The sequence below is a fragment of the Anopheles merus genome, chromosome 3L, assembly GCF_017562075.2.
Source record: "Anopheles merus strain MAF chromosome 3L, AmerM5.1, whole genome shotgun sequence".
Taxonomy (NCBI): domain Eukaryota; kingdom Metazoa; phylum Arthropoda; class Insecta; order Diptera; family Culicidae; genus Anopheles; species Anopheles merus.
The window spans coordinates 4,277,889-4,349,977 of record NC_054085.1 but is presented as its reverse complement, the minus strand read 5'-3'; the positions used below and the strand labels follow the sequence as shown (position 1 = coordinate 4,349,977).

General features: G+C 40.0%; 2 protein-coding genes and 1 long non-coding RNA gene across 3 annotated transcripts; all 3 read left to right on the top strand.

Annotated features, from left to right (window-relative positions):
• The first annotated feature begins 4,818 nt into the window (after positions 1-4,818).
• Positions 4,819-9,825, top strand: LOC121599698 (uncharacterized protein K02A2.6-like). The gene has a single exon (XM_041927717.1). It carries the CDS (start codon positions 5,247-5,249, stop codon positions 9,645-9,647), a length of 4,401 nt encoding a protein of 1,466 aa, XP_041783651.1. The 5' UTR covers positions 4,819-5,246; the 3' UTR covers positions 9,648-9,825.
• Positions 9,826-16,176: 6,351 nt separating this feature from the next.
• Positions 16,177-39,448, top strand: LOC121600202 (tyramine beta-hydroxylase). The gene is made up of 4 exons (XM_041928616.1): positions 16,177-16,409; positions 20,365-21,623; positions 38,705-38,892; positions 38,970-39,448. The coding sequence occupies exons 1-4, from the start codon at positions 16,340-16,342 to the stop codon at positions 39,295-39,297; spliced, it is 1,845 nt and encodes a 614-aa protein (XP_041784550.1). The 5' UTR covers positions 16,177-16,339; the 3' UTR covers positions 39,298-39,448.
• A 3,500-nt stretch (positions 39,449-42,948) lies between these two features.
• LOC121599721 lies at positions 42,949-43,630 on the top strand. The gene is made up of 3 exons (XR_006005725.1): positions 42,949-43,052; positions 43,135-43,407; positions 43,479-43,630. It is a non-coding gene; the product is annotated as an uncharacterized LOC121599721 (long non-coding RNA).
• Positions 43,631-72,089: the final 28,459 nt, after the last annotated feature.

Sequence of the window (72,089 nt, the reverse complement as noted above, 5' to 3'; positions counted from 1 at the left end):
TATTTCTTCTCTGTGACACGCTTGTTAAATGTGTAAAATTGCATGCATTTCATGTAACACAAATGTTCCTGCAACATGAGTTTGACAGTTCGTCCATACGATTGAGCAACAAATGTTAACGCAACATTTTCATAGGCTCGGGCCTTATCGGCATCGGAATGTATAGTTCGACGTTTGATTTGAAATGTCCTGTTCCAATATTACTCAGGGATCTTGGTTTATTGAACAAAAGAATTTTATTTTATTTTAGTTTTAACTAATTCCCCATTCAGAAATGGGAATGCTTTCGCCAACAGGAATGGAATGTAAGTATTTAAACGTATTCCGTTTGTTGCACTTTCGATCGTCATGAAAATCTCTTCTGGTCCATGGGTGTCTTGAAAGAATATATTCTCCTTTTTGCTGTTAAAGTTCTTTTTTTGTTTTGTAGGACTGCTCTCCAAGGATTCCATAATATGCTTCCATCATGTAAACAAACCCCGATTCGTCGCAGACTCGATCAGGTTTGCTCATTAGTCAATAAATGTGAACAACTGTTTGTTTCGATATTGTAAAATGTATTAAATGTTTATGTTCGCTAAATGTTAAATGTATTTGTTATTTGTTATTAATTAATTAAATTTCGACGGACCGCGAGTAGCCCTCATGAAGTGAGATTGCTTACATTCATTAAATTAAAGCCACGTTTCAGTCATCGATTTGTCACGTTTATTCTTCGGTTGAAATAATTAACGCACGACACGAATACAATTTCACAATTACATACTATCACAAGTTATTAGTTAACATTAATGGCACAGCGTAGGACCCTTTTTGTTTCCAGGGTATGGCTCCCACCTGATGACTACTTGTTAGATGGATTAGACCATCTCTAATTTCTCAGTCCACATTTTCCAAGTTAAAAATGCACAAAATATTTATACCTCACATGAGTTGTATAACAGTCGTTGCCAACAAAAAATGTTGGCTCTAGCTATCTTAGTTTTATCTCTTGGGCAATAATTTTTGACAGCGTGAAACAATTTTTACATCGAAATAAGGGGTCTCCTAACTTTTCAGCTCACAATCTAAATTACTTCGCAAATAACGTTGTTGAAGTCCATTTCGAAACTACTTTTGACTAATGTGTGAGCGCGAAATCTCGTTTTGATGATGATGATGAATGATAAGAAAATACAAACTGAATATATACACCGTGATCAATAAGTTGGGATAATACTCTTTGCGTTACAATGTTTATTGCTGTTCTTGAAAGTGACATTATTATGGACGATAAACTATCGTATTAAGTTGTGCTATTTTTTATTTGCCTTTTCAAATGCAGTTTTTAGCGATATTCATGAACTGTTTTTGATCTCATTTTCGGCAGTTTGGTCCTATTTTCGGCAGGCTGTGCTGGCTGTTTTTGTTCCCATTTTTGGCAGGCTTTGGTCCTGTTTTCGGCAACGCGAATACGGGTCGGTAAATGTTTTAATTATTTCCCATAAGTGGACAAAAATGTTACAACCAATTTTACACTCTCACTTTCCTAAGATTGGTGTTGAAAAGTACTTAAATTATTAATTTTATGTTGCCCATTTTGCTGGCATTTTTACAGTCACTTTTTGATGTGAGTTACAAACAAAGTAGGCATTGAGAAATGAGACTGTCTGACGGCTATAGAGTACGGCTCCGACCGGCTCACAAATTGTTATTTTTCTTTCAAGTAATTGTATTATTTATAGTGAAATTGGTGATATTTGATGCAAGAAATGTCGTATTATGTGTCGACATACACATTGAAGTTTTCTGATGATGTTTTAAATGAATATTCAACGAAATCAAAAGTGTGTTTTTGTTTCAAGTTTAGGCAGGCGCCCACAGCATTGATTTGTCAAAAATAAACATTTACCGTGTACCAATTTTTGGGCAGCACTTAAAGTGAATAATTGTTTGTTTTATTTTGTGATTTTAAAATTCGAAACGGGCTAGAATGAATTCTGCAACTATAGAATCTTTCATAAAAACCACACTTTCATTGTTTTAGTGCTGTGGTTCTCTTAATAATGAAACCTGCCGAACTATTGGCTGACAGCAAATCTGCCGAAACATGTTGAACTCAGAACATTTTGTTTGATATTTTGAAAAATATGCATGGAAATGTTGTGAAACTTCGTTTATGGATAACAAATGAGCATATCTCTATATAAAAATACGTCTTTTTCAGTGCGTTTTTGCGTAATTTCACATTTTTAGTTGTTACCCTTCCGAATACTGGTACAGTTACTCTAGTATAAACCATTTTAAAATATACTGTAATGTTCCTTAATATATGAACAAAACATAATAATTTTTAATAAGACAATATTTTCTGCTTTGTATAGGACAACTGTAGCTAATTTTCATCACTTTTAGTACAAATATTAAAAATATACATACACAACTTAGGTGGATGTTAGTACAAGCTCCTGACGTCTGGTTCTCATTTCTAAGAACATGAATAGAAATGAGTGCGTTTTTCAGTGCGTTTTTGCGTAATTTCACATTTTTAGTTGTTACCCTTCCGAATACTGGTACAGTTACTCTAGTATAAACCATTTTAAAATATACTGTAATGTTCCTTAATATATGAACAAAACATAATAATTTTTAATAAGACAATATTTTCTGCTTTGTATAGGACAACTGTAGCTAATTTTCATCACTTTTAGTACAAATATTAAAAATATACATACACAACTTAGGTGGATGTTAGTACAAGCTCCTGACGTCTGGTTCTCATTTCTAAGAACATGAATAGAAATGAGTGCGTTTTTCAGTGCGTTTTTGCGTAATTTCACATTTTTAGTTGTTACCCTTCCGAATACTGGTACAGTTACTCTAGTATAAACCATTTTAAAATATACTGTAATGTTCCTTAATATATGAACAAAACATAATAATTTTTAATAAGACAATAATTTCTGCTTTGTATAGGACAACTGTAGCTAATTTTAGTACAAATATTAAAAATACACATACACAACTTAGGTGGATGTTAGTACAAGCTCCTGACGTCTGGTTCTCATTTCTAAGAACATGAATAGAGACATTTAAATAATTAGATAGAGCAAGTATATTGAAATAAAGTAGTTCCCAAATTCGTAATGAAAAGCAGCACACGTTATTTGTCTTTGAAGGTTAAAATTTTAAATCTGTTGTTTAGAAAATGGAAATTACACATTTTCCTATGCATTGATATCACACAATATTCATCCAATACTTTTCGAAGTCCTGTACTGCTCTTCAGAAGGGGTAATAAAAATAAAAAAGCTGATGTTCTTCGTTTTACAACTATCCAAAAAAATCAGAATTAGCTGCACTTGTATCAACGATAGGTACAATCAAAGTATTTACTTTGTTTTACTCTGTCTTTGTTTTAAAAATTGTACACATATAAAACGATACGCGGTAGAATCACGTCCTGCTACGACGGCACCCGAATGGAAGAGAGCCGATATCCCTCGCTTTGCAGCCGCGCGAAGTACCGACGAACCCTTCGGCTACGTCGGATGCTGTCGGTTCCCAGACAACACCGAGTACTTGTGGCTGCTACTGCGCCCAGTGTAAGACCGCGCTTGCACAACATCTCTCCCTATTAATTGAGCTGATAGGTTCCAAGCCGACGGGGGAGTCTTCTAACGCGAGAAGACCTACGTGGCACGGCTATCTGCTGCTGATTAGTACCTTCTGTAGGATGTTCGGTCTCCAGGGCCTGCTGCGGTTGTGCGGTGTGGAAGCCGCAGTGTGTTGGGATGTCTCAAATGCAGACTGATCAGCAGAATGGGTTGCCGGTACATGATGTCCATTCTCGGGCTGACTGGATGTCTTCCATTCTGCCAACAGCACGTCAAGGGGTAGCTGAACTGCTGATGATGAACTGTTACCAACTCGTCGTCTCAGCTGATTCACGTGACGCTTTAACAACCGTCCATCCTCGGCAACGATCTCGAACATTACACGCCCGCAGCTGCGGACGATCTCCCCTGATGCTACGAACTGATGAAATTGACGAAGATGGGGAAGATTTTTCGCACGATAAAGGAGGTCGCAATAGCTCCAATGCAGTTCTTATCGGGCGATCGAAAATTTTCTCCGCTGGACTTCTCTGCTGTTCGAGTTGAGCATTTGGTGTAGAACGATACATCATCAGAAAAGCTCCAGGTCCTCATCTAGCTTACTCTCCTCCGTTCCGATCTTCCTCAAAGAATGTTTAAGAGTATCGACGAATCGCTCCGCCTGTCCGTTCGACTGTGGGTGAAACGAAGCCGTAGTAATATGCTCAATGTCGTTGTGCTGACAAAACTCCTTGAACGGACCGCTAATGAACTGTGAGCCATTGTCGCTGACTAAAGTTGCAGGTATACCGAAACCAGCAAACAAGTTCCTTAGAATGGCAATCGTGGCTGTTGTGGTGGTGCTCGTTGTTTTGACGATCTCCGGCCATTTGGAATACGCGTCGACTACAACCAGGAAATAAACGCCCTCCCAAGGGTCCGCGTAGTCAATGTGAACTCGGTTCCAAACTGCCGAAGGCTTTGGCCACGCCATTGATGTTGCCCTTGGTGGTGATTTTGCCGCTGTTGCACATACCTCGCACGAGGCCACGTAGCGTGCTATGTCGACATCCAACTTAGTCCAATATACGTAGCTACGTGCTAGTGATGGAAATAGTTCCCAAAATTTAGGAACGGAACGAACCTGCCAATCTAGAGAAAAAGCACGGAACGCGGAATGCAGGTTCAAGATAACCTGCCATGATTAAGCTTTTTTCAGTGGCTCACTTTATGTATGGATGTTGTGGTCACGAAGTGGAAGGCTCCCTACATTCGGCGTTAAGGACGTATGCAGCCACTGAGTGACTGATGAGCGGTTAGCAGACGAGAGAGCGCCAGACGCTCGTGGGACACCGTCGGGAACACAAGGGCTGATCGTGTAATAAAGTATTGTGTATTGTTTATTACGTGTTCGGTGTAAATATAAACTGTATACTCTCGGCCATCCGAACACAACAGTGGCGACGAGGAAAACAAAATATACTTTTGGGAGTTTTTCGAGTAAAGTTTACATGTTATGCGTGTGTCAGTCATTGCTATAACTCTCGTGCTAGCGTCGCGCGTGTGTATGTGCGTCGCGTGATCGTACCGTGTCTCGGGTCGTATTTAATTTGTTTTATCGGGTGTTCTGTGCGTACTGCAACAATTCCTTCGTTACGGAAGCGGAGAAGAATGAACAGCCCAGGAGATCAGCCCCCATCGGAAGAGCAGCGTCGAGCATCGCAAAATTGGTACAGCGTTCCCGGTGCAGCAAGTATGCCGCAGCAGCCGCAGCAGCCATCATTAGTAGCAGTGCCACCAAATCTACAAAGTGCAATGCCCTCAGCATACCAGAATCCAGCGCCATCGCAGAATTTTGTTGAAGGGTCATCGCACCAAGCAGCGTCATCGCACCAAGCAACGTCATCGCACCAAGCAGCGTCATCGGAGCAAATGATGCAACTGATCATTTTAATGCAGAAACAGATAAGCCAACTCACATTAATGCAAAATAATTCGGCAATTGCCAAGCCCCCAGAAAATGTATTAACTTCCGCACCTTTTGCAGAGCAAATACTCGATTCTTTATCGCACCACATAAAGGAGTTCCACTACGAGGAGGAAGCAAAAATGACCTTTGCTTCGTGGTTTGCTCGATATGAGGATTTGTTTGAACGAGATGCTTCAAGGTTGGATGATAGCGCAAAAGTGCGGCTCCTCATAAGAAAACTGGGCGCAGCAGAATATGAAAGATATGCCAATTTCATATTGCCAAAGAGTTGTCGTGATTTTTCGTTCAGCGAAACGATAAAAAAGCTGTCATCGTTATTCGGAGTGAAAGAGTCATTGTTGCATAGGCGTTATAAATGCTTGAACCTAATGAAACGACGTAGCGAAGATTATCTCGCATATTCTTGTCGTGTGAATCGAGCCTGTGTAGATTTTGAAATTGGAAAATTAACTGAGGAACAATTCAAGTGTCTGATATACGTATGCGGACTGCGGGACGAAGAAGACGTCGAGATTCGAACACGTCTACTTGGAAAGATCGACGACCGAAACGACACAACACTGGAAAGTTTAACAGCAGACTGCCAGCGTATTTTGAACTTAAAAAAAGACAGTGCTATGATCGAGAAAGCAGCAACCGAACAAGTTTTCGCTGTGCAAAAGAAAACTGACGAACCAAAGTTTTCTGAGCGCCAAAATTTCCAGAGCAGAAAGCACGAATATAAGCGTCCTCAAACCCTACCTGGAAGAAATTGCTGGCTTTGTGGAAAAAATCATTGGGCGCGTGATTGTCCTTTTAAGTCGAATGTGTGTCGTGTCTGTAAGAAAAAGGGTCATAGAGACGGTTACTGTCCAAAACCGAAACGTTATTCAGATAGTCCAACATACAGAAACAAGTTTTCATCACGAGTGGTTTCGGTGAATACAACGAATGTTCAGCAAAGGCGAAAATATATCAATATTTTTATAAATAATGTAAGCACTCGATTGCAGTTCGACACAGGATCTGATATAACGATCATTAATCGAAACGTATGGCAACGTCTTGGAAAGCCTGAACTAAAACGAACAGTTAGCGCAAGAACAGCATCAGGAAGCGGACTCTTTCTGTTAGGAGAGTTTGAAGCGAATGTTACCATCGGAAGCGTAACTCATGTGGCTTCTTTAAGAGTAGCACAGGCAGACATACTATTGCTCGGAACAGACTTAATAGACCTGTTCGCACTTGGTTCTACCCCCATGGATGCTTTTTGTAGGCATATTTCATCTGAGGATTACTCTAAGAGGGTTGAGCGGAGATTTCAAGAGGTCTTCAACGGCATGGGTCTGTGCACAAAGGCTAGTGTAAAACTGCAGCTGAAGGAAAACGTTCGTCCAGTATTTTGCCCAAAGCGACCGGTAGCTTATGCAGTACAGGAGTTAGTCGACAAGGAACTCGATCGACTAGAGCAGATGAGCATAATATCTCCAACGGATTACTCTGAATGGGCAGCACCTATCGTCGTCGTCCGCAAGGCAAACGGCAGCATTCGGCTTTGCGGGGACTACTCAACTGGACTAAATGCCGCGTTGCAGCAACATGAGTATCCTTTACCATTACCTGAAGATATCTTCGCTAGACTATCGCAATGCAAAATATTTAGCAAAATTGATCTATCCGATGCTTTCTTACAGGTAGAAATCGACCCTGCCTACCGATCTTTACTCACCATCAATACGCATCGAGGTTTATTCACCTACAATAGATTGCCGCCTGGTATTAAGATTGCTCCAGCAGCGTTCCAGCAGCTTATCGACACAATGCTGGCTGGTGTAAAAGGAGTGTCATGTTACATGGACGACATCATTGTCGGAGGAGCCACTGAACAAGAGCATGAAGCAAATTTAATGGCAGTTTTGAAAAGAATTCAAGAGTATGGATTCAGCATTCGATCGGAAAAATGCGCTTTTAAGGTTCAGCAACTAAGATATTTGGGTTACATCATCGACACCCACGGATTGCGCCCCGATCCAGCGAAGATCGATGTCATAAAAAGGCTTCCAGAACCAACAGATGTGAGCGGCGTCCGATCCTTTCTAGGAGCCATAAATTATTATGCCAGATTTGTCCCAAACATGCGAGAGTTGCGATATCCACTGGATAACTTATTGAAGACAAATGCACAATTTCGATGGACCGCCGATTGTAAAAGAGCGTTTGAAAGATTTAAATCCTTGCTATCATCGAACTTGTTGTTAACGCATTATGATCCAAGGCATAAAATAATAGTATCGGCAGATGCATCATCAATAGGTATTGGTGCCACTATTAGCCACATGTTTCCCAATGGTACCATACGTGTGGTTCAACACGCCTCTAGAGCACTTACAAAAACGGAAGAAGGATATAGCCAAATAGATCGTGAAGGACTGGCAATCATCTTCGCGGTAACGAAATTCCACAAGATGATATTTGGAAGGCGTTTCCAGCTTCAGACAGATCATCGTCCACTACTGCGGATCTTTGGGTCGAAAAAAGGGATCCCAGTCTACACTGCCAACCGCTTGCAGCGTTTTGCGCTCACGCTATTGTCATACGATTTCGGCATTGAATATGTACGCACCGAATCATTCGGAAATGCCGATGTACTCTCCAGGCTAATTAACAAGCATGATAAACCGGATGAGGATTGTGTAATCGCTTCTGTTGCACTAGAGATGGATGTAAAGTCTATTGCAACAAGCGCTTTAGTTACGTTTCCCTTGAGTTTTAGAGAGGTCGCTCGAGAAACGAATCGTGATCCTATAGCAAGGAAGTTGCATTACTACATAAAAAACGGGTGGCCACGTAACATTGCCCTTGGCGCAGATTCATCTCGTTATCACAGCAGGAAGGAAGACTATTCAACGGTGGAAGGATGTATTTTGGTCGGAGAGAGAGTGTTAATACCAGAGAAACTACGCAAGCAATGTCTGTCCCAGCTTCATCGAGGACATCCTGGTATCCAGCGCATGAAGGCGATTGCGCGTAGCTATGTGTTTTGGCCGTCGTTAAATGAAGACATCATCGATCTCGTCAGTAATTGCCATTCATGTGCTCTGGCAGCAAAATCTCCTGCTCATGCTGATCCTTTGCCGTGGCCGAAGACAACAACGCCATGGGAGCGTGTCCATGTGGACTACGCGGGCCCAATAGAGGGAGACTATTTTTTGGTAGTAGTCGATGCGCATACTAAGTGGCCAGAGATCATCCGGACGGCTAGTATCACAGCCCGCATAACCGTTAGCATCTTGAGAGGGTTGTTCGCGCGTTTCGGTATGCCCACGACACTGGTGAGCGACAATGGCACACAATTCACCAGCGGTGAGTTTTCAGAGTTCTGTTTGAGTAATGGTGTGCATCACATTACGTCTGCCCCGTTTCATCCGCAATCAAACGGGCAGGCAGAAAGATTCGTAGATACGTTTAAGCGCTCGTTAACCAAGATAAGAGTAGGAGGAGCACCGCTGCAGGAAGCACTGGACCTATTCCTACAGACATATCGAACCACGCCAAACCCTCAGTTAGAGCAAAACAAAACACCTGCTGAAGTTATGTTTGGACGACCTATACGAACGTGTTTTGATTTACTCCGTCCCCCAAGGAAAATTCAACATGATTTTAGAGAAGGGAATGAAAGATCGTTCGAGCGTGATGACCTTGTCTATGCTAAGGCGTATAGTAGGAACAATTGGCATTGGGTTCCAGGAAGAGTGATTCGGAAACGTGGAAATGTTACCTACGAGGTACTGACTGGTCATCGCAGCGTCATTAGACACATTAATCAACTGAAAAGGCGTGGACCATTAAACAGCCAGGGTCCCATGACGGAACGTTTCAATCCATTACCGTTGGATGTATTATTGGATTCCTGGAGCATACCCGTTACACCATCAGTGCTCCCAGATGTTTATCCAACACAACTTGCACCGCCAGTGGCGACTCCAACTGAGCCGCCATCTCTTCCCCCACATCGATCCATTCCTCAGCATCAACGTTCACCACGTCGCTCTTCTCGGTCTAGAAGAGCTCCACGTCGGTTCGATCCGTACCTACGCTATTAAAAAGGGGGAGATGTTGTGGTCACGAAGTGGAAGGCTCCCTACATTCGGCGTTAAGGACGTATGCAGCCACTGAGTGACTGATGAGCGGTTAGCAGACGAGAGAGCGCCAGACGCTCGTGGGACACCGTCGGGAACACAAGGGCTGATCGTGTAATAAAGTATTGTGTATTGTTTATTACGTGTTCGGTGTAAATATAAACTGTATACTCTCGGCCATCCGAACACAACAATGGATAACTTTAAAGTATCCATTTAATATTGTGTAATATCTGTTATGAGCAATAATCACACATTTTCAATTCAAACAACGTTAAATAATAGTTTACTGAATAAGTAAAATTTATATACTACTCAATGCAAAACGCTTAACTTAGATAACCCGCTACACTGTACATTTTTAATTAAAAAGTTAAGACATTTTGTAGAATTTATTTTTTAATTAAATTAAATATAAATAGCATCTAATAACATCGGTCTATAGCAAATACATAGAGTTTTAAGCCGTTTCCGTAGGATTTACATTACACTGTACGGTGCACGCTCCGGTCCAATAGTCCGGTATTGCACTTTAATTGTCCATAAAAATAGCGCTATTCCCGGGGTCAATAAACGGTGTTCAATAAGTTATTGCGGAAGGTAGTGCATCACAAGTATTTAGTTGCTGAAAGAAAGTTTCATGTAAACATTCAAGTGCGTTCTTTGAAGATACATGCGCAATGAATAAGCTAAGTACCTAACACATAGCAATTCATTGATTGCCACAATCCATCCCAAATAACGCACCAATACCAAAAAGATGTATATGGCAGAAGAGAAGCAATTCATTCGTTGCATTAACCGCTAGCACTGTATTGTCTCTTCAAATTCAGGCGATTAGCTTCTCACTTCATCACAAATTTCTAACCTTTTCTGACTTCATGGCGCTGGTGTTGTACCGTTATCTCTGTGATTTAGAGAATATGGCTTGCACTGTTATCAATCACACAGACAGAATGTGTATGGGTATCCATAATAGAAACCTAGGAAAAGAGAACGACGTTCTATACCGGATCGAAAAGAACGTTGAGAGAAACAGGTTCAGATTTCACCTGCTTCCTTTGTACGTACCAAATCGGCCCATCGAATGAAAGAGAGCAGATGATCGAGCGTTCCAGACCGGATCGAAAAGAACGTTGAGAGAAACAGGTTCAAAATGATCCTAGATGCTTTGTTTACAGCAAATCGGTCCATCAAATCAAGGAGCAACTCTCTCCGTCGAGCGTTCTTGGCTGAATCGCAAAGAGCACTGAGAGCAACCAGTCCAGCACAAACTGCAGAGAACGCTGAGAATAGTCGATTCACATCGGATCGATAAGAACGTTGATAGCAATCGGTTCAAGTTCAGGATCTCAAAGAACGGTGGGAGAAACAGGTTCAGTTTGAAACTGGTTGGGTTAAAAATATGGATCGCGGTCCGGATGCTTGCATGCTGGAACGGATCGCAATTGGCTGATTCGGAACGCAACGCGCATCACTTACCGGTACTATATAGGTACTATGTAGTCTTAGCTTCGTCCGTCGCGACAGGTTCTTTGAGGTGAACTGATTTTTCAGGCTGTAGAATGACCGGTTGGCAGCCAGCATCATTGCGCGCAACTCAGCTTCCATGCTGTTGTCGTTGCTGACATTTGACCCAAGATAGGTGAATTGTGGGACGACTTCAAAAGTGCGTTCACCTATCTGTACGTCACTCCTACGGTAAGTGGTTCGCTGTGTGAAATAAAATTTATTTTGTGAGGGACAATTCGGAGCGGTTTTGCTAAGAAATCCATTTGTTTTGATAGAAATCAGTTGAAATATTTAAGTTGTGTAAAAATTCAAAAAACTGTATTTGAAAAAAATAAAATACTGGTATATGTAGTAGAAATGCTATATATTTCAGGAAAATGCTAGCTTTAATGAATGTTTTATAAATATTTTGATAAACAACAATTTGTACGCAGTGTACAATAATTGGGTGGTGTGCAACAATTGGCAAATGATCCTAGGCTTAGAGGGTATTTGTGTATATGTATTCATGGATTTGTATATTCCAAACAAACAATATGCACATCACGGGCTCAAGCCCTGGATGGAGCGTGCCTCCATACGCAGGAGTATCCTGCTATGGGTTATAAAACGGTCACTGATAGCCAAGCCCACTAGTGGTACAGGCAGGTTGTTGTGTCGAAGAAGAAGAAGAAGAATAAAAGGAGGAAGAAGAAAAAAAAACGACTATTGAATGAAATGTTGTACACAGTTATAACCTTTACGAAGTCACTTGTCTGTAACCTATGCGCCCTCTTTCGTCATCTGGCATTACTGCGCGGTCTCGGCCTGTTGCAGGAGTGTCCAAAACTGACATGATCCTATGCAGCCGCTTTCTTTTGATCAGCCGCTTTGCTACCACATTCGCTCTACCCTTGTGGATGGCCTGAAATAATTTTCCGGACTACATCGTTCAAGCCCATGCGTATAAATTGCTCTAATATAATATGCCGTATCATAATATGTCTCGCCGGTCTCGTAGTACAGTCGTCAACTCGTACGACTTAACAACATGCCCGTCATGGGTTCAATCCCCTAATGAACCGTGTCGCTATACGTAGGACTGACTATCCTGCTATGGGGGGAAATCAATTAGCCATTGAAAGCAAAGCCCACAAGTGGTATAGGCAGGCCTTGACCGACAACGGTTGTTGAGCCAAAGAAGAAGAACATAATATGTGGATGGAAGGTCATTTTGCTGTTGCTAGAAACCTTAAATTTTAATAGATTACCACCTATAACGTAGTGGGTCTTTAAAAAGGTTTGACTTTTTTACCTTTTAATTTCTTACCTCATTCTTCTTCAATTTCTATTTCTTACTCTCGACAAAAAATTGAACAAAAACCATAAAATGAAAAATGTTCTCAAATTAACGACTGCTCAATTGCCCTCGATAAAAAAAACGACGGTTAACGACTATCGCTAAGCTGTAAACGATCGTCAATTAAACTACCGGAAAAATTTATTCGTATTTGACATTTCTTTGACGACAGTATTAACGACTGTCGTTATCTGCATTGGGCTACTCGTTAATACTGGGATGTACTCTACCAACTGTTATACATGCTGGACTAATGATTCCCAGATGGACGGAGCCCCAGGAGAACACCTAGTCTGCCCACCAATAGATCCACCACTGGACTTATTGGAGCTCCGATCGAAGCACAGCTGCAAGGGATACTGTTTTCACATCATTTGGTGGTGCAGTTGGTACAGGAGACGTTCTTACATTTCGACCTGCCAATAGAGCGGTAGGTACTGCAGGTGGATTGGCTGACAGGCCGATATATGTTTTATAAGTATGCATTCGACTATAATAGCCATTCTGATAATGAGGTATCATTAAGCTCATTAAGAACTTCCTCTCTATCCATGGTTCCTGCTGAAGTGCTAGTTTACATGATTCTCTAGTTGTATTCTGGTAAATCAAGTGCCATCTGAGTGTTAACGGCAAATATGGAGCACGCTCTCCCACGCTTCGTCTTTTTCATCGGACGTCGGATGTCTAAAACGACCGGTTCAACGCCGACTGAATGAATTTCAAAGAAACCTATCAAAATATTCAAAAAGATGTGAATATCGTTAACAAATTATAGAGTTGGGACCTACGAATGCTACATAATGCATGTACCGTCATAATTAAAATCACATCCGGCATTCGTTCATACTCGCGAGAAGAAAGATTCGTTTTTTTACGCTATCACACATAGTCGTCTGGCGGCCGTTTCCAGAACCGACTCCGGAGCCGCCGCTGTGCTCTGAAACGCCCATCACTAATGCATATGCTATAAAGCTTACAACCACCAGCACAAAATTAGCGTCATCTATTGTGTATGAGAGGAAATGAGATACAGGGAAGCTTTTTGACAATGGAATGAAAAAGCTTTTGCTTTAGCCGCAGATATACCTCCTGCTGTGTGCGGCTTCCTTGCAGACATTTCGTGAGTAGAGAGGGAAAAATTTTCAAACGAATTTTTTTCTCTCTTCCGATTGCAACAAATTTCGTAAATGAAAATAAATTATTTTGGAACATGAAGAATGTCTGTCAGTAACCTTTCTATTTCCAGCCAATACTCTAACATTTAAGCCTGTTAATGGAACTTTTTTACTGTTTTATTTAGGATTTGACTTTGGAATATCTTTTTTATAGAAAGACTAGCTGATTTACCCGGTTTCACACGAGATAAAATTAATGTCTCGTTTCAATTAAAAATAGAAGAATTTGCAATCCAAGGGGTATAAAACAACGATTACAATAATTACTATGATTTTATCCCAAAGCTTCGATTCTCCTTATCGGTCGTAATAACAGTAGGTAATTAAGATCTACAATCATCCGCTTGGGTACTACTGAGTTTTTGGTTTAGCACGGAGTTTATTGGATCCATATGTACCATGTATCATATACAGGCACTCCATGATATATGCTATTAATGCAGACTGGAGGCAATCGCGTATCTCTAATATTAGTGTATGTCTAAATTCGATATTTGCGGTCAAATTATAGCTAACTTTCGTATTATTCTTCTTGAAGGGGTAGGTTTTAGCCATTAAATTAGTTGTTTGATCTGATTTCAACAAAATTTTTGAGATTTTTGAACAACAAAACGAAATTTTGAGCTATTTTAAATGGTTTTTAAAAATTGACGTGAAGAGAATTTATTTTGACTTTGACATTTGATGTGTCAAATTAGTATAAGAACTGTCAAATTAAGAAAATTTAACGAAAATCAAATTAAGATAAGCTTAAAAGCTATCGCAATTGCAAGGCCTCGTGCGAGCTCGCAAACTAATCGAAATTGCTTGCGGGGTTTTAACACCAGTGTAAACTGCACTTAACACCGAGTGTCAAAGCGATGTATACAACAACAACAATACTGCTCTTGGTATGGGATTAGAAAATTGCTAATAAATTAAGTTTAGTGTAACTTCTGAAAATGATGCAAGTCTTAAAACCTATTCTCATACCACCATAAGGTGTGTGCAAAGTTTCGTTGAAAATGATCCAGCCGTTTCGGAGGTTGCTCGCAACAAACACCGTGACACGAGATTTATATATACATAGAAGATATTGAATTTCAGCAATTTTGTTACAAAATATGTATTAATTAATTAAAAAAATGATAAATTAAAAAAAAGCTCAAAATATTAATACAATTTCATAAAACACATTGAATTGTTAAATTTAGAGGAATCACGAACTGCAAATTCCCGTATATCGAGTATCGCGTACAGCGGATATTTGCTGTACAGTGAAATCTCGCTAATCTTCAAAAGACCATCAGCTTATAGAGATATTAATGTTACTGACAACTAATGAAAGTATTGATATGAAATATCGCGAGAATAGCCAGGCATCCTTGGCAATTCTAAATAATTTTAGTTGTCAAATGGCATATGCAATGCAATTCGCCTTAGGGAGAAATTGATCTTGAAGAGACATAAAGTGTATGTTAAGACAAAATGTTGATCTTAAAGAAAAATTTCATTTTGAATTGACAACATGTTAGAGAGATTCTACTACTTGGTGTAATTCGTGGACCTACCCAGCCTTTGCAAGGATTTAGAGACTTATACAGGTACCACGCAGTCGGATAGTCAGTCCTTGTTACGACTACGACTTGTGATACACGGTTAATAGGGACCGAAAACGGTAGCAAAATACCGCGTGTCTCAAATTTACGCGTAAGTACACGTTACATAGTTTTACGCCAAAATATCACTTATTTTTGTGTAATGTTTCTTGGCATGCTAAGTTTTAGCAATTATCAGATATAATTCTGACTGTATGAAACAATTATAGGAATTATAAAACTCGACTAGAAGGGAATTTATTTTGCATTCAAAAATTTATGTGTCAAATCAGAACAATTTGACTCAATTTGGCTGTAGACAATTTGGCTAAAGAACTGTAAAATGTAGAAAACCGCGTATTTCCGCGAATCCGCGTAAAATAGGTACATTGTATCTCGGGGACCGCCGGTATTTATAAATGTGTATGGAAGATTGAAAAAACCTTATCGTCGATCATGGAATTGCTTAACATCTTATTTTACGATATTATTTTCAACTCAAACTTGAAAATACGATCAAAGGCCAATATAAATAAAAAAAAGCTTCCCACTGCTAAAATAATTAAAATTTCAAAACAGTATATGCTTGAAAATCTTTTATGATTTAAATAGTTTATTGGCTTGTTACTTTTACTTTAATAAAAGTAACATTAAATGAAAATTTTTACAAATGATTTGACAAAACATAGTAGCTGAGTGCGCGAAAAATCGCAATCGGACACATCTGCAACAGATGAAAGCTCTAAAGCGGTTATAATTCTGGATAAATATTCTATGCACTAATGTCTACTGACAACGGTTCATTTTTCTGACATGCGCATTTCCTGTCTTTGCATATGCTAACGTTTGTTAGGATTGTTTGAAATTTCTAAGTCCAGTAAGAATTTTGTCGTTAGACAGAATGGTAGTATTTGCTGCCTAAGCGCTAGGTGAATGGTGTCCATAGAAAGTTTGAAGTAAGATAAGAGACAATGTGATCAATAGTGTTGAAGTGATTGAGAATTGTTTAATTCTACGTGTACAGCAAATTGGTATTCTTCACTCTTAGCTATAATGGCATTGGGTTATGTTAACGCTTGTTGCTGGATATTCACATTGTTACTAACTAGCGTAACATGTTACAGTAAGTTATTAATATTACATGTGTTTTATTTTAGTTTGTATCGCAATTCATTGTTTCATAATTTAATGATTTATTTATTTATTTATTCGTTTATTAATCAATTTATTTATTTAAACATTAATTTCCGAACCACAGCTAGTTTGCTGACTCCCTACCTTTAATGCTTTAATATAGCCTGCCAGCAGTGTTGTTCTTTACACTGTTGTTGGATATTTATAAAGTATAATTATTTTTTGATTAATTAGTTTTCTCTTTTTAATTTTTTATTTTCATATCTTGTCTCTATAGATAGTGTCTATTAGTGTCTGAAATAAACTGAGTTTCAGCCAATTTATTCAATGCTTGGGGGCAGGTTAAATACAGCCAGATTTTCCGACACGTTATGAGAAGCAAAATTTGATGAAACAGATGGGAGCAATAATCCTTTTTATATTTTACCATTGTGTTCTTTTGGTTTGTACAACGCAAAGGTTGAAAATGTTTTTTGTTTTACTTTTGGTTAAATTTCTTTTTAAATATGGTATATTGCTGTAAGCTGAAATATTGAGTTGAAGTATCTAAGTATTTTAGTTGTTGAAGTAGTAAGTAATAATCAATACGACTTCTTTCGTGAAATTAAAGAAATGTACATTAATTAGATCATACACGATAACCACTACCTATGTTTTGAGCGAAGGAGTTGCTCCTGAATAACTATGTGAACTGAATGACGAATGAATGAACTTAAGTCAAATTTATTTCTCTTCCTTTCATTTTCATTACCTCAAAATGTTACCGATACGATCGTGAATAATTTATTATGTATTTTAAAAGAATTTTATTTGAAAATATGCTCAACACTTTAGATACTTGGTTTTCTATCGTTTGAAATCTGACGCTTTATACTTCATTATTATTATGAGCACATACGATTTTGCCAACAAAATTATGCTTTCCACCATAAAATTACTAAGTTATAAGTATTGTAGAAATCGTTCAATATTTTGAGCTAAAATAAAGTGTAGGTATCTTTTTTACTTACACAAACAGTTATTTCGTGATTTTAAAAATTGTATGCCTTACGACGCGGCATGGTGAACTTATTAAGGGTTAAATTCCAAAACAGGAATGGCTTAAAGGCGTCTGTATTCAAAGGATTACATCACAGTTCCAGCATTTATTGATTATTGTTGCATATATCTAAAGTTAATTTTTACTCTAAATTATGAAGATTTTTTATCTGAACGTACAATGTTTTTTTCGACAAAAATGGCCAAGAAAGTACACATATATTTTTTATAAATTGGTTTCTTTATATAAATTTACTAATTTATTTATTTATTTAATATGTTACCCAACTCTTGCAAGACAAAATAAAATGGTAAAAATACCCAAATGTAATTAAAAAAACGATAGAATTACACATAATACGTAAATTACCCAACAAAATAAACAACATATTTTATTTTAATAAAGCTCAATATTTTTCATTGTTATAAAAAGAGTTTTGGTTGTAAAATTAATCGATCTGAACTCAATTATCTTAATTGAACGTACAATGTTTTTTTCGACAAAAATGGCCAAGAAAGTACACATATAATTTTTATAAATTGGTTTCTTTATATAAATTTACTAATTTATTTATTTATTTAATATGTTACCCAACTCTTGTAAGCCAAAATAAAATGGTAAAAATACCCAAATGTAATTAAAAAAACGATAGAATTACACATAATACATAAATTACCTAACAAAATAAACAACATATTTTATTTTAATAAAGCTCAATATTTTTCATTGTTATAAAAAGAGTTTTGGTTGTAAAATTAATCGATCTGAACTCAATTATCTTAATTGAACGTGAATTAATTAAAATTACATTTAAATCGACAGTAGAAGAACTTTAACTCGAACTAGGTAAGCACATTGCCTTCGTCATTAGAATAGTAATATTCGCTACGCATTTCAATAATAATTGTGGTGTATAGTCACTCTTATGGATAGTTGGAACGTGACTAAATGCCAAGACTGCGAACAAATGAGAACGTAAAGGATAGTTCAGAAATGAAGCATTGAGAGACAAGCCAAAGGCACAGTAAACTTGAGGAGAAAATTAAATTCTTGGTAACAGCTTCCCCAAAAATACCATTCTGCATTCTTTTCCCTGTTGATGGGAATTTTCACTTATACTGCACATCGCAGCATTTATCGACTTGGTGTGTGATATAATGGTGACGTCTTTTCTGAAACACCTAAACATACAAACTTAATAGTTAGGGTAAGATATAGTCTGCATTTTTGTATTAATTTTCCATTTTGTTTATGTATTTTACAGTCATATTTTTTCTTCTTCTTTTGTCTCAACAATCGTTGCCGGTCAAGGGCTGCCTGTACCACTTGTGGATTTGGCTTTCGGCGACGTATTTAATTCTCCCCATAGCAGGATAATCAGTCCTACGTATGGCGGCCCGGTCCATACGAGGCTTGAACCCATGACGGGCTCATTGTTTAGTCGTACGAGTGAACAACTGAACCAGGCGACCGGCATCATTGTATATTACAGGCATGAGTTTTTGACAAAGCATATAAACTTATGATCCATGTTTTGTCTGTAAGGCAATATTTTTTTATTTTTGCAAAAATCATAAAATTTACTAGGAATTTGAGCAGATTTGTGACAACTGTATTAATTAATCAAACACAACAAAACGGTTAAATTAAATTGTTTATTGTTTTTTTTAGTTTTCATGAATTCCAAAGCCATTGCTTACACATGCAAATACATGCAAATTCTTTTTTTCCCTCCGTCACAACTTTAGCTTAAAAATGGCTTTTTTTCTAAATTCTATCAATAAAATTATTAACTACTTTATTCAAAGTCAATAATTTTGGAACAAAAAGTTTCAGACATAACATAAAATTTAGTAAATAAAGCGATTGACTTACATTCAACAACTGATGCCTTAGAGACAACAATTGATGGGCACTGTCAAAAATTGATGCCTTAGAGGCAACAACTGTGACACGCTGTCGCAAATTGGAGCCATAAAGACAATAATTAATGGCAACGACTGTATTAATAATTAATCCAATAAATAAGATGAATGAACTTGATATATGAACGTCATAGTTTTGGATATTACTTCTTCTTTGGCACAACAACCGCTGTCGGTCAGGTCAAGGCCTGCCTGTACCACTAATGGACTCGGCATTCAGTGACTTATTTAATAGGATATTTAGTTCTACGGATGGGAGCACGTTCCATTTGGGACTTGAACCCATGTCGGGCATTTTGTTTTGGAGATTTACAACATATTAATCAGCGACTTTTCCAATCTCGATCGAGGAGGAACTATAGTTGCTGTTACCACCATTTTATGGAAACCACCATTTTATGTCAATTTGAAAATCCCTCCGATCGTTCCCGATTTCGATAGAGTTTGGAAAAGTGGCTGAATGCATCTGTATAACTTTAAAATCATTTGTATACAATCTGTATAACTTTTATTAAAATTAATACATAAAACAACAAACAGAGATAGATAAAAGGAATAGATTCTGGTGATAATGTTCCAAGAAAATATTAAAAATTTCTCGTATAACTGACGTATGGTATTAAAAAAAAACAAATAAGAAGAATACGATTTAACAGGTTAATATTTGTTGTCCCAAGTTTAACGATCAATGATATCAAAACTTATCGTTCAAGAGGTTTTACTTGTGTTTATTTTTTTTTAAATAATTTCAGGTTAGGGACTAATTTTGAATGTTTAAAGTGTGATTGCAAACATTTCGGCATCACTTAAGTTTCATGATGGTTTGGACATCATGTATTTTAATACTAGAATAATTAATTTTGAGTTAATAATATTTACATTAAATAATTAATGATAATTAATAATTAATATTTACATTAATAATGAGTGCTCCAAGCCTAATACACTCTTTTAATTTTTTTTTATCAAAATTGTTTCAGACATATCTTCCGAAAGACTCCATTCTCTCAAACTAAATAATGATTCAACTAAGCTCACCTGGATGGTTGACTGGCCCAAGAAGGAAGTTTTGTTCTACATAAATAATACCTTTGATAATGGAAAATTTAAGACTTTTGCCATCGGATTTTCCCAACGGGGAGAATTATCCAGATGTGATCTGTGTGTGTTTTCCTCTGTTCCTAAACTTTATCAACAGGTGCATGACTCATACACATCCCAAAAGTTTGATCACATCTTCAGAGACACTCTACAAAATTGTGAAGTTATGTATATGGATGATAACTCTGTTGTGTTTCGTCGAAAATTTGATACTTGTGATCCGCAGGATATCGTATTTCATACCGGTACTATGTATATTGTATGGTTGCGTTCTAATGCATTGCTTGAATGGTCAAATAATTCAACTTTTATACCAAAACACAGTACGAAGAATCAAGGTGTTCTACCAGTACAACTACTAAGAGCTGATAAGATACGTATTCCCGAAACTGGAAAGATTTTGAAAAAGTTAGACGTTCGTCTGAATAACGTTTCTGTCCCAGCGGCGGAAACAACGTACTGGTGCAAAATACAACAGCTAGATCCGTGGCTAACGAACGCAAAACATCACATAGTTCAATTCGAGCCGATAATAGACAGCGAAGCTTTAGTTCATCATATGGAAGTATTTCAATGTATCGCGGGCAATGCCAAAATTCCAACCTACGACGGTCCCTGCCAAAATATGCCCGCATCCGGCCACCTATGCTCCAAAGTTATGGCACTCTGGGCGATGGGAGCTGGATCATTCACTTATCCGCGTGAAGCAGGTCTTCCCATCGGTGGTAAAGATTTCAACCCACACATCCGTCTGGAGGTTCATTTTAATAACCCAAGAATGCTGTCTGGCTACAATGATAGTTCCGGCATGCGTATCAATGTAGTTTCGAAGCTGCGTCGTTACGATGCGGCTATTATGGAACTGGGACTAGAATATACCGACAAGATGGCTATTCCACCAGAACAGCTTGCTTTTCCGCTTCATGGATACTGTATAGCAGAGTGCTCAAAGATAGCTCTTCCGAAAACGGGAATTGTTGTGTTTGGTTCACAGCTGCACACCCATTTACGCGGAGTACGTGTTCTTACACGGCATTTCCGAGGAAAAACTGAACTTCCAATACTTAATCGAGACGATTTCTTCTCCCATCACTACCAAGAGATCCGACAGTTACGTTACAAACCTCGAGTTCTTCCGGTAAGTGTTACAAGACTTTGAATTTGATTTGATTTCATTTGATCCATTTGAGATCCAGACTTTGTAGTTAAAATTGAAATATCACATAATTTTCTAAAAATAAATATTTTTTCTTATTTTTTTATTAATGAAACCAATTAAACCAATTAAAACAATAATGATTATCTAAGTTTGCAAGAAAAGTTGTAATAGCAGATGATGTTAACTCTCAACTTACTTCTCAGGAAAACACGTGTAACGATAGGAAGGGCGAAGTTCTCATAGTAAATAAGATGAAACAACCTTCCGACTCCCTCGTTACAATAATATCAAAATTATATAAAATTGACTCCTGCAAGTCAAGAACAACATTAGATCCCACAATAATAGAATCAAAATGTATAATTAATCGATATAGCTTCAGTAGATATCGCAGTCAAAGTTTTGAAAAGCTGCCAATACAAGCGGAAAGCTAAATACGGAAATCGTTTGGATAAATTCAAATAACAACATCATAAAGTGTTGGGGAAAATTTTGAACAATTGATCCGTCCGAAGGGTCCCAACTCCCGAATGGATCGTGCCTCCATATAAAATAAGGACTGACTATAATCTATAAGTTATCGATAAGTCACTAAAAGGCTAGTGGTACAGGCCTGCAGGCCTTGACCGACAACGGTCGTTGTGCCAAAGAAGCAGCAGAAGTAGTGACTGTTGACAAGTGCAGTTCGTGATTGTTAAGCTCGGTGTTGTGACTAGAGATGGTTTCTCCGGATCGCACCCACGGTTCCGCTCCGGTTCCGGCAAGTATGATTCCGATTCCGATTCCAGAGAGAAGGAATCGCTAGTTCCACCGAAATCGTCCGGAATCTTCCAGAATCTGCCGGAATCGTCCGGAATCGTCGGAATCGTCCGGAATCATCGGAATCGCCTGGGATTGTCCAGAATCGTCTGGAATCGTGCGGAGTCGTTCGAATCGTCTGGAATCGTCTGGTATCGCCCGGAATCGTCGTAATCCGGCAAGTACGGCTTCCCCAAAATGTTTCGAGCGTTCATGAAACCTTTTAGTTTACTGGCATCAAAAGAGCTTATCCGGAACCCGGAACCAAAGAGCTTACCCGGAACCCGGAACCAAAGAGCTTAGGAATCGAGCCTATAAAGGACATATTATTAAAATCGTACTACTTGATAACTGTGTTCATAATTAGAGCCGTGCGTAGCTTTAGAAATCAAAATAGTACAGATGTAAGAATGTTATTAGTTGTTGATTAATACTAGGTTTACGGAGCTCGTCAATTTGACGGAATTTGAACTTTGCAGTGAAATATGAACAATACCTTTTGTTTAATTTCGATTTTTTCTTTTCGTAAATTCATCATAACATATTATAAGTTTGTAGCATAAGTATTATTTTCTTAAGTTTCATAGATTTTCAGATACATATGTTGTATAACTATCTCTACGGAACCTGTCAAATTGACGGGTGGGTTGATTACATTTAGTTTATTTCGTTTAGTTGTAACATTTTTTTTTTCTAAAAATTAAAATGACGGAGTGAAAGCGAATTAATTAACAAAAAACTGTATCAAAATCAGGGAAAATAAGACACTGGCTTCACTACTATCGAATGACTACGATTCCGCACGATTCCGGACGTTTCCGGTCGATTCCGGTCGATTTCGGATGATTCCGACGTTTCCGGACGATTCCGGTCGATTCCAGGCGATTCCGATCGATTTCGGTCGATTCCGACTGTTCCGACGATTTCAGAAGATTCAAGTTCACGAACCGGCCGCCGCGCATGTGTCAATGCTGTCTGTCGTACATTTAAGCGCACTGAGTTCCTCAATATCGTTTGACATGCACGCTAGCTTCTCGTGTTACTGTTTGTATCTTTTTGTATTAGGTTATGTACTGAATAAATGACATGAAATGAAATGGAATTCCAACTATTCCGACGATTCCAGACGATTCCTGTCAATTACGACGATTCCGGACGATTCCGGACGATTCCGAGCGATTCCGGGCAATTCCGGGCGATTCCGGTCAATTCCGGGCGATTCCGAGCGATTCCGGTCGGTTCCAGACGATTCCGGACGATTCCGGGCGGTTCTGGCTTGTCGGATGGACCCAGTTCCGCTTTTTTGTGCATTTTGTCCAACTCTAGTTGTGACCTGCTATGCACTGTGCAACAAAAAGCTTTTTGGGTAGATAGCAAATTTTCTCATCCTGCTCCAGGAAAGTTTATTCAGTAGAACAAAGGTTCAGTAGTAGAATATTTTACTGATTTTCAGCATAAATTTCATGGTTTTACTGATTTTCACGAATACACATTTTACTAAAAATCAGTAAAATCAGTGTCAAATCGGTCGTTTCATTGAACATCAGTAAAACTAATTACTGAAAATGCAACAATATATTCTGGTAAATCGAACTGTTAGTTAGAACATTAAAAGAAAACACGGTGTCCTCTCGTCTAACCTGGTTTTAGTCATAACTAATACATCGATTTCCGTTTCGATAAGTCGTTGCATATTCCGCGAGCCTTATTCTAATTAACTAGTATGTGTAATTCTCTCTCAATTCAGAAGCAGTCGTTTTAAACTTAAGTTCAAATACAGACATAACTTATCTAGCAGTAGCTCTCGCGTCGTTGGTTAGCAAAAACCATTGGTGATAAACGGTCATTGATCAATTTGCGGTAAATATGTGTTAAAAGGTTTTCGGATGGAACAATAAATTAGAATAAATTATTTGTACACGAAGCAAGCCAATTGTTATACTTTTGACATTTGACATGTATGCAAAAATATTATTCACTGCCAGAAACCGAACCATAAACCATCGGAGTAAAGATCAAGTATAATGAGAACCCCAGGCATGTATCAGTGTCAACCTAAAGCAAGATGATGAGATGTGCTAGTGAAGAAGTCAAGTGAAATTCACAAATTTACTTTCGGAACACTACGATTATGTTTGTTCTAAGAGGATCGATCTAGTTCACTTGCTCTCAAGAGTTTATAGAAATGACAACACTGGCCATTGTACACAGCAAATTTTCTCGACCTGCTTCAGTAAAGTTTTTTACTGAAACGGTTAAGTAATAGAATATTTTACTGATTTTCAGCATGAATGTCATGTTTTTATTGACTTTCAGCAAAACAATTTGCTGGATTCATTTCAGTAATACGCATTTTACTGAAAATCAGTAAAATAAGTGTCAAATTAATCGTTTCACTGGATATCAGTAAAACAAATTACTGAAAATGCAGCAATTCATTCTGTCAAATCGACCTGTCAGTCAGAACATCAAAACAAAACAATGCGGTACCTACTTGCTCGTGACGTGCAAAAAGTTGATTTTGTAGGCGCTTACAGGCACCCTCGTGAAATTTAAGATGATATTTCGGCTTACGGGATTAATTTAAAACAATTGGCAGCCGTGTTGGTGTGTAAAATGTTTGCTACAATCCACTGTGCTTGCTGAAATTGCGTGGTGTCTATGAGCGCTTAGTGAACCATCTACACTTGCGGCGGCAAAATACAGTATAAAAACTGTATAAAACAACACGACATATGTATGAATATGAACTGAGCGACTGGCAATATCTGCACATCAATAAAAACTCTATTTAAAAGAAGTATTTCGTCATTTTTTAATCGCTACCAACTACTGAAAAATCAGTAATATGAGAATGGCTTTACTGGGATTTCAGTAAACGAGCTGTCATTTTGGTGAGCACCGGACATTACTGAATGATTCAGTAAACATTCTTTTTACTGAAAGGATTACTGAAACTTCAGTTAAAAAAAATCAGTAAAATTTTACTGAAGTTCAGTAAAAAAAGTTTATCAATAAATTGGTTTGATGGTTTATCAATAAAAGAACAAGTTTTTTTTTCTTTTTTGAAAAATGTATAATCAGACCGTTCATTAGTCACTGCTAATGGTTTTAATTTAAAAAAGAGATTCTTTAATTCTGTATTTTTTAGACAAGACGTGCAAATTGATTAAAAAAACCACGAAGAGCAAACCATAAACCAGCTTTGTAAACCACAAACCGAAAGTGAAAGAATAACGACCCAACTTGGATGCTTTTTTTTGTTCACTGAGACGCGACAATTCGAGTTTACAATTTCGTATATACAATTACAATTTTCGTAAGAGTAACTTCCCCTAGCTCTAAGAATGTTTTTTCGCGAAACGAGCATATCTAAATGTTAAACAAATGCCTCTCTTATCGAGTAAATCCTCGCATAACGAGGATATAATCATTTATGTTTCTGATACAGTTTGTGCTCCTGATGTGTGATAAAGGTTAACGATCGGTTAACAATGAGAATTTCTTTAATTTTGATCATCATCTAGGCAAAGGAGAATTTCAATGCAAAGAATCCTTAAAAATATAACTATTGCCGTGAGTTAAAGTGCCGTTTTCGTGTGCACAAGTGTGTGGTACATTGATGAGCGTTTCATGCGATTCGATACTAAGATTTTTTCAACGCATGATCTACTTATCGTTGCCACAGGAGGAGTTTCGTATATTACATTTGTGTTGCCAATGAATTTATCGAAATATTTGTTCTTGTTGAGGAATATTTACACAACAATAAACTTTTCTTAGAGATAAACCAATAAAAGATCGTTTGTCATAGTTATTTTGCAGCAATTAAAGTGGTTGTTGTTGTTTTATTTTTTTACTATGCTTTTTTAACATTAACTTGTCGTAAATTATTGGTATTAAAAGTTTACTAGCTACAATACTATAATATATCTAATAATATAAAATAATTCAACTAATATCAACAATCCAAAAACATAATTCTATCAATACAATATAATAACATAATTCTACTAATATGAATAATAATAGTTCAGAAAGATAAGTAATAGTGCATAGCAAAAAGTGTTAATAATGTTATTTTAATTTGAATTATGGAAAAAGAAAAAAAATATTCCCGCACAACAAAATCGAGCAGTTTTTGAGCTCGCTTTCTAGCTCGCTTTCCGTCGAAACCGATCGAGAAAGCGAGCAGAAATGTCCGAAGAACCGATCGAAGCTCTTGATCGGTTGAAGCGTTTACGGTATTTCGAGAGAGCGCGCTGTATGTGTTTATCTCTTTTTGACTAAAAAGCTCCGGTACGCGACCGTGTTGGCGCAAAAATGATAATGGCCGAAAAATTCACATCCACGTTCTCTTTCTCCCCTCTTTTCCCTTTCACCTCGCTTTATCGTTATTGGTTTTTGCTCTCTAGCTACATTGAGCGAGTAGCTGACAAGTTTTCGATCGCTTTGCGCAGCGGGTTGCTGTTCCATTTCACTCGTTTTATTGTATTTTTTTTTTAATTTGCTTATTAAGATTAGGTTCCTTCAGAAAATGCGAACTTTTTTTTTATTTCGTTAGATACATTCCGACACGGCATATCTTTCTTCACGGCGAATTATTCCCCTTCAACTAGAAAAAGTATCAAAAAAAGATTCGCCAATATTTTTGCGTTTTGCGTTCGTATTTCAACAAAATAATTCGTAAAACAGGGGTTCTTTTTGTAAGAAATGCACAATATACAACCGTTAGAATATTTATTACTTGAAAGCAATCGAAACCAAATGTTTAATTACTAAAAACGCGATATTTATCTCGGCTTGTCAAAAGATTGCAAGCAAATATTTTTGTTATCCATTCAGGGATGGATAGCTTGGATTACTCGAAAAAGATTCGCCACAGACTCCAAAACTTCCCCTACCTCAGGGAAAATGTGTGTATGATGGAAATAGTTCTGAAAATTGAGAAACGAAACGAACCTGCCAATGTGGAGAAAAAGAACGGAATGCGGAACGCAGGTTCAAGATAACCTGTCATGGTTACGCTTTTTTCAGTTGCTCACTTTATTTATGGATAGTTTGAAAGTATTCGTTGAATACTGTGTAATATCTTTTATGTGCAATAATCACACAGCTTCAATTCAAGCAAAGCTAAATAATATAAATAATTGAATGTGTAAAACTATTCTACTGTTAAAAGAAAAACGCTTAACTTAAGTTACCTGCTATACAGTGCATTTTATATTAATAGACATTTTGTTATTTTTGTTTTTAACTAAAATTGATCATTTTTCTCTTTTTATTATTCTAATAAATGATTGAAATGAAAAATGTTTTGCAACGCACACTACACTAATTGAATTATTATTTATCAATTGAAGCAACTAACATCGAATCATCGGTCTATAACAAATACATAGTGTTAAGTTGTTTCCGTAGGGTTGACATTATACTGCACAGTGCAATAACGGAGTTTCCAATTGTCCGGTAATGCACTTTAATTGGTTATAAGAATAGCGCTTTTCCACGGGTCTGGTATATAAACGGTGTTCAATAAATTATTGCGGAAGGCTAAACATGCCGTTCACCATAAGTTTTTAGTTGCACAAAAAAAAAATCACAGGTAAACATTCAAGTGAGTTTATCGAATACGCAACGAAACAGTTTAGCACCAAACACATAGCAATTCATTGATTGCCAAAATCCATCCCAAAATAACGCACCAATACCAAAAAGATGTATATGGCAGAAGAGAAGCAATTCATTCGTTGCATTAAATGCTAGCACTGTATTGTCTCTTTAAATTTTGGCGATTAGCTTCTCACTTCATCACAAATATCTATCCTTTTCTGACTTCAAAGCGCTTGTGTTGTACCGTTATCTCTGTGAATGAGAGAATATGGCTTGCACTGTTATCAATCACACAGACAGAATGTGTATGTATTAGTGATGTGCTGTATGGAGCGCACCCACGACTCCGATCCGACTTCGACTATTGTTAGTTCGATTCCGACTCCGGCCAAATGAAACCACTAGATCCGCCCGGAGTCGGAGTCGTTCGGAGTCGTCCGGAGTCGACCGGAGTCGTCCGGAGTCGACGACTCCGAACGACTCCGAACGACTCCGAACGACTCCGACTCCGGGTGACTCCGGGTGACTCTGGACGACTCCGAATGACTCCGAATGACTCCGAACGACTCCGAACGACTCCGGACGACTCCGACTCCGGGCGACTCCGGGCGACTCCGGACGACTCCGAACGACACCGAACGACTCCGAACGAATCCGGACGACTCCTATTCCGGGCGACTCCGGGCGACTCCGCACGACTCCGGACGACTCCGAATGACTCCGAACGACTCCGACTCCGGGCGACTCCGGGTGACTCCGGACGACTCCGAATGACTCCGAATGACTCCGAACGACTCCGAACTACTCCGGACGACTCCGACTCCGGGCGACTCCGGGCGACTCCGGACGACTCCGAACGACTCCGGGCGACTCCGAACGACTCCGAACGACTCCGGACGACTCCGACTCCGGGCGACTCCGAACGACACCGAACGACTCCGAACGACTCCAAATGACTCCGAATGACTCCGAACGACTCCGAATTACTCCGGACGACTCCGACTCCGGGCGACTCCGAACGACACCGAACGACTCCGAACGACTCCGAACGACTCCGAACGACTCCGAACGACTCCGGACGACTCCGACTCCGGGCGACTCCGGGCGACTCCGCACGACTCTGGACGACTCCGAATGACTCCGAATGTCTCCGAACGACTCCGAACGACTCCGGACGACTCCGACTCCGGGCGACTCCGGGCGACTCCAAACGACTCCGAACGACTCCGAACGACTCTGGGCGACTCCGGGCGACTCCGCACGACTCCGGACGATTCCGAACGACTCCGGATATTGCAGCGTGGACCTACCCTCTGGAGTCGATTCCGAATTTATCGGAGTCGGATCGGAGTCGACTCCGGATTTTTGCCAACTTTACCCATCACTAGTATGTATATCCTTACAGAAACCTGCAAAGGAAAAGAGAACGACGTTCTATACCGGAGCGAAAACCTGCTTCCTTTATACATACCAAATCGGCCCATCGTATGAAAGAGAGCAGATGATCGAGCGTTCCAGACCGGATCGAAAAGAACGTTGAGAGAAACAGGTTCAAAATGATTCTAGATGCTTTGTTTACAGCAAATCGGCCCATCAAATCAAAGAGCAACTCTCTCCGTCGAGCGTTCTTGGCTGGATCGCAAAGAGCACTGAGAGCAACCAGTCCAGCACAAACTGCAGCGAACGCGTAGAGAAGCCGCTTCACATCGGATCGAAAAGAACATTGATAGCAGTCGGTTTAGGTCGGATCTCAAAGAACGGTGGGAGAAACAGGTTCAGTTTGAACCTGGTTGGGTTAAAAATAAGGATCGCGGTCCGGATGCTTGCATGTTGGAACGGATCGAACCTGGCAGGTTCGGAATGCAACGCGCATCACTAGTCTGAACGTGTCTGCTAGGTACGTTCTCACAAGCCATATCTTTCTTCGCGAATCTTTCTCCTTCCTCCAAAAATAAATATCAGAAAAAAATTCGCCAATTTTTTGCGTTTACACACCACAAATCTTAGTTGGATACAATTTTCGTAATTTAAAAAAATAATTCGTAAAACACAGGTGCTTGTTGTAAGAAATGCACAATTTGCAACCATTAGAACACTTAGGGCTTGAGAGTGATAAAAAAGTATGTTAAAACATGATAAATCACGATATTATATCAGATTTTGTTATACATCCAGTGATCTATAGCTTGGATTGCTCGAAAAACATTCGCCACATGCTGCAAGCCTTATCCTCCCTCAGTGAAAATGTGTGTGTTTTACAGTTATTTTTTGTAGAATATGCCGTGTGAGAACGCGGTTATTAGGTAACTCTCCACAAAACGATTGTTTGATGGCGAATCTTTCCCCTTCCTCCATCAAAAAAGATTCTTTTTTGCATTTCCTTGGGACGATTCTCTTGTGAATTCGAAAATGGCGATTTTTTGAACGTATACAGTGTAGACTATACACATTAACACTTGTTTTTACCGAATGTTCTTCCATGCGCAGGGATCCCAAAATAAGTTGAATTATCAAAATACACAATTTTACTCGCACCTGTCAAAAGATTACAAGCAAAGATTCTTGCCATTCAGCATACGTTAGATGGAAAAAAATGCACGAATAAGATTTGCCGAACTCTGCTCGTTTTTCCGTTTCCATGGGAAACGGTGTATTCAATCTTACAATTTCGGATTTGTTAGTTTTTGGGTTTTTCGGTGTAACTTTTTCTAGCTTTTAATAATTACAGGCGGTTGTGGCTTGTTAAATTGCAAAATTAGAAAAGAGTTTATTTCTAGAACTACAATTATACTTATAAACTATTCGACCGAACCGAACGCTCAAAGCTCAACGAAACAAACTTCGTGTTTCATTAAAAACGATCAGATGACAGGGCCTCCGCGCCTGTGTCTCAACAAATGTTTTGTATCTAACGCAGGAGGTTTCAGCGTTATTGACGAAGATATTTCAAACTATACAGCTTAAAAGTGGCAATAAAAGGAATAAACGTTGCGTTACATTTAAATCACAGAAAATTGACAATATGATAAAACAAATTAATTCTAATATTTAGTTTTCTTCAAAAATGGCGATAGAGATAAAATAGTTGCCTAAATCATTTTTTTATTTTACTTTTTAAATAATGAAATTTCTTATTTGGTGTGCTATGAGCACTTGGAAAATTTATTTTTATTTTTATTAGGGTACCTGTACCAGTATTCGGCAGTGTACCTGTTTTCGGCAGGGTAACTAAAGACGTGAAATTACGCAAAAACCCATTGAAAATAGTCTCCAGGCATATTTTTTTATAAAGAGTTATCCTTAGATGTTATCCATAAAAGAAGTTTCACAACATTTCCTTGCATATTTTTCAAAATATCAAACAAAATGTTCTGAGTTCAACATGTTTCGGCAGATTTGCTGTCAGCCAATTGTTACGACGGCGAACGGATCTGTGGGCCACGCGAAGGATGCAGCCTTGTAAATCAAACCCGCTCGGGTAACAGCGATCTTCTCAACCGTTCGACACCAATAATCATCCTTCCCGCTAGTTGCTCTCTCAAGTAATTTGAGGAGCCTATTCCGCAGAAGGGGGTTAAGAGGGATGAGAGATTTCTTTCTGATCCGAATAAGCAAAATTAAAAAAGAGGTTTCTTAGAGTTGCCAAATCCGAATGATTCTTTATTCAAAGTTCGGTCCCTTTTATACCCCCGGAAGCCCATACAATTTTTAGGGTGTTAGTGTATCCTTTCCGAGGATAATTAGTACATATGTGTACGTACACGTGAGTGCCGTGTATTAGTGTTTGTGACGCATATTTATTCTGCTTTTACACGTAGCGTATCCTGTTTCTAGTTTAAGGTGATCGCGCACCACGCGAATTAAAAATTTGACACATCCGTTACGAATTTAATAATCGCGAACGTAACAGCCAATAGTTCGGCAGGTTTCATTATTAGAGAACCAGACCACTAAAACAATGAAAGTATGGTTTTTATGAAAGATTCTATGGTTGCAGAATTCATTCTAGCCCGCTTCGAATTTTAAAATCACAAAAAAAAACAAACAATTATTCACTTTAAGTGCTGCCGAAAATTAGTACACGGTAAATGTTTATTTTTGACAGATCAATACTGTGGGCTCATGCCGAAACTTGAAACAAAAACACACTTTTAATTTTACTGAATATTCATTTAAACCAGAACTCTACAATGCGTATATCGAAACATAAAACAATATTTTTTGTATCAAATATCACCAATTTCACTGTAAATAATCCAATAACTTCAGAGAAAAATAATAATTTGAGAGCCAGTCGAAGCCGTACTCTGCAGCCGCCAGACTGTCTCTTTTCTTCAACGCCTACTTAGTTAGCAATTCACTTCAAAGCGACTGTAAAAAGTGCCCTCAAAATGACCAAAATGGACAACATAAAAATATTAATTTAAGTACTTTTCAACACCAATCTTAAGAAAGTAATAGAAGAAATTAGTATTTATTTATTTAAGTATTTTTGCCCACCTATTGGCATTAATTAATACATTTACCGACCCGTATTCACGTTGCCCAAAATAGGAGCACAGCCTGCCGAAAATAGGAACAAAAACAGTGTTTGCATTTTCACGAATATCTCTAAAAAATACATTTAATTCGACAAACAAAAAATAGCACAACATGATGCGATAGTTTATCGTTCAAAATAACGTCACTTTCATAAAAAGTAATAAAAATTGTAAGTATACGAGCAGCTTTAGTGAAACTACTGCACTAACCTGCCCTATACTGGTACATTTACCCTATATTTATTTAACCGATTTATTTTTAATTACTTGGTTTATTTTGTGAAATTTGTGTTGGTTGTTTTAAACGTTTTATTATTAAAACACTTTCAACACCCACAACCCTATCTACAGCGCAGGATATTCGATCACCACAGCTATTGGATCACACAACACTTTCAGCACACACTCCACGCACTTCACCCACACCGCAAACCCACTAATTATCAACACCGATAAACAATTCACACACATCACGCACACTCGCACGCTCGCTAATCAGCTGTACACCGCATATGAGCCAAATAACGCCGAAACAACTTTTGTTGATAATTTACGCACTCACCTGATGATTGTTCCTCCAACAACAAACAACTTTACCACCACTGAAGCAGTCTGTAGTAACGGCATCTCGTGCAGGCTACTTAACGATCGTGAACCCAACACTACGCAACTTCAGCAGCACTATTGCTACAGTACAGATCCTACACTCACACAAACGCACGACGGTCATGTCATTCCTGCAGGGGTTGCCTCCTTAAATAATACTGACGATTTGTTATTTTTATATCAAAATGTAAGAGGACTAAAAACTAAATGTCATGAGGTATTCGATTATGTTTCTACTACTCATTACGACGTCATTATCCTGACTGAAACATGGTTGGACTCCTCTATTAACTCGGCACAGTTGTTTCCTGACCATTATATCGTCTTCAGAAAGGACCGTAATGACAGAAATAGTAGGAAAACCAAAGGTGGTGGGGTTCTCATAGCTGTCGCCTCACATTTGCGAGTACTCTTATGTTCTACATCAGACACTGTCGAGCAACTTTGGTTAAAGATTTACAGCATTAAGAAAACGTATGTTATCGGCGCAATGTATGTTCCTCCTGACATGACAAATAACACGTCGGTTATTCACACAATCTGTTCAACTATTGACGACGTAGCGTGTAAAGCTAATGAAATGTGTTTGTTATTCGGGGACTTCAATTTGTCAAACCTGAATTGGATACCCGATGAAACAAATCCACTTATGCTCCAAGTTGACTACGAATGCTCGAGGATCACGGACAACTGTCGCCTTCTTCTTGATTGTATGAATAGCAACGGACTATACCAGATTAACAAAATTCATAATGCGTCGAATAACTACCTCGATTTGATCTTTGTATGCGACGATTCCCTGCAACAATGCTCTTCACCGGCAATAACACCCTTCCCCATAGTTGCTATTGATGGCTATCATCCGCCTATAGAGCTATGCCTGCCGAACGGCTTAGCCAAAGCAGAACATCACACAACATCACATCAAGAATCAGGCATGCTCGACTACAGTCGCACAAACTTCTTGATTCTAAATGATCTACTGCAATCCTCTGACTGGTCATTCCTTGATGGAAACCCGGACGTAAACCATGCACTCGATATGTTCAATCGGAAATTTACGGTACATTTATCTGCCTGCTGCCCTATAAAACGCCCACGACAGGGTCCACCGTGGGGTAATGCTCAATTACGCCGTTTAAAACGAAACAAATCTTCCTGCTATCGGTTTTACCAAAACAGTGGAACACAACAATCGAGATTGCGGTTCATCGCAGCACACAATGTATATAGAAGCTATAATAGACAACTACACTCTCGTTTTTTGATTCGTATACAGTTCAGCTTAAGAAGAAAACCGAAAAAATTTTGGAGGTATGTCGACACAAAACGGAAAAACAGCTCCTTGCCAGCTATAGTTTCCTTTAATGGAACAACTTCGTGTACCAAAGAGGAAACCTGCAATTTATTTGCCGATCGTTTCATGAGTTCGTTTGCCACTGAAGCTCCTGGCTTCTCATTGGATGCTGCTCTCAACAACGTGCCCTCCGACGCTGTCGATGTTAATGTGCGTGACATAAACATCTCCAGAGATTCTGTGCTAAAGGCGCTCAAGCAGGTCAAACCATCCTACAACCCTGGATCTGATGGTTTTCCGACCGCAGTTCTTGCCAAATGTAGCGAAGTTTTGGCCGGACCTCTGGCTCGTATCTTCACACTCTCGCTCAATCAGCGTATGTTTCCAGGAGCATGGAAATCGTCCTACATGTTTCCTGTGCATAAAAAGGGGGATAAGAGCTTAGTGGAAAACTACCGTGGTATTACTACTTTGCCTGCAGGTGCTAAGGTTTTTGAAGTCGTCGTCCAGATCTTTGTACTCGCTCTTGAACTGTTGCCGCTCGCTGATATCAACACGCCAACACGGGTTCTTCCCTCGCCGCAGTGTGACCACTAATTTGGTGGAGTTTGTATCTCACTGCCATGCTGCATTCGCTTCGGGAGCCCAGATGGATGTCATCTATACCGACCTTAAGGCTGCCTTTGATCGGGTGAATCATCGCTTGCTGTTGGCGAAGCTTGCTCGTCTTGGATTCTCTACCCCTTTAGTTGAGTGGTTCGAATCTTATCTCACCAATCGTCGATATCGCGTGAAAGTTGAATGTATGACATCGAGGGAATTCGTGAGTTGTTCAGGCGTGCCACAGGGTAGTAACCTTGGACCTTTGCTGTTTTCTCTATTTTTCAATGACGTTACTACCTGAGCAGGCAGGTTTCATAGTTAAGAGAACCAGAATAGTAAACCAATTTTTTGGCTGCAGGAATGATTCTAGCCTGTATGGAATTTTAAAATCACGAAAAACAAACAATTATTCACTTTAAAAGCTGCCAAAAATAGGTACACGGTAAATGTTGATTTTGAAAGATCAATGCTGTGGGCTCCTGCCGAAATTTGAAATAATAACTCACTTTTGATTTTTGCTAAAAAATCATTTAAAACTTGATCAGAACTCTGCAATGCGTATGTCGATACAAATTACGACATTTTTTGTACCAAACATCACCATTTTCACTATAAATAATACAATAACCTGAGAGAAAAGTAATAATATGTGAGCCAGTCGGAGCCGGACTCTGTAGCCTTCAGATTGTCTCTTTTCTTCAATGCCTTCTTTGTTTGTAACTCACATCAAAGAGACAGTAAAATCTGCTTGCAAATATTTTAAGTAATTAAGTAAAATGAGTAATTAATTTAAGTACTTTTCAACACCAATCCTAGGAAAGCGAGAGTGTAAAACTGTTTTAAAATTTTTTGTCTACCTATTGGCATTAATTAAAACAATTTCCGAACCGTATTCGCGTTGCCGAAAATAAGAGCACAGCCTGTCAACAATAGGAACAAACTGCCGAAAATAGGAACTAAAACAGTCTTTGCATTTTCACGAATACAGTCTGAACTCACTTCGATTCCCTGCCAACTATTGAATATGTGCTTTTTAGTTGGCACGTTTTTTAATACAAAAAAATCTGAAATTTTTCTCGGCAGGCCATGAGATTTTTGTGAATTTTCAATCAAAAAGTGGGTTTTCCATACAGACGCATGCCTTTCAATTGAACTGTCAACCTACTATCGAGCGTTCAACAAAAAAACGTTCAACTACAGCAGGTGATCGCTAACTGAATGTGTTTTTCTTAAGTTTCTTTAACAAGAAGTTCACTAACTGAGAATTCTCAGTTAAAAAACACATAACTATCATAACATGAATCATCCGGTATCTTAACCTTCGTTTCTATGACCAAAAATACACCCTCATCTTTATGACCACCTACCCGGGTAGGTAATACATTTAATAAGGGAATTTGTATTTTTATTGGTCAAAAAATTTCTTATTTAACATCTATGCAACTATAATAACAATACTTGTTTTCATGTTATAAATTTATGAAGTATGGCTTTTAGTTACATAAATTGAATGCATAGCAATTAGTTCAACTGACACTAATACACCGCCATGTCTTCCCGACTGTCGGGGCAATCATTTATTACATGTGACTTTAGAAGAATATTAAGAGCTAGAAAACTTTTGGAATAGATTCTATAAATATAAATACATGCATTGCTACACATATCATTACAAAATTAGCCACTAATTCAAACCAAAATCCTTTATTGTATGTATTACTTACCCGGGTAGGTGGTTATAGAAGTAAGGGGTAAAAGTTGATTTTATTTTTTAAAGCACATTTAAAAAAATTGAAAAATTCTAAATTTTTTACCACTTTTTTAAAACATGTTTCTCTAGGCATTCTAATTTTTTTTGGATCGATTCGATAATCCAGTAAAAAGTTATAATAAAAAGAATAAGCAAAACATACCCGGGTAGGTGGTTATAGAAATGAAGGTTAAGAAGAGAAATTCATAACAAATGTGGATTTTTCTCACAAATTTAACCTCTCAGTTAGCGGTCACTAGATGATCTAGATGAACTGGAGGATGAGGATTGAACTCTTTCTGAATTTTCCTTCGCTGACCCTTGTATTACGCTCTCGTTATTCCAAGGTGCATTAAAGTGATCAGGTGATGGAATCCAGAATATAAGTGTATGTGGTGACCAGGTGATCTCATATCATTTTTTTATAACCAATTTTGAACATCACTTTTTGACAGAACGAGGGAAAACTTTTGCTCCAACGAGCCTTCTGGAGGCTTGACGAATACTCAAAACACTCTTAAAATCATTCAGAAGCAGAAGCGATAAAAATCAGCCTTCTAAATTCATAAACCTTGAGATAAGCCCACCTGTATATTATACTCACATAGATAGCTGCTCGAAAACTGCTATACAATGCAAACAGCTGACAGGCTGAAATTTCATCCTACGAACTTCAAACAGAAAGGGCCCCATATATGGCGTGTACAGTAGTCTCATCTCGGGCCTCCGTGAACGATAGAGGCTCCATGGGCGAAGGCACTCATAGGGGACTATAAACGAGAGATCCCGACCAACACCCCCCCCACTTTAATAATTTAAAATTAAAAATTAAAAATAATATTTTAGCTAAATCGAGTGATCAAATATCTCAAATAGCTCAAACAACGCTAAAACATCATTTTTTGTTTGCAATTAAACATGGTTTTTAATATTATTTAGTTTTCCACTGTTTTATCAACTGGGTTGGGGCAGTAGATATTGATATCCGACTGAAATATTTTTATTATATTATGTTTTCAACTGTATATCCCACTTGGAAATGTTGGAAATGATTCGCCAGCTTAGGGGCCCCAACGTCCATCCTTCCGGGGGCCCTTGTCATTAGTACTGTGACCATACGACATACATGTAATATATACGGCATACTACAGACTAGCGATTGACGACTGTACCATGAGCCTGCCTCTAATGGGCCCTAATCTGGGCGGTGACGAAAAACCGCCAAACTGACCAATGAGACGCTTAAAGAGTAAATTACAGAAAGAAGACAGGTGCTTTCCTTAAGATGATTTATAGTTTTGGTAGGGTACACGGCCCACTCCATTTCGTGGACTGGATAGTGGGGGAGATTAACCCCCGAGTAAAAGCCTTGATAAACTCACTATAAGGCTGGCTCTGTTATGCTCATAGCGGAACTTGTGGAAGAGGTCTTACCCTAATGGGATTCGAATTTCTACAGTAAGAGCAAAGCTCTTAAATACATTTGGAGGTGAAATTTAGCAGGTCATACTGAAATTCCACACTGAATTATGGGCAATTTCTGAGGTGTTCTTTTCAGAAGCCTACGTGCTCTGTTAGCGATATATAAATTTTCTTATACAATTCTCGTTGAGTATGCACTATTCCAAGTGGACTTTAGTTTAAATGGGATTTCTGTCTAATAGGAAAATAGATGTAGTGCGTGTTGCATATGTGTGGGCGTTATTAATTCATTGCCTAACCCGAAGGGTGTGTTATGCCTATCTCAAAATCCAACAGTTTTAGTTTACACTTTTTTTGTTAATTACATACAGTTTCAAATTCACTAAAAAATATTGTACCACCATACCTTTAAATTTGTATTTCTTTAAAGGGTGATGCACTGGTCACTTCCTGTTACTACGATACGCGTGGCTACAATTCTACAACACTCGGAGGGTTTGCAATCAGCGATGAAATGTGCGTGAATTATATACATTACTATCCAGCGACAGAACTTGAAGTTTGTAAAAGTTCCATCTCGGAAAATTCATTGTATGAATATTTTTTGTACATGAAAAAGTAAGTAAATCCTTTTATTAGAGTTTCAATATACGTATTCATTATTTTTAACATATTTTGTTTAAAAAAAATTTTAGCATTCACAAACAAAACATAACATCGCCAATTGGACCTCGTTCAGAAAACTATCGAGCAATTGACTGGAATCAGGCCAAAGCTAACGAACTTATCGATGTGTACGTAACAGAGCCTATCAGTATGCAATGCAACCGATCGAACGGTTTGCGTTTCGATGGATTTGAATGGGAAAATGCACCAATAACATCATTCAATCTCGCTCCTCCTGGGGAATCTAAGACGTGCTCTCCAGTAAAATCGGGAATCGGATGGTTCAGATCGCTAAACAATGGGCTTTGTGATAATTATGGTGATTGTATATATGCAGACACAAAACTTAAAGAATAGAAAATGCCCAAAACCAATTTAAATGATTCTGAAAAAGTGTAACTGGCGAGGAAAGAGACTAGAACAATATAATATAAATATAAGATTTAGCCTGATATAATATGTTAGGAAAAAGATATGTTATATGTTAATAAAATATTTTGGAGTACAACTGATATGAGCAACGTGTTATATTGAATGTAATATCCATTATTAGAACCTCATGAAATATCACAGTGATTTTAATTGTACACAATCACTTGACAAATTTGAACTTTGAATTATTTGCAATTTCAAGGACTCAAACGCCTATTGGACTCCTAAGCCAATTCCGAAGCCAATTCCGGATCCAATTGTGGAGAAGATTCCAATTCCGGAACTGATTCCACAATCAATTCCGTAAACTAATTCCGGACCTACTATCCGAAATCGCTTCTAGAAAACTTGCTAGTCGGAATCGATTCTGACAAAAACTTTGTTTTTTCTTTCGCCAGACGCATCCTCTAGACCAGCGGTCGGAAACTTTTGAGGCACAGGGCCAAATTTAGTAAATGATCTAAAACCGCAGGCCAGGAGAATGCGTATTTTTTTCTATTATTGTGCTTTAATTATTACATTATAAAATTTTTGAAACAAAATAATTGGTTAATGATACTAAGCAATTAGTATTATTGCTATTTTCCTATAATTGTGTCATCCAGACAAGGTTCAAAATTGATAATACCTACTTAAAAACTAATTGTATCCTTTAAAAATTTGAGGATTGCTTAAAGAAGGACAACAATGTGATAACTTAAAAAATAACAAATCAATAGCAATATCGCTTCGTAACAAAGTTATGCTTAATGCTTAACACGTCCAGTTCGATGGCAGGCCCCAGGGACTGCCAGTGTACTTTCCAGCAAACTGGTTTCACAATCACCTTGCGTTCTAGATGTCGGTGGAATGGAATGTTGATGAAAACAAGCGCCGGGATGAACGTGTTAATGCGAATTAGGGTTCTGGGCGTTGCACAGCAAACCCTCCAGCGTGAGCTAGCGACTCCAAAGTCATTTTTACATTGCAGCTTTTGAACTCATTGCGCTTTTTTGGTTTGATTTGTGAAAATTCAAATGCATCGCCGTAATGTTTGTTAACGGCTTTTTGAAGCGCCACAGCAACTCATGAGCATTGACCACACGCGAGAAAGAGATAGCGCTATGGAGGGAAACCCCTACCAGCCAAAATCGAAATAAAAAGGCAACGGATCCCAATAACTGTCTATTAATTGACAGCTCATGTGTAACTAGTCGACTCGTCGAATTGTTGTCTTTTTGGTATCTAATAAGATTCATTAGACTTCTTGTCTAATAGTCGTCTAAAAAGTGTCTAATAAGCCTTATTATACTAACTGTCATAAACATGTCTCATAATTGTCTAATAGTTGTTATTAGATGATATTATCCCAACAAGTGTCTAAATTCAGGCTTAAAGCAATTTTGTTAGAAAGATTGCCCATCTACATGGATGAAAATGTCTAATTTGATGAAGTGTAGCATCTAAGAAAGAGGCGGAATATTACGCCAAGTATTCAAAGACTCGGCTAAACATACAGCAACACACGAATATTGTTTAAGAAAACGATAGCAATTCTGATTATTACTGCCATATTCAATGAGCCTTCACAACACAAACAATTTGTATAAATAAAAACATTTCCCTACCCGCAAATTTCCGTTAAATGCCTTCTAATCGCCTTGTAATCGCCGGAGAATTGAAGGCGATCAGCAGTGCATTTAGCAGTCATTAAATGCCTTTGAAATATGTCAATGAAAAATTTCGCTTTTAGTTTGAAATTTGAAATTGCAACTGTCAAAAGAAAACCTTACAAGCGTCTTCAGCACTGCACTGTTGTAGTGTTCTCAGATATGAACGTGAGATTCGATATCACGATTTACGTGTTATGTTCTCTTGCGTTAAGCTCTGAGCTATTTCACTTTATTAAAGATGGTCTGCATTATTCGGTTCTTAAAGACCAACTCGTTGAAAGGTGTTAATACATCAAACTCATTTCGATAACTCTAATAAAAGGAGAAATGAGATACATATTTCTCCCATCCTGATAATGAAGGGTGAACATAGTGTAATTATTATGTGGTTTAAAAAGGTAATATTTTAATTTTACTTCACATAAATTTGGTTTGTTCTAATTATAGCAAGAAAATATTAATTTAAAAAGAAATAAACACAGAAAAAAGATCATAAAAAATCAGGATTTAAACTCACGCTTTCTCGGTTCGGAACCAAAAGCGTTGTCACTGCTCTTTTTGGCATACATATTAGTAAGGGTGCAAAACCAGTATATATACAAGCTAAGATGGCGGCAAGCTATCTATTCTCATTGAATCAAAAAGTTGAAAGATTTCGAAGAGAGCCCGCTACAGTTGTGAAAGTTTCGGTTGAAATCTTTATTCGACTTCTAAAGCGACTAAGGCCTTAAGGGCGGTGGCAACGCTCATCGGATGCGATTTTATCGGACGAGATTTATATGGGATTTGACAGATAACGTCGGACGACGAAATCGCACGTCCGACGTTATCTGTCAAATCCCATATAAATCACGTCCGATAAAATCGCATCCGATGAGCGTTGCCACCGCCCTAAATGCCTTCTGAATGCCTTCAAAGCCGTTTAATGCTGGTAGGGTTGTATCACAATTATCACAATCATAAACCTCTGTTTTTCGCGTTCCAATGTGAATAATTCTCTTTATCCCTCACTGCAGATGTACGAGTTTTCATCATCACTGGACTGAGTTCGAAACGCGGCTACACACACAACAATGATCTGAAATAAACATGAAAAAATTTCTTCACTTCAAAATATCCGCAAAGTGCTACAAATGTGATGGCGTAGAACCCTACAATTTTTTTCTGCTGGTGGTGTTGATGTTTGACTGTCTAATAATTACTTCCATTCGTGAACCTAATAGATGCCTAATAGACAGACAGTCTTTGTCTATTGGGCTGGCTAATAGGCATATATTAACGATTTTGACTGGTAGGGAAAGCACGGACGACGGCTGACAGCGATTTGGCGTCTGACGCAAGGTGGATTTAAGAAGATCAGTCGGTGGAATATGGAGTATTTTGACGTTTTGCGAGTTGACGTAAGGTTCCCACCCTACCAACCAAAATCCCACGGAAAAGACGACGCGTCCCAACAACTGTCTATTATCTGACACATATCTTGTTATTAGACAAACTGTACCAATAATTGCCTAATAAAAGTCTAACAAAAATTATTAGGTAATACGTCTAAATAATGTCCAAAACCGTCTAATAACTTTTTTTTTAAGACGCGAACAATCAAAACCAAAAATCTCGGCCATTTTCAATTCGCTAGATTTGTCGCGTCTCTTTACTGTAGCGGTTTTGGATTAAAGTTTGTAGAAATAAACGTTCTTTGCAAATGGATAATTTACAGCGTGTGGGCAACATCAAGTATTCCGATCAAATTAGAAAGACTGGAATGCTCTATAAGCAAAGGGATAAATTGAGGCTAATTGAGAAAGACGCAGCAGATCATGGATCAACGTCAGGTAAAACAGCTAGAGGTTTTTCTGTAAGGTTGTTGTACAAAATTCATTAAATCATAATTGTTTCTAGTTGATGACGCTGGAATATTCGAATATATCTCATGCTGAATGCAGCATAGCTAATCAGAGTGATGATATTGTATCCGATGAATCGACTGTATCCATCGAAGATTTTTTGGAAGATGAATCGGAAGAAGAGGTACGTTTATGGTTGAATATCGATTTCATTACTTTCAATGTTAAAATGAATTAAAAAATACTTTACATAACCTTATGGTTAGTGGAGACAGTGATGCTGAAGAAGGAGATACCGAAGGCTGTTCATCAAGTTTGCCGTTTGCTGATCGTATAAGAGGATGGGCATTGAAAGCAAATCTTTCACACTACAGCCTCAATCAGCTTCTGCAAATTATTAATACGTCAAAGATCGATAAACTACCCAAGGATGCCAGAACGTTGCTTAAAACAAATAGGGAGCGTGCAAGAGTAGATAATATAGCAGGAGGAAAATATTGGTATAATGGAATACAACAGTGTTTTTCCAACAGTTTTAAGTAAGTTAAAAGATAATATCTCCATATAATTATTATTAAAAATATTTTTATTTCTTATATTTTACCTTTAGAAATCAAAGCATTCATTTGGACTCGATATTGATAAACATATCAATCGATGGGCTCCCTCTGTATAAGAGTAGCCCTACTCAATTTTGGCCTATATTGATGAATATACATGAATTGCCAGACATCCCAATGATGATCGTGGCTATTTTTTGTGGTTCTTCAAAGCCTGGCAGTATAGAAGAATTTTTAAATCCTTTTGTTGAAGACATCAACAAAGTCCAAGAAGATGGAATAATGATAAATGGAAAAAAATAAATGTAAAACTACGAGCAATTATCGCAGATTCTCCGGCTCGTGCGTTTATTAAAGGTAAGTTACAACATCCTTTCCATGATAAATGCTAACTAACTTTTTGTTTTATTGCAGGAGTAGCTTATTTCAATGCCAAGCATGGTTGTTTAAAATGTACATGCCATGGAGAATTTAGTGAGCTATCGAAAAAGTGGTGTTTAATGATTTACATGCACCAAAAATAATTGATAGGCTGTTTCGCAGAAGGAAGTACGGAAAACATCATAAAAATGATTCGCCTCTATTACGCATAAAGAATTTAAACATCATATACGCTATAATAATAGCAGATTCTCTACATCTCATTGAATTCGGCGTTTTGCGCAAACTTTTAAATGGTTGGAAAGATCAAACCCTAGGACTAAAAACAAATTGGTCAAATGTAGGTCATATAATATCAGACATGCTTAGGAAAATGAAACTTCCTTCAGAAATTCGAAGGAAAATGAGAGGTATAGATTGTCTTTCACATTGGAAAGCCTCAGAATTTTACACGTTCCTTCGGTACACAAGCATTCCAATATTGAGGAAATTTCTTCCAGCTCATGCTTTCAAACACTTCTTGTAATTGTTTTCCGCAATTACCATATTGAGCAGCAAATATCATTATTCGAAATGGAAATCAGCTAAAACAATGCTAGAAACGTTTGTTTTAGATTTTCAAACAATTTTTGGAAAACAATTTGTAACGAGCAATATACATAATTTAATTCATGTTTATGACGATGTACATAATTTTGTCCCTTTAAACACTATATCGACCTATCTTTTCGAAAATGCACTCCAACTTTTAAAGAAAATGCTTAGAGGCCGCAGCAACGATTTAGAACAAGTTATCAATCGAATATCAGAATTGATACAATTTGAGTCATTAGATAAACACGAGAAAACGAATTATCCAAGGCTAGGAAAAAAGAAAAATCAAACTATGTTGCATTTGAGAAAAGACTTCGTCCTATGCAAGGAATTCAAAGACCAGTGGTTTTAAAGTAAGGACCATAGTGTTTATAAATTTTAAGGCGCCATTGAACAGAATTCCGAAATAACCATTTTTGCACAAAACATGGCTGTTGTAGAAGAAGCATTTGATTCTCCATGCTCCTCCTTAGATTTACTTATATATGAAGGGAGCATAAAAGATTTAGCAATAGGAACAGTTACGCTTAAAGCAAGTGATGTTATGTGCAAATTAGTAGCAGCAGGAACAGATAACCCAAACACTTTTATCTTCAGCCCACTTCTCCATACTCTTATCGGATAATAGATCCTATTTTGAATTAAGTTAACATCACTACTTGTTTGATAAGATGTCGCTCTTTACGGATAATAAAAAAAAACATTTTCGTAACAATCTATGTGTTTGAAATTCATCTTATTTATTTAAGTTCAAGTAAGTAAATTGGAATATCAAAATTAACGTTGAAAATTAATTCATATTTCATTATTGATAAACATTAGGTTTAAATTCTATGAGACGTGGGTTGTACATCCTGTGCTTTTAGCATACACTATTTCTTCATCATTCTTCATATCTAATTCACGCATTACGTAGTTTTACAAACGCTTTTGTACTGTATGGCAGCTCGATTTGCGGATTCCTTTTGCTGCTATCCGTTCTTTAGCATGCCTTAGCTTATTTTAAAAAAAAAATCAGCTACCATCGCATCATCGGCTTCTACAGTTCTAGTACAAGCAATGTGCTTGAATAGGTTAATAACATTTCTATAGGTTCGCATGGCTATTTTTGAAATATTTACTGTGGAAAGCCCTGTCCAACTGCAACTACGCAAAAAACTTTTCTCGAAAATAAAGTCCAAAGCTTGCAACATTCTATTATTTGAAAAGGTTTCAGTTACAGCATGGCCCAACCAATCCTGAATTTTTATGCGGTAAGATTCCTCGAGAAGATCCCTGTTGAAATTTACAAGCTGTTCTTCGGACGAGATTTTGACAAAATTTATCTGTAAAACTGTTCTACGGGTGGTTTCCGATGGCCGTATGTTATTGGTTAATAAGTTCACTTGAGTTGTTAAAAGCCTTACATCCTCTCTTAAACTGCTAATTTCACTTATCGTTATGTTAAACATTTGTCGAATTGCTTCGATGTTGTCGTGTTGTTCTAGATTGAATTCCATTTTGTCACGCTTTTACGCCTTTTCTGTGTCTGTGTTCTCTATTCGTTACAGGAAAGGCACCATCTGGCACAACACCGTACCACGACCAACACTCAGATCTACACGTGAATTATAAAAAGTTAGTACAGTACAGTTATATGCATCCCTATCTAGCTACACATACCTTTCCACAAGTGTAAATAGTCCAAACCCCCCAGCACACCTAAGAACGCGGGCACATGCAAGATGGCTACCTCATAGCACAGACAAACAATGGCAAATGAAACGCAGCAAGGGACAGAGACAAGTTGATAAAATAGGAACGTTCCGCAACCTGGAACGTTCCAGATTTTTTTCAGCTGCCGCTACGTACCACGAACTTTTTTCACCGGGTGTTTAATTTTCGATTTGACATTTACTGTCTAATAATTACTTCCATTCGTACACCTTATAGATGCCTATTAGACAGACAGTTTTTGTCTATTGGGCTTTCTATTAGACATCTAATAATGATTTTGGCTGGTAGGGCAGATTTGGGGTTTGTTTACGTTGGGGTTTGTTTACATTTGATTTTGCAGTTGTTCCAGTTTTCATCACAGGAAGCTTCTAAGTTAAAAGTGTTTTTATCATGCATTGTAGCTGTTCAGTGATTTATTGCAATAATGGCCCATCTAAGGCCAAAAAGCTTGGGTTAAATATCAAATTTCATAAATTTCCTCCCGGCGGAGATTTAAGAACAAAGTGGATACAGTTTTGCGGACGCGAATCGGATTGGGAACCTTGTAACCGAGCTGTGATTTGTTCGCTTCATTTTAATGAGGAAGATTACCAAATGTTACCTCACAATTCTACAGAAACAAATCCTTATAGACTTTATCCACATGGTAAGTTCAGAGTAGTAATAGTAGTAGGTTTAGTTTGATTGAACAATAAATGTAATACACATATAATAATTGATATAACATTGGACTCGCAATGTGTTTTCCTGTGCAATCGATTGTATTACTGTTGTAGAGCTGAGTTAAAATATGTTTTTGTCGGTAGTAACCCTACCAGCATTAAACGGCTTTGAAGGCATTCAGAAGGCATTTAAGGTCTTAGTCGCCTTAGAAGGCGAATTAAGATTTCAACCGAAACTTTCAAGGCTGTAACGGGTTCTTTTCGAAATATTTCAACTTTTTGATTCAACAAGAACAGATAGCTTGCCGTCATCTTCGCTTGTATATATACTGGTTTTGCACCCTAACTAATGTAACTGCCAAATAAAGCAGTGACAACGCTTTTGGTTCCGAACCGAGAAAGTGTGTGTTCAAATCCTGATTTTTTATGATCTTTTTTCTGTGCTTATTTCTTTTTATATTAATATTTTCTTGCTATAATGAATATAAACAAACTTTTTGTGAAGCAAAATTAAAATAATACCTTTTTAAAAAACATAATAATTACTCTATCTTCACCCATCATTATCAGGATGGGAGAAATATGCATCTCATTTCTCATTTTATTAGATTTATCGAAATGAGTTTGATATATTAACACCTTTCAACGGGCCGGTCTTTAACAACCTAATAATGCAGACCATCATTAATAAAGTGAAATAGCTCAGAGCCAGTGCTGCAAAATGTCATGAGTATCACGAGATTTTCATCAACGAAAACAATGAACATATCCGTGGTAGCTTGATGCTCATTGTTGATAGTCAATAAAAGTGCGTCATGACATGCTGAACACGACATGTGAATTCTTGAGTCCAACGCGATACTCTGACTGACAAGCTTAGCATAATGCCCGCATAAGCATAATAATGACTATTGCTGGCTGTGTACAGTGCTACCAAATATCACTGTTTCAGTCACCAACGCTCATGACTGAAACGAAGCTCAAGTCGACTCACGTACACAAGTGCGATGATCAGGCGCAAGATGAACATAGTCGTTGTGACGTGTGACCAGATTGGTGACATTGCAGCAAGCACCTCTTGGTCGGTCACTTTGACGTGACTTTGTTTGTCTGTGATCAATTTCGAAATGCCACTGATGCTATCACCAGCACTCGTGATTGAAATGAAATTCATTTCGGTTCACGTACACATGTGCGATGATCAGAGGTAAGACGCACATGGTCGTTGTGGCGTCTGATCTGATTGGTGATATTTTGGTAACCAACTCCTGGTCAATCAGTTTGTCGTGATTTTGTGGTATTTTATTATCGCGATAGACTTAGAACATACGTGGCGCGGGCGAGTGGTGTTTTATTAACCATATGCATATGATTAGAAGCAGTAATCGGTTCTGCTAACTGGTCAAATGATCCCGCATCCTACATATATTGCCAGACTCAGTTTGCTGATCCAAACGTTTATGTATGAACTCTCGTAAGCAGTGCACATGCAAGGATTACCGCTTCATAATGTATTTATTATTTACTCTAGAAAAATACTTTAGACCCACAAACAGCCGGCACCGGAATTTGAGGCAATTTGGAAGAAGGGAAGGAAGAGTCAGTACGACTTTTAGCGGACATTGCCTAAGTTTCTTGTCCAGATGACCAATTTTACGTTGTTCGATGGTAAGGGGAATCCTATGTTAATGGTGATCTCCGGAGGCGGATACACAGGCTGTTGTTGGTGGCAGTGGATAGACGCTAAGTGTCAGCATGCCGTGCCCGTTAGAAAATCCGTACCCGTGTGCGGTGTCAATTGCGCCAAAGGTGGATTATGAAAGGTGCTGGAATTTGGTGGCTTTGTCTAGAATAAGTGCTTTCGGATATGAAAATAATAAAACCAGGATATAAAACAAAAACTATCTACCTTTTCATCCATCTACAAAACATCTTTTTATATTTGCACTATGGAGAAACTAACAAATTACACGCCTCGTATGCTAAGAATATCACCGATTCGATTAAAATTATTACACTAACAACACAGTGAATGAGGAGGTGCCGCTGAAGTGACTTCACATCCGAGGAGCTCTGCTTGATCGTTTTCCAGCCGAAATCGAACACCGACGCAAGTACTGGAAAACTGCCTACTTTATCTTTTTGAGTCGACCGGATTCTTAGGCCGGTTCCTTGGCCAGACACTTTACTTCGTTTTGCCAAAATTCTCGATCGGGCCGACCATGTAAAAGGCAATCTCTGTCAGTTGGTCGAGTTTGCCGTTCATGAGCATGGTGTAAACCTTGATAATGTTCTCTTTGTTCACCAGCTTGTCGGCATAGCATAGAATATTTTTTTACTCGTATAACCTTTGTGTACATCAGTGTACTGAAAACAGCTAATTATTTTTTTCGTGTTTTTACCAAAAAAGATTATTTAAACAGTTGAAACTACTTTCTTAACACTTGTAAATATTTTAATTAAACAAATATGCATTCGCTAAATTTATTAAATTGTCTGTTTTTGGTAAAAACGCGAAAAGGATAATTGGGTGTTTCTAATACACTGATGTACACATCAGTGATGTGTATCAGTGATGTCCTCGGCGCGGAACAGTGTGTTTGAGAAATGTGCCGCAGATTCAGCATTGCATCCGATGAATTCAGGTATCATCAACGTTTTCAAGCATTGTACCGCATTCTTGGCATTGGCTAAAACAGATTCGGGAAGGGGTCCCGCGGTCTTGAGATAAAGTGTGAAACCCTGTAATATTAACATTTCAAGAGGCATATCAAGCGGAAAACGATTTGGTTTGTTATTCGAAGCTAGGAGATAAAATTGCAAACGGTTCGTGTTTCATACCATTTAACATATCAGCATGTCGAAGCACACGTAGAATGGTATCGAAGTAACGGCTTCATATTTTGGAACCATGCACCATCGTTGGATGCTGGTGTCATACTTAGCACTCATACTTAATTCATGGTAAGTTTTGCTTCTTTCTTTCACTCGATTGATTGATAAATATTATTATTTGCTATTTTTAGGAACGGTTAATAATGTAATAAGCTCGAGCGAATTTTTTCCAGCTTAGTTCGATTGCGTCTCAACAGCTTCTACCGTGTGATGTAGCTGTTTCTCCGAGTGTTGCCGGTTTCATAGGATACCCGCTCGCTGTCGGATACTAACCAACGCTGGATGTATAAAGGAGTGCATTGCCACGATTACGACGGTGCAGGCCATTTGATGTGCCGGCTGATTCTCTGACCGATCCAGTTTTGACTACCACATTTGCTCGCTTTGATGTCACCATGCTGTTGCATGCTATCATCGAAATAAGCATCTACTTGGCTGTGAATCCACTGGATTCGATATCGCGTATAATGGACCCAAAACATTACCGACACTGAGCATTATAACATTTACCGTGGCGTGCAGCGGATCCTGTAGAACTACAGGACGCTCCAGGAAATAATTCCCATCCTGGCAATGAATGAGCTGTTCGTAGTGTTGCACATATTGCATTGTGCTAGCACTTTTCGCACAGTTTGGTCTACGAGAACGGTGCGCTTTTTGTGCTATTAACGTGATATGCGCTTTGATTTTTTGAGCCCTGTCCGCTTTTTGAGCACTTGGGGTTTGGTATCCATTTTTTCCACGTCCACGTAAAACTTTCCGCACAGTCGCGTACTTTAAGCGCTGTGTTGTAATGCGCGCATATTATGATGTGCTGTGCGCATGATGCGCCGTTTCCAGCGTTTCGAATTGCAGGCGTTTCAGGTCACAGAATTTTTCACGGGCTATGCCGGCAAGCTGGTGAACAAAGAGAACATTATCAAGGTTTACACCATGCTCATGAACGGCAAACTCGACCAACTGACAGAGATTGCCTTTTACATGGTCGGCCCGATCGAGAATTTTGGCAAAACGAAGTAAAGTGTCTGGCCAAGGAACCGGCCTAAGAATCCGGTCGACTCAAAAAGATAAAGTAGGCAGTTTTCCAGTACTTGCGTCGGTGTTCGATTTCGGCTGGAAAACGATCAAGCAGAGCTCCTCGGATGTGAAGTCACTTCAGCGGCACCTCCTCATTCACTGTGTTGTTAGTGTAATAATTTTAATCGAATCGGTGATATTCTTAGCATACGAGGCGTGTAATTTGTTAGTTTCTCCATAGTGCAAATATAAAAAGATGTTTTGTAGATGGATGAAAAGGTAGATAGTTTTTGTTTTATATCCTGGTTTTATTATTTTCATATCCGAAAGCACTTATTCTAGACAAAGCCACCAAATTTCCTGCACCTTTCATAATCCACCTTTGGCGCAATTGACACCGCACACGGGTACGGATTTTCTAACGGGCACGGCATGCTGACACTTAGCGTCTATCCACTGCCACCAACAACAGCCTGTGTATCCGCCTCCGGAGATCACCATTAACATAGGATTCCCCTTACCATCGAACAACGTAAAATTGGTCATCTGGACAAGAAACTTAGGCAATGTCCGCTAAAAGTCGTACTGACTCTTCCTTCCCTTCTTCCAAATTGCCTCAAATTCCGGTGCCGGCTGTTTGTGGGTCTAAAGTGTTTTTCTAGAGTAAATAATAAATACATTATGAAGCGGTAATCCTTGCATGTGCACTGCTTACGAGAGTTCATACATAAACGTTTGGATCAGCAAACTGAGTCTGGCAATATATGTAGGATGCGGGATCATTTGACCAGTTAGCAGAACCGATTACTGCTTCTAATCATATGCATATGGTTAATAAAACACCACTCGCCCGCGCCACGTATGTTCTAAGTCTATCGCGATAATAAAATACCACAAAATCACGACAAACTGATTGACCAGGAGTTGGTTACCAAAATATCACCAATCAGATCAGACGCCACAACGACCATGTGCGTCTTACCTCTGATCATCGCACATGTGTACGTGAACCGAAATGAATTTCATTTCAATCACGAGTGCTGGTGATAGCATCAGTGGCATTTCGAAATTGATCACAGACAAACAAAGTCACGTCAAAGTGACCGACCAAGAGGTGCTTGCTGCAATGTCACCAATCTGGTCACACGTCACAACGACTATGTTCATCTTGCGCCTGATCATCGCACTTGTGTACGTGAGTCGACTTGAGCTTCGTTTCAGTCATGAGCGTTGGTGACTGAAACAGTGATATTTTACAGTGCTGCTCCTGGTCCAGAAAATTTCATAAAAAAGTGATTGACTAAAAGTTAATTCCCAAATTGTCACCAATCATATCACTCGTTAGAACCACTTGAGAATTTCACTTGTGATAATCGCATTTGAGTACGTGACGCTGACAAGGTTTTTGTTTCACTCAGTTTTTTTTGTGATATTGATGGTGACATTTTGCAGCACTGCTCAGAGCTTAACGCAAGAGAACATAACACGTAAATCGTGCCCGCTGCGCAAAGCGACGGAAGAAATCATGCCGTTCGGAGAATTTTATCATGCCATCTTTTTCCCTCCAACGGCAAATTTGTCGAGCAGCTCGTCGAGCTGCCCGTCCCTGGCTCCGCCTCATACCCCTCGCCTGAGCGCGCTGTCGAAGGTTTGGATGTGTTGGTGCGTCAGACGGCCAATCGCTGTCAGCCGTCGTCCGTGCTTTTTCCCTCCATAGCGCCATCTCTTTCTCGCGTGTGGTCAATGCTCGCGAGCTGTTGTGGCGCCTAAAAATGCCGTTAACAAACATTGCGGCGATGAAGTTGCATTTTCACAAATCAAACCAAAAAATCGCAATGAGTTCAAACACTGCAATATAAAAATGACTAAGGAATCGCTAGTTTACGCAGGAGGGTTTGCTGTGCAACGCGCAGAACCCTTATTCGCATTAACACGTTCAGCCCGGCGCTGATTTTCATCAACTTTCCTTTCCGCCGGCATCTAGAACGCAAGCTGATTGTGAATCCGGCATACTGGAAAGTCCACTGGCAGTCCCTGGGGCCTGCCATCGAACTGAACGTGCAAAGCATTAAGCGTAACTTTGTTACACTAAGCTTTTGCTTTCGTATGGTTTAGATTACACAGATATGCTGAGCCGTCAGCGCATGGGTGTGTACGTGCGTGTGTATGCACTTTCGCCAAATGTGTTTTCTTCCGGAATATTATGATCCATCGGTCAAAACAGGAAGGTGTTTATGACAGAGGCGAAAGGCCGAGTTGAGGTCCATGTAAATGGTAACTGATGACCGGGAGGAGGGGGTACTGGCACACAGCTGTTGGGAGATTGAACAGTATACTTAAATCGGCGGCGCGGGGGGGGGGGAGGGTGGCCAAGGGACCCCTACGATCATCGGTCACAGGCCTTAAAATTGTTGCCGGCATGGGGAAGGGAGAGGGCTGTGCAAATGGTTCTCCAGTCACGGGGCACCAACGACCATCTTTCCGGGGGCCCTTGTCGCTAATACTCTGTCCACTTGTAGACATACGACATACTACAGACTAGCGATATTCGGCGACCGCCTAGTCCGCCTACCGTTAGGTCCACCGCTGGTTCATGACGGTGTTTTTGTTATCGTGGAGGTGCATCCTTCCCTCTGCCTGCAGCGTATGCATCGAGCAGGAGACAGTGTGGCAGTATGCAAGTTGCACGCTGGATAGGAGCGGTCCCGCGGCACCGCCATCATTCCGCACATCTGCATGCCCGTCGTGGGTTCTAACCGCGTATGAACCGTCCGCCGTAGCAAGGGGTGACTATCCGGCTACGCGGTACTCAAGTCCTGAAAAGGCCGGCATGATCGCGTAGGCCATTACGCCAATAATAATAATAAGAAGAAGAAGAAGAAGAAGAACTTAGCATAGCAGTCCACACTCGGGTAAGAGTTTGTATTGACTTTGTTGCTGCTGGGCTACCGCTGTGACGAGACAAATACACGGAATGCACTCGACCAAAACATGAACCTACCGATCCGAACCCATTCCAAGGCATTGCCGGTCAATCGGCGTCATGATAACTACTCCAAACCAACAAGCCACCAGATTCTGGACGGACTGGAGCAGCACCATACGCGCACCGTAATAAACAAATCCAGAATCTTCTTTTGTATGAATTCAATTCAAAATGTTGTTTCCACTTGGGTCCGCTAGCTGAATTAGAAATAAATGTACAATATATCACACGTACGTTTGCTTAGATCGTGTGTCTTTTTAATACCCCCAACAGCAGAGCCGATCGCAAAGATGCCAATGCCAATGGTTGTGTTGTCTCTCAGGTAGCGAGATCGAAAATGCATGGAGATTCAGCGTTCTGCAGTCGAGTCGATCGGACGTGTTTGATGATAGCTAGCCTTGTGGTCTAATAAAGAGTAAAAGTGAGCACAAACGTAACTGTGATAGTGTGAGTAGATAAGTCGTCGTCGCGGCAAGCTATGCCAGCTACGACACGATCGCAAACAAGAGAACAATGCGTGTCCAGTGATAGTAGTGGATCTACGTCTATCGAGATACCTAACCGGAGCAAGAAAACCGGTTTGAAAGAATCAAAACGTAAACGACCTTCATCCTCATCGTCGTCCAGCACGTGCAGCTTAGTGACGGAATATGAAGTAAGCACGAGTGATCAAAGTGAAATGTCCACTGTAGAGATGGACGTCGACGGGTTTCAACCTGTATTGAAAAAACGTAGCGCAAAAGGTGCTAAAACCGATATCTCTGCACCAGTGGCACCAGCTTCTGATGCCAACTCTGCTACGGTGACCCCTCGCGTGGCATCCCCCGTTCCATCTTCCTCGCATGATAATCATGCTACCCCAACCACCGCTCGTACGGTGACCCAAACCTCTCAACGGAAGAATGCTCCGGTTCCACTTGCAACTGGACCCTTAAAGGAACCTAAACTGCCACCAATAGTGGTTAAAACCATGCATATTGCTACGCTTAAGCCTGCATTGCAATCTCTAAACGTCAATGCCCTGTATCAGCTTTGTGGTATTGGGACAAAGGTTTTCGTACAGTCGAAGGTACAGTATGACGCAGTGATCCAATTCCTGGACGATTCTCGCGTGGAGTTCTTTTCTCACGAGATAAAACAGGAAAAACCATTCAAAGCAGTAATCCGCGGCCTTCCTTTGATGGAACTGGAAGACATAAAGACGGAATTAGTCGAGCATCACCAGCTGCAAGTGCTGGAAATTTTCTGAATTAAACGGCGTAATGAGGAAGAACAACCGTACCACAACCAATTGTACCTGGTACACCTGAAACGAGGCTCGTGTACTCTTGCTGGTTTACAGTCAATCAGGAGTGTGCAATCTGTGATTGTTCGATGGGAAGCCTATCGAAATGGATCTAAAGGTCCTGTACAGTGCGGCCGATGCCAAGGCTTTGGTCATGGCTTGCGGAATTGCCGCTTGAAACCCCGCTGCGCTATATGTGCTGAAAATCATCTAACGGATACGTGCCCTACTAAGGAACAGCCAACCGTTATGAAGTGCACAAACTGCCAGGGACCACACCGTGCCAATAATGTAGTGTGCCCGCAACGTACTAAGTATGTTGAAATTTGCCAACAGGCCAGTTCGCGTTCTCGTAATCAGACGCAACGCCCTGTGGTACGACTGACTCCAGCACCGCTGAAATCTATGCAGGATTTCCCACAGCTCCGTACAATCGCGCCGCCCTCTGCTCACCGCAGTACCGCTCGAAGTACTACAGCTTCGGTTACACCGCCCGGGTTTCAGTATAATTTAGCCCAGCGCCTGGCTGCTGCTCAACAATCTGAACCCGCTCCTGTCGAGGACGAATCACTTTATGACGCTGGTACACTTATGGCGATATTCAAAGAAATGGCTACAAAACTCAAGGGATGTCGAAGCAAACACGAACAAGTTGCTGTCCTAGGAGAGCTGCTATGGATAAATTGAGTGTTGTCACATGGAACGCTCACTCAGTAAAGAACAAACTTATCCCGCTATGCGATTTCCTCCATCGTCGTAGTATTGACATCGCATTAGTGGTTGAGACACAACTGAAACCTACTGTAAGTTTTTCTATCCCTGACTATGTCACACACAGGCTTGATCGAACCGGCTCTACCGGTGGAGGAGTGGCCATCATCATTCGTCGTGACATTACTCACACACTCCTTCCTCACTTTAACACAACAACAATAGAGGCAATCGGTGTACAACTTTCTACTAACAACGGACCACTTCGAATAATTGCTGCTTACTGTCCTCAACAGTGCAACAGCGTGCTTGCCACAGCATTTCAAAAAGATCTGAAAAGCATCAGCTGCGCCACCACGAAGAGTATCGTGGGAGGCGATTTCAATGCGAGACATGGTTTGTGGGGCAACCCTCGGAGCAACCGTAATGGAAACCTTCTAGTCGAAGTTGCTCAGCTAGGATTTTTCACCGTTGAGCACCCTGACCAGGCTACACACATACCGACCCGTGGGAATTCCAGTATCATTGATATCTTTCTGTCAAATATCACTATCACAAAACCAAAAGTGATTGACGCACTAAACTCGGACCACTTCCCCGTCGCAACGGAAGTGGACGTAGACTGTCCCAAAATCTCTCCTTATAGGAGGAGGAACTACCAACGAGCTAATTGGGATCAGTTCGGCACAATAGTCGACAGGAACATAGATTCTACTGAAGTGGCCTCCACAAGTGACATTGAAACAGCGATAACAAATCTGGAGGCGACTATCAGGATGGCGGAGCGGATAGCAGTGCCAGAAGTGCAGGTTAGAGAATCCATTATTCAGCTGGACAATCACACCAGCCTCCTCATCAAGACGCGCAACCAACTTCGTCGACAGCACCAGCGAACGGGCGATCTGGCGAAAAAATACCATGCAGCCGTTCTGTCAAGGGTCATCTCAGCTCGAGTCGAAGAAATACGCAACAACAACTTCGGGAATAAAATAGCTGCTCTCAGTGACAACTCCAAAGACCTGTGGAAGGTGCAGAAGATCCTTAAAAAGAAACCAAGGCCGATTCCTCCCTTGGTTTCCAACACAGGTACGACACTGATAACCGCCGAGCAAAAAGCAAATGCAATTTCGCTCCAGTTTGCCAGCGCACATTCTCTTGGTGACCGTATAAGCAGTCCAATGGAATCGGAAGTAGGCAGCAGTTTTGGTCAACTACAGCAAACATTGCCAACAGCCGTGGAGATGTCGCCTGTAACGGTGAGTGAAATTTCATATACTCTTAAAAGGCTAAAGAATTTTAAGGCACCAGGGTTCGATGGGCTTTTTAACATCGTGCTAAAACACCTCAAAGTCAAAGCTCTCACCTTAGTAAGTAACATTCTTACTAGATGTCTTAATCTAGCTTATTTCCCTGACGCATGGAAGCACGCTAAAGTAATCCCCATACTGAAGCCAGGGAAGGATCCAACGTCTCCGGCCAGCTACAGAGCAATTAGTCTTCTTTCAGCGTTGGGGAAGCTGTTCGAAAAGATTGTGTACAGAAGGCTCAGGATAGTAGTTGATGAACTTAATATCCTACCAGCGGAGCAATTTGGATTCCGAGAGGGTCACTCTACCACTCACCAGCTGTTACGATTTCACAACACGCTACAATGTAACAAACGAGCGTCTAAATCCACAGCCATTGTTGTTCTCGATGTCGAAAAGGCCTTCGATAATGTGTGGCACGATGGTCTGCTGCATAAAATGATGCGGTTTGGCATCCCACTCCATCTCACAAAGCTGATGCAGAGCTACCTTAGCGGAAGGTCGTATCAAGTTTCACTTGGTTCGATCAATTCGCTTACCAAAGACATCCCGGCTGGCGTACCGCAAGGCAGCATACTAGGCCCTCTGCTGTATACATTGTATATAGCTGACCTGCCAGAGCTGCCAAGATCCTGCCAACTGTATCTATATGCTGACGATACTGCAGTGACAGTTAAAGGAAGGTGTTTATCACAAATCCGCAACACCACCCAGCGTTGCCTGAATATCATTCATAAGTGGATGACAACCTGGAAAATTGCACTCAATGAAGGTAAAACTCAAGCGATGATTGCCCCACATAGGTGGAAAGAAAAACTGCTAAACCCTACCATAACTGTAAATATGGACGGTATCCCACTTACATGGGAGAACGAACTTAAGTATCTAGGATTAATTATAGATAAAAAATTACTTTTTAGATCTCACACCTTTAATATTGTTAAGAAATGTGCAATACTTACAAAGAATCTCTACAGCCTTATAAATAGAAAATCCAAACTATCATTTAAAAATAGATTGCTAATTTATAAACAAGTATTCGTCCCAACAGCTACCTATGGGATATGTATATGGGAAAAGTGTGCCATGATGCATAAAAAAAGAGTACAAGTAACTCTAAACAATGTTCTAAGAATGATAACTAATGCACCACCAAGGACTAGGCTAACTTATCTCCACGAAATTACAAAAACCCTAACTTTAGAAGATATTAGCATAGCTAATAGAGAAAAAATGCGAACATCTTGTATGAACTCATCAAATAATATTATAAGAAACATTTCTTTGTAAGATTAGGTTAAGTTGTACAGTTAGAAATAATCTTTAGCATAAAAAAAAGAAAAGAAAAAAAAAACCATTAGCATAAGTTAGGATTAGATAAAACAGATCATACCATATTGAATTCATACCATTCCCACTTGCAAACACTGAACGGTCTCAGGACTAATTGTAATAAATTAGGCGTTGAAAAGCAAAACTGCTGTAACTCGCGGACTCCCCAATATCAGTAATGTAAACATAAAAATAAAATGAACTTTAAGAAGAAGAAGAAGAAAATGCATGGACTTTGTAGCCGCATCGGATGAAAATGTACGCATCAGAATCAAATAGTTTTGGGGTTTCCAAACGCACACACACACACACACACACAAACACAAACACACACACACACACACACACACACACACACACACACACACACACACACACACAAACACACACACACATGCACGTACGCGTGCACACACACATGCACGTACGCGTGCACACACACATGCACGTACGCGCGCACGTACGCGCGCACGCGAGCACGCACTCACGAAAGCGCGCACGCGATAACGCACCTACGAACCCACGCACACGCACGAGCGAGTACGGCTACGTTATCGGTAGAACGGCTGATTCAGCTATCTTGTAGCGCATCCTCATCCAAAGCGCCGGGCGGGGTGGGGGATCGCGGCATGATAGAGTGAACGGTCACTTTCCCGTGCTTTGTGTGTGTGCGTGTGTGTGTCGAGACCCGAAAACTCGAGACAGATTTCGGCACATAAAAAAAAAAAATATTGCCACTATACATTGCTACATGATGCTTAGAAGGTCGTTGAAGCGTCAAACATGTTCAAATAAAAAAATATTAGATTAGTGTTAGACGTTCTCCTACGCTTGTTTTAAATAGGCTTCTTCACCCTCAACTGGCAGGGGCATCGAATGGTCTCATCAGCAGCGGCACGAAATAAAATAAACCATCAATACACCTATAACACTTTAAATCCCAATCCAGCTTCTCCCGCATCGTCCCAAGGTCACACACTAATTAATAAATGCTAACACCCACCAATAACAATACATAACCGCAATGCACATATAAGTATCAACGCATACACCACAACACCCAATCAGCTGGCGGCGGAAGGCACGGGCTGAAGCTCAAGTAAGGCAAGCCAGGGTGAAGGAGGGAGGGGAGAGGAAGAAGCGGACGAAAAAATGGGCGCCATTTTTTTTTTAATTTTTTGACCGTTTTTTTTTTGCTCCGCCGCCGCCCGAACTTGGCCCGAACTGCCCGAACTGCGCGACCCAGCGCAGGAATCGCTGAAGTCCAGCGCGTGAGACCAGCCAAAATCTGCGCTGGCCAGCGCAGATTTTGGTACATTTTCTGCGCTGGAAACTGCTCGAATTTGCGCAGCGGGTGATATCGAATCTCACGCTCATATCTGGGAACACTACAACAGTCCAGTGTTGAAGACACTTGTAAGGTTTTCTTTTGACAGTTGCAATTTCAAATTTCAAATTAAAAGCGAAATTTTTCATTGACATATTTCAAAGGCATTTAATTACTGCTAAATGCACTGCTGATCGCCTTCAATTCTCCGGCGATTACAAGGCGATTAGAAGGCATTTAACGGAAATTTGCGGGTAGGGAAATGTATGTTTTGGGGAAAAAGAACTGGAAAAAACGAAACATATGGTTTGGCCTGTACAAAATAGTAAATGCTTTATTTATATTTATAAATGGAGTCAACCTGTAAGCCCTTGTCAATATAGGAGTGGCAAAAGTTAAGTAAGTGTATTAGATTGGTCTCAATCGATCGTTTCGGCATAAAGCCATGTTGAACATTAGAAATTAATGGTGAAAAGGCTTGGAGCATATGACGAGACATTATCTTTTCAAACAGTTTACTGCACGCACATAACATTGAAATTCCTCTATAATTGCACACATTAGTTTTGTCAGATTTTTTATAAACAGGAAACATCCACGATGATTTCCAAAGACGCGGGAAGCATTTCGATTGCAAGGATTTGTTGAATAGTTTGGTCAGTATGGGAATGAGAGCAGCCTTGCAGTTAATGAGAATTGCGCTGGGAATATTGTCTGGCCCAGGTGCGTAGGAAAGCTTCAACAACGAAATAGCAGATTCCACCTCATCATCGTTGATTAGTGGTGTGCATAAATTAACCTCATCATTTATGAAGGATAAAGCCGATGTTGAGTTAGACGGTACCGAGGAATTGTTGGTGTACACAGAAGATAAATATGAGGCAAATGCATTGCAAAACTCTTCGTCTCCGGTAATGGTGTTTCCCTCAAACTGCATCGAGGAAGGAAGTCGTCCACAGGATTCCTTATCTTTAGCAAATTTCCAGAAAGATGTGGGATGTCGTTTGATATTGATTTCAATTTTCCTGACGTAGTTGGCGTAGGCGGTTCGGTTCAGCTGCTTATATATTTTTGAGGCGCGAGCAAAATTTATTTGATTAGTGCTGTTTTTTAGTCGATGCAGTTTTTTAAGGGCCCGTGATCTTCGACGTTTAGCCAAACGTAGTGCAGAATTGGTCAATGGTGGATGAGCACGAACATTAAACCGTGGGATGAATTGTTCAAACAGTTCATTCATTTGAGAAGAAAATTCAGCCACACTGTCGTTGATGTCGTCATAATCAGCGATAGAGTCCCAGTTGATTTGGTTAAGTGCAGAAACGAGATCAGTGAAATTAGTTCGTCTAAAATTGAAATCTGCTTGACGTGGGGGTTGAGATGACGGTACACTGTATTGCGGGAGCGTGAAGTATGTAAGTAAAGCTGGATGATGTCCATCAGGTTCAACAATACTTTCGATGCATAATTCGATTGGCCTCATGTAATCAGTAACTTTGTCGTTCGCAAACACTAGATCTAACATATTGTTATTGTGGTTTAGAACAGTGTTAAGTTGGCGAAGACCTTCAAAGCTTAGTTCGTCGAGTAGAGCTTGACTGGTAGGGGATAGTCGGGTAAGCATAAGATTCAGTGTCGGAAATTTGCCGTTGATATCCCACTTAAGATTAGGTTGATTGAAGTCCCCGAACAGAATAAAAAAGTCATTCTTATATTTCTCTCTCGTTAAGTGCAATGAATTACAGAATGCATTTATGGTGTCCATGTTGGCTGATTGATCAGGAGGCAAATAAAATTATCCGATGATTAGCGAAACATTAAGAACTTTTACTCGAACCCAAAGGCATTCAATTGAAGATGTGTTTGTCGAGCACAGAGAGGAAGCATAATTTGCATTGATCGCAACGAGGACACCACCACCTCTACATTTGTTACTGTTTGCTGCAGAACGATCCGTACGGAATGTATTAAAGCGGTTGTTATCAAACAAAAGCTCAGATGGAAAGCTGTCATCTAGCCACGTTTCCGTAAGAACGATAACATCCCAGTCGGCGATTGCAGTATTAGCAAAACATTCAGAGGTTTTAGTACGTAAGCCTCTCACGTTTTGATAAAAGATATTGAATGTGTTTAGTACTGGCTCCATAGGTAAAGTTGAATGACTTAATGTTGGCTTAAAAAAGTCGAACCGGAGGAATTATTTTGAGTCAGGTGAGTTTCAGGTGAGTTTGCATTTTTAAGATGATGGCTCGGTGATGGACTATGTTGTGTTGTGTGTGTTGGTGGGATCACATTTATGCAGTTGACATCATTATGCATACAATTAGTAGTTGAGAAACTTCTGGCAGTTGAATTGTTTGAAGCAGGAAAGCAAGATACCGGGAGTGTTGGTGTGAATTGTTTCTGTGTACGTTGGTGAAATTCAAACTGGCGGTAAACAAATCCGCATGGCCAAGTTGAAGGAGAGAAAGCGAGCTCGCCAAACTCCGATGGAATGCCGATCTTAAAGGACACAAACTTTAGTGAGCTTGTAACGCGACCTCTTGGTATGACACACTTCACCGAACAGTCAGTGTATTTTAACCTTCCTAGTATGAACATTTTCATGTTCTCCTCAGTTACAGTGGGTGCAATCCTAGTTACAAACATTTACACATTTACACAATCCTAGTTACAATCCTAGTTACACATGATTGTATACAAGTGGTAATGGCCAGAGGCTTATTTAGACAGTGGAAACAGCCTGTTTTCATCGGATTCGACACGAAAATGACTAAAGAAATAATGGTAGATTTAATTCAAAAACTTAACGAGAAAGGAGTAAATGTCGCAGCGATTGTTAGTAATAACTGTTCTGCGAATATTGGTTGTTGGAAACAGCTGGGCGCCCATGACTATTTCAATCCCCATTTCGAGCATCCAATTACGAAAAAAAATGTTTATATAAAACCCGATGCTCCACATCTCTTAAAATTAATAAGAAACTGGTTGATTGATCATGGTTTCAGATATAAAGATAAAAATATTACGATTGAACCATTGCGCCTCTTAGTAGATTATAGGCTAGGATCAGAATATACTCCATTATTCAAACTAAGTTCTAAACACTTGAATATGTCTAGTCACGAACGGCAGAATGTAAGCTTAGCAGCGCAATTATTATCGAGGACTACAGCAACAACTTTAAGGCGTTATTCAAATAACGATGATGCGAAACATTTAGCTGAGTTTATAGAAAAAGTAGACCTTTATTAGTGTTGTGTGAATTAGTGTTTCAAACACATATTCGCCAAAAGCTAGTTTGGATTATAAGAAATCCTTTATTTGTTCTGAAGATCAGGTGAAAGCATTAGATGATATGTTTGAAATGGTCGATAACATGAGAGTGATAGGTAAAAATAACCATCAAAAATTTCAAAAATCAATCCTCATGCAAATAACTTCAATTAAAAAAATATTCGGAGATATGGTACAGAAGCATTCAATCAAGTACATTTCAACGAACAAGGTAATATTTTCGTCAAAAATGTTAAATGGTATCAATTTTTTACTGTTATACTTATTTTTCTCTTTCAGCTAAACCAAGATGTATTAGAAAACTGTTTTTCTCAATTAAGACAACGTGGGGATGTCTATGACCATTCTTCACCATTGGCTTGCCTATATAGAATAAGAAATATTATATTAGGCAAGTCTCCATCCGTCCTATTAAACCAAACTCATATAGCAACCAAAGACAATGACGATGAGCAACAGATACCTGAAACAGACTCACATACTCACAGAAATGACCACCGCAATGAACACTTCGTGTCTGCTATCATGTATTCAACAGCAAATATTGAACCATATTTGCCAGACATGAACGTTGTAGAAAAGGATACAAATTTGTTTTATGATATTAATGATAATAGTAGTACCGATAGCAGCACAATAAGAGAGAGCTATCCTCATTGATGCCCTTAATGCTCTTATCCTTGGCACTTTGATTGTTTGTTCTATTATGATACTACCGCTATTCTCATCTGTTTTTTTGCATTACATCAGCGCAAGGATACGATCCAACACGCTATTAGCAACTTCATTCGTCATTTCATGTCTCTCTTATGGTCAATTTTTCATATCGAGGGAAGTTGCACAACTACTTGCTCGAAATCTTCTGGGGCCGAGGGGAGCCGTCGGAATCGTCGAAAAGTTCGAGCCGTCCAGAGCCGGCACCGGCTATCGTTGGTTTTATATAGCTGGAATCGAAGTCAGAGTAGGAATGTTTGGAAGCGATTCGGTAAAGTTCAGAAGCAGCGGCCGTGAATGCAATTCTGGCAACCCATTACAATTCCAAATACGTAATGTATGAACATAGTTCGCGAACATATCTCAGGGCTACAATAGACTGTTCTAACCTAAAAATACAAAAAAAAGCTTGTAGCTGATCGCAAATCTATCAGTAAAAGATTCATTTTTCTTTTCATCTGTGTGCGAAGTTCATTGCTTTCCCGGATGGGAAATTATGTTGAAGTGCAGGAGTAGAATCAGGTTACGGAAGTATCCGTCGTTTTCACTACAATATGCATGACGAAAACACAGCCTGTATACGTATGAACTATCCTAAAAAATACAGAAATCTAGAGGTGAAATGCAAAAAGATTATTAGATGATAATATTGTGCTCATGTATGAAATGAAATACGGTTAGGAAATACAGCGTTTCAATGGTGTTTTGTTGAACAATGGGGATGTCCATTTTGATTGCAGGCGGGCCATATATCCTACATAATAAACAAGAATCCATTTTGATTCTGGCCGAAAATGAGCACTGTGCCACAACAGAACAAATGTTAATGCTTTTAAATAACACACACAAAGACAAATACACAAAATATATATATGTAAAATAATATGAACGCAGCTCGTGTATCTATCACTGTTTTTGGACGATGATTTTTGCAGCCGGCACGAGCGTTGTTTACATTCATGTGTAAAATGACATAAGGTCTCTCCAAGATGGCGACCCCCTAAAACCGCCAATCCACCACCTGATCTTCTTAAATCCACCTTGGTCTGACGCACCAACACATCTAAACCTGTGACAGCGCGCTCAGGCGGATGGTATGAGGCGGAGCCAGGGACGGGTAGCTCGAAACGCTGCTCAACAAATCTGCCGTAGGAGGGAAAAAGAAGGCCTGAGAAAATGCGCGAAAGCCAATGATTTCTTCAGTCACTTTGCACAGGGGGCATTCGCAACCCTCGCAATGTTTGACGGGTAATCAATGAATGAAAATCAAAGATAATTTAAAATACCATAAGATTTCGAGCAGATGATACAATTCGCAACCCTCGCAATGTTTGATGGGAACACTAAATACTGGGTTCGGTTATCACGATAAATAAAACTACCCTATGCGTCATAAACTTAACGCTCGCACACCGTGCCCATATTGTGCGGCAGAAAAATGAGCTGGAGAGACTGTAGCATTGTGCTGTAATGGTAGTCAGGCCATTTTGCCACCATTTCAAGAGCCTCCAGCTGAGCTATCTGAACTGTTTGACGATGTAGAATTCATGCGGAATATTCGTGTATACAATAACGCATTCGCATTTACGTCCATAGGATCATCAATACGTGCAAATGATCTTGTGCCACAAGATCGCTCCGTCGCCCACGGTAGGTGCGCTGGATCACGTCCCAAGTCATGCGCCAGCATATGTACAACTTTATTTCAACGACACGCGTATAGAAGAGAACCAGAACAATGTTATCGAAGCACGAGTTGCTTTGAGCAATAAGCTGGAACGAAAGTGGCTATACTACAGCGTATGTTTAATGCCAATAACTCCTTAGTTCACCTGTTTCGTCACGCATATGAAGTAAGACGCTGCAACAAAATGTCCAGCTACACATTCACGCCCGCATGTCGGGCCTCGATCAGCATCGCTACAACAGACCAACCGCCGATGAGGTTGGTGGCATATTCCTTTATGGAGAACAAGGACCGTCACGTGAATTCGTTTTACAATGTCGTGCCTCTGGCAACCTCAGCTGTGTTTTCGAATCACATCAACTATATGACCCACTAGCCTATCAGCTTCTGCATCCATACGCAGAAGTTGGGTGGACGTATAATATTTTAAAGAGAATGCGGCGTGATCGGGCACAACGACACACACGAACAGGTAGCCGCAACGATGATGAACCAGCCGACGGTGAAGGACAAATGGCAGATGGAGAAAATACCAGATCCGGGAGATTTCGCCTCGCGAATATGCCGCTTATCGGATGTGTACAAGGGCCGGACAAACATCACTAATCCATCGTGCAGGACGGCTTATGCAACAGTACGCCGTTGATCAATGCTGTAAGATCGAAGAACAGCGGCTCAAGTTCCAACGTGAACATCAAGCGCAGCTATGTGCCATTTCATACGCTGGCATAATGGATTTTGCTGGTCCAATCGTATATGCGCGCCCAATATCAAGATTCGATGGCCATTGTAAGAGCCATTGTAAGAGAATACCAGAAGCGTGGCCTTCCTCATGCTCACTGTTTGCTGATGCTTGCTGAAGCGGACAAGCCACGATCGACGATTGATTATGACCGCTTAGTCTCTGCCGAAATGCCGGATTCAGAAAACGAGTAACTTTATCAAGCTGTGCGCATGTGCATGATGCATGGACCATACGGTAGATCGAATTCGGATGCACCGTGTATGAAAGATGGTGTATGTTCAAAAAGGTTCCCGAAAAATTTCACCAATGAAACAAATCAAGCCGATGAGGGTTATCTACTATATAGACGACGCAACGATAGACGTACTGTAACAGCAAAGGGTGTACACCTGTGCAAACGTTATGTTTTACCCTACAATCCGTGATTGTGTCATAAATATGATTGTCACATAAACGTGGAAGTATGTTCCTGGGTGGCCAGTATTAAGTACTTTTACAAGTACGTGTATAAGGGACACGACCGAGTAGTTACCGAGTAACGAAGCCACCACACAATGCTAACGCGCTTCTTTCAGCTGATGGCAAACGAAATTTTACACATCAAGAGCTACCGACGTACTTCCCATATGCCAAGCCAACAAAGCGAATTCGATGGCATGAAAGCTCAAGATGCCAGTGGATTCAACACATTCGTGAGGCAAGCATCGTGATTGGTCGTATGGTATACTGTCCGATGTCGCAGATGGAACGGTACTGCTTGCGGTTGATGCTGTTGATGCCCAACTTCATTTGAAGATTTGACGGACGGTTGACGATATCGTTTATGCGATCTACCATGAAGCAGCTACTATGGCTGGGCTGCTACAAGATGACCATGAATGGGATCAGGCAATTCAGGAAGCCGTATCGTTCCATATGCCATCTCAACTTCGCAGTTCACAGTCATCCTGTCGCAACAGCCACAAAATCCTTGCCATCTGCGGGAGTCGTACGTGTTACATTTATTTAAGGATTTCCATTGGCAGCATCGATAGCGTTATACAACGCAGGACTCTGATTAAAACATGCTTTTTGTGCAATTTTGTGCTCTGCGCGTCATCGACAGATACTTGCGCCAAATGACACCATCAAAAAAGCTGACCAACTTTCCGGACATGCCACAAATGGCTGATTTTCTACATCCTCCGATCTGCATAACGATGTAAATTCGCAGATCGATGCAGAACGTAGACTGTATGTGCAGACTGTATCAATGTACTAGACGAAACGCTTGCATCGATAAATCTACTGAATGCCGAGCAACGAGAGGTGTACGATATTGTCACTGATGCGGTAGATCGTATCGGACTATAGACAGAAGATTTTCCAGAAGAGCATCGCAACCTTTTCTTTCTGGATGGTCCTGGTGGTACCGGAAAATCTTTCTTCTTAGAGAAAATCCTGGCGTATATGAGGCGGAAGACAAAGATAGCCCTGGCTGCAGCTGCGAGCGGTACCGCCGCGTTACTCCTGACTGGTGGTAGAACAGTGCACACAACTTTTAAGCTGCCACGTGTGCTGGACGAGTATAGCACCTGCAATATACCTACCCAATCTTTGCTTGCGGACCTAATGCGGCAAGCCTCGCTTATCGTCTGGGACGAAGCTTCGATGAGCAGTCGCTTTGCTCTGGAAGCAGTAGATCGTAGCTTACAAGACATCGTAGGTGTACTTCGGCCGTTTGGTGGTAAGATGGTACTGCTTTGTGGTGACTTCCGCCAGATTTTACCAATAGTCCCGAAAGGTACAGATGCACAGGTGGTTCAGCAATGTATAAAGAAAAGTCCATTGTGGAGGTTGTTTCGGATTTTGCGGTTAAATACCAACATGCGCATTCAAACTGCGCCAACCGTACAGAATGCCAATGATCTACAACAGTTAGCTGATTTTATACTCTGCATCAGTGAGGGTCGCCATTCCACATATCCGGGAATGCACGCCTCTGTAGCAAAGCTCCCGCACGATATGGTGTTATCTAGTGTTGGCCGTTCCGGTCCGAACCTAGTAAAAAAGTTCCGTTCTTTATGTAGGCCGTTCCGTTCCGATCCTTTATACAAAATCGTTCCGTTCCGTTCATTCCGTTCCGTTCATTCCGTTCATTCCGTTCATTCCGTTCATTCCGTTCATTCCGTTCCGTTCCGTTCCGTTCATTCCGTTCCGTTCCGTTCATTTCGGTCTTTCCGTTCTTTCCGTTCATTCCGTTCCGTTCAATTCGTTCTTTCCGTTCACTCCGGTCTTTGCCGCTTCAATATTGTTAGCAAGGTGCTATCGTTCGTGCGTTCCGTTCTTTGAAAAAACCGGTTTTGGCCGGCTGTTGCTTGCTGCATGCAAGATACTTGTTCACTCTTTCTCGCACACAGTATGTGTTGCCTGTGCACTCTCCCATGCTCACAGGAATATTCATCGCACTTCGTCGCGTATCGTTTATAAAAATCGTGATAAGCGAAACCAAAAATGGTGTTGCATTTGGTATTATGGTGCAAATTGTAACATCTATTATACTTTTTGATATAATTTAGCTTATCTTAACTAGACAAATAATTATTATAAAATTTAAATCTGTACTCATATGGCAGTACTGGTTGGAAAAAATGTATTATAATATGTGAGTATGAACAACGAAGAATAAAATGTATTTATTTTTTATGCCACGATATCCACTTGATCCATGATTCCAATATTTAGCCATTCGATTCGAAGCATTCTGTTCCATTCGACAACCGTTTGAGTGCCGTGATGTTGTAAACGATTTATGTAAAAAAAAACTATTTGTTTTAAGTAGTAAGTGAAATTCAAATAATTAGTCAATCTCGTGATACAATCGTCAACTCGGACCACTCAATAACTTCGGCATGGGTAAAATCCTCGAATGGATCGTGCCCCCATACGCTGGGATGATTATCCTGCTATGGGCATTTAAGTTACTGATTGCCAAGCCTATCAGTGGTACAGGAAGGCTTTGATCGAAAATGGTCGTCGCATCTAAAAAGTTAAAAAATGCTAGATAATAAATGCATGCTTTATATTAGCACAGCTGGTACAGTTTACTGGACATAGATTGAACCCATCTAGATTTGGTGTCAGATATGATTTCAGATTGAAGAAACGCCTTTTTATATCCTGTAACAATTAACAACCCCCCCCCCCCCCCCCCCCCCCCCCAGATGACAGTTTGGCTTCTAAGCTCTGGGTCGGTACTTTTGCACCCCAGGTTCACGTTCCGTTCTTTTTGAAAAATGAACTAGTTCCGTTCCGTTCCTTTTTTTTAACGAAGCTCCCAACACTAGTGTTATCCCAATCTTCCAGCATTGATGCCGACGTGAGGAAGTTGGTAAAGCGAGTTCCGAACTTACGGTGGCATTATCGAAAACCGGAATATTTCACAGATCGAGCAAGACTCTCACCAAAAAAATCTGATGTGACAGCTATCAAAAACAAACTGGCAAACGGCGGGGAGACCATGTATTGTGGTCACGTATCTTTTGTGATAGCAACGATATAAACCTCCCGTTTCAAATTCGTCGCAAGCAATTCCCGGTCCAGGTTTGCGTTGCAATGACTCTAAACAAGGTGCAAGGCCAATCCCTACAGCATCTTGGTTTGTACCTACCCTCAGATGTGTTCGCACACGGTTGGTTGAAGGTGGCGGTGCTGGTTTTGATCTTGAAAGTGTCACAGTGAGAATTATTGTTTACCACGAGTTGATTGATTAATTAAAAAATATTGATGCAGGTAAATAGTTAATCATAGTGCCCGTGGTGTTTAAGGAAAGCCTGTTTTTAAGTCTAACAGGAACAATACTAATATTGGCATACTGGTAACATACAGAGTGGCACCATCTTTCTTGCTTATTTACAGCAAATGAAAAATGAGAAATCATGTTTAATAAATAAACACAGATAATGGGGCCCTTTCCGTTGTAAGTTCGCTGGCTAAAATTTCAGCCTGTCAGCTGTTTGCATTGTATAGCAGTTTTCGAGTAGCTATCTAAGTGTGTATAATATACAGGTGGGCTTATTCCAAGGTGTATTAATTTAGAAGGCTTATTTTTATCGCTTCTGCTTCTTAATGAAGATTCTAAGAGTGTTTTGAGTATTCGTCAAGCCTCAAGAAAGCTTGTTTGAACAAAAGTTTTCACCCATCCTGTCAAAAAGTGATGTTCAAATATGGTTTTAAAAAACATACTATCAGACCACCTGGACTACATATACTTTGATTCTAGATTCTACCACGTGATCTCTTTAATGCACCTTGAGGTAAATGAAAACAACGCCGTGTTTTCGAGCAGGTACTGGAATCTAATTCTAGCTTTGAGGCTAGAATAATCTAGACTGAAAATTGCAGGCTAGTTTTTTGTGTGGTTTTGTATGGAGTGTTTACATGCTTTCAGCCTCCAACTGTCAAACTCCATACAAAAAACTGACTCGAATCGTGAAGGGCACCAATAATATAAATAGTCGGCAATTAACTGTAATAGTTTGCGTGTTCAGGAATTGTTGCTTATCAAAATACAACAGATAAGAGATTTGATGATAAGTTCATGATAGGTTCCAGGACAAGTATGGGTTCATGATAGGTTCCTGGACCAGTATGGGTTCAGCCCTATAGGTTATAGGGCTTTTTTTTGTAACAATCGGGTTAGTTTATTTCAGTAAATTTACAATATTTACATATTCCCCAACCCTCTTTCTGTCCCTTGCCCTGTGCCCCACGAGGGGTCTAGGGGAGATGATGTTGTAGCTCTTAGGAGCGCATCCTTTATCCTCCGTGGTCTTGCTGGTAATTTGCACTCTCTGCCCTCGTGTGGGGCAATTTCGCACCAATGTTGGCATTCCTCCGCGTGCTTCCGTGTGATTTTTTGGTTGACTAGCGGGAGGTCACGTCCGCTTCCACCGTCACCACCTCCTCTGCCGAGGTCAAACCGCCTTGCCGGTTGTAGGAAGAGCTGGCCAGCTCAGGATAGACAGGATCCCCACTGTCTATATCACCTCCTTCAACCCCTCGTCGCTCATCCTGTTGATTCTGGCGATGTCGCTGCCGAAGTCTTGCCATCCGAGCGCGGATATTCGCCCGGCGCTCCGACGTTCATGGTGACGATGAAGGCGTAGATGGTCGTTCGCCACGCTGCTCCTCCCTTTGACGCACCGTCTGAGTCCTTCTCGCTACATTTCGAAGGTCATTCCGGGCACGCCGGACTGCGTCGGGGTCGAGCCGGTTGGCGGATTCCTCCAGCATGGCCTGTGTGGCGAGAATGGCGCCTTCCTCGTCCCAGCAGCGTTGGAGTTCTAAGGTGATGCGCTTGGCGGCCTCGCACACGTTGCTCCAGTTGGTGGGTGATTGGAGCATGTGCGCCTCCAATGTTTCTGGCAGAACTCCATCCAATAGCTCACTTCTCTCTTCAGCAAAGCGAGGGTATTCGAACATTACATGTTCTACTTTCTCGACTACACCAGGGCAACGAGGGCAGGCCGGAGACGAGGTGAATCTCATTTTGTTCAGGTATTCGCGGAAAAATCCGTGTCCTGACAACAACTGAGGCAAATGAAACGTCAGCTCTCCGTGATTCCGCAGCTGCCAGGCTCCCACGTCTAGAATTACGCGGTATGCCCACCTGACATATCTTCTGGCGTTGTATGCTGCGGCGTCTGCATCCCAAGTCGTCTGCCACTCTTCAATAGTCCGATGTCGCTCCTCTTTCCGGAGCTCGCTGCTACTTACATCGGTCCCGCGCATCGGCTCTGCAGATTGGCACCAGTACCGCGATCATACCTTACCGTCCGGAACGTTCGAGCCGCGCGGATCGCTGCCTTTCACTGCACGCGCTTTAGCAGACTGCGGCACTCGCGGTTAGTCAAGGCTCCGTGCCAGACGGGGGCGGCGTAGCGCATTGTCGAGTCGGCGACCGCTGCGAGCAAGCGGCATCGTGAGAACTTTGGTCCTCGGTGGTTCGGCATCAAACGTGTGACCGC

Bases quoted from the DNA above. Each gene is read 5' to 3' on its own strand.
- LOC121599698 (XM_041927717.1), top strand. From the start codon at position 5,247: ATGAACAGCCCAGGAGATCAGCCCCCATCGGAAGAGCAGCGTCGAGCA.
- LOC121600202 (XM_041928616.1), top strand. From the start codon at position 16,340: ATGGCATTGGGTTATGTTAACGCTTGTTGCTGGATATTCACATTGTTA. The intron at 21,624-38,704 runs GTAAGTGTTACA...ATTTCTTTAAAG, and splicing joins ACAAACCTCGAGTTCTTCCG to GGTGATGCACTGGTCACTTC. The intron at 38,893-38,969 runs GTAAGTAAATCC...AAAAAATTTTAG, and splicing joins TATTTTTTGTACATGAAAAA to CATTCACAAACAAAACATAA.